The sequence below is a fragment of the Sinohyriopsis cumingii genome, chromosome 13 (genome assembly GCF_028554795.1).
Source record: "Sinohyriopsis cumingii isolate HCF-2022 chromosome 13, ASM2855479v2, whole genome shotgun sequence".
NCBI lineage: Eukaryota > Metazoa > Mollusca > Bivalvia > Unionida > Unionidae > Sinohyriopsis > Sinohyriopsis cumingii.
In genome coordinates, this window is record NC_142973.1 from 53,525,229 (window position 1) to 53,592,707 (window position 67,479).

The following is a 67,479-nucleotide window of genomic DNA, read 5'->3' on the forward strand; positions in this document are numbered from 1 at the left end:
GGTGCTATACAGACAACATAAAATTATATTTTAAATGGTGAGTGTAGAAAATTAGAATACTTAAATTCTTTACAATTATTGAATATTTATTACAAATTTAAATTCTAGCTCAGGAAATATATAAAAATCGTGTATGACATTTTGAATGATGAATTTACGATACTGGTTGGTACACCCAAATAAAACTTCTTTGGTAGCAAGAATTAAAATTTTTTGAAACACTTCTTTTCAAATATATATGGTTTAATCAATGTGTGGGTAATGTTGACATGTGTCTACAAGAAGGTAAGTATTGCTTGAAAGGTAAATTTTGCATAAAATTGGAATTCTATGAATGAGTCTTCACACAAAGCACAGGTGTATATTGATCTTACAAAATAGTTTTTAACGTAAATCTTTTTTGTTACTGTTAAGAATTTTGAATTGTACTAATTTGTAAACATCATCTTATATGCTCCATGGTGAAACAGTTGGCAGGCTAAGCAACAAAAAATATCATTAGAAAATTAAACACTTTAGTACTGTGATTTAAGGATGAATTCATTTTTATTGTAGAAAGTTACTGTTGTATGGGACATATATTGAAATATTACTTGAAGAATGTTGTCTGATTTATTAATCTACTTTCAAGTAATAATCAGAAGATAATATAAAAAATATGCAAAATGTTATTGTTAGAACTTTTAAACTACACTATAATCCTTCAATGAATTTATAAAATATTTAATAAAAAGTATACTTTCTCAACCAGCCTCAACAGTGTGTTCATTAATTTTATGAATACAATGGTTTTCCACCAAATCAGGAGAAGATTCATATTTTTTTTAATTTAAAAATATTTATTGATTAAAGGATGAAGCTAGCAACAAGGTGGCTGGGGTAAATTCCCGGATCCAGGCACCTAATGATGCCACTGCCTCAATCAGTTACTATATCAGATAATAATCATCTATTTTTATTATATATTTTCACACATGTTGCTTAACTGTTTCAGTTAATTGTTGATAATGCACTCACTTTTTCCTTTCTTACTTGAATGTGATTGTTTGCATTTTTTCCTTCTCTGAATCCTTTTGTCTTCCCAGATTATTTGTAGTAATAAAAATGCTTCATAATGATTTATATTTCAACACAGGCATCTGAATTTTTTAATTATTTTCAATTACATGGTGTGATTGGAAGATACTGAGTTATGTATTATTTACCTGATGTTACTTCATTTTGGTATTAATTTGTATATTTATATATTTTGTATTATTTGCCTGATATTACTTCATATTGGTATTAATTTGTATATATATTTTGTATTATTTGCCTGATATTACTTCATTTTGGTATTAATTTGTATATTTATATATTTTGTATTATTTGCCTGATATTACTTCATTTTGGTATTAATTTGTATATTTATATATTTTGTATTATTTGCCTGATATTACTTCATTTTGGTATTAATTTGTATATTTATATATTTTGTATTATTTGCCTGATATTACTTCATTTTGGTATTAATTTGTATATTTATATATTTTGTATTATTTGCCTGATATTACTTCATTTTGGTATTAATTTATATATTTATACATTTTGTATTATTTGCCTGATATTACTTCATATTGGTATTAATTTGTATATTTATACATTTTGTATTATTTGCCTGATATTACTTTATTTTGTATTAATTTATATATTTATACATTTTGTATTATTTGCCTGATATTTTGGTATTAATTTGTATATTTATATATTTTGTATTATTTGCCTGATATTACTTCATATTGGTATTAATTTGTATATTTATTTTGTATTATTTGCCTGATATTACTTCATATTGGTATTGATTTGTATATTTATATATTTTGTATTATTTGCCTGATATTACTTCATATTGGTATTGATTTGTATATTTATATATTTTGTATTATTTGCCTGATATTACTTCATTTTGGTATTAATTTGTATATTTATATATTTTGTATTATTTGCCTGATATTACTTCATTTTGGTATTAATTTGTATATTTATATATTTTGTATTATTTGCCTGATATTATTTCATTTTGGTATTAATTTGTATATTTATATATTTTGTATTATTTGCCTGATATTACTTTATTTTGTATTAATTTATATATTTATACATTTTGTATTATTTGCCTGATATTTTGGTATTAATTTGTATATTTATATATTATGTATTATTTGCCTGATATTTTGGTATTAATTTGAATATTTATATATTTTGTATAAGGCCTTTAGGCTTCATTTTGTCAGACACCAGATATTTCGTTGATCTGGCAATACCGCCCTTTTCAGAATGTATGCACATGTCCAGTTTCATATCTGTAAAAGCTACAAGGTCAAAGAAACCTAAACACCAAAGGTATATAGAATCAGTGGAGTGCAAAATATATATCATGGTGACCTAATCTGGATACTGTTGTGTATTAATCCTCAGGATATATGCACGTACAATATCATGTTTCATGACAGTATAAAAAAAGTGTCCAGAAACTGATATATATTGTCACTGAAGTCTGAAAAGTAGCTCACATTAACCTGCTTTTGGTACACAAAATCATGAAGAAAGTTTCAAACTTTGCAAAAAACAGCATCACAAATTACACTGACCTAAACATTAATGGTCTACATTATTGCTGTAGTGTGATAAGAATGTCACAGTGACCCTCTTTTGATATTATAGTGTAGTGTTCTTTACGATGCATGCATAAATCAATTTTAATGACAATACAAGCAACAGTGAATAGAAACTACCAGTTATTAAACTTATTAAATGTAAAAAGTGTACATGGGCATAAAAAATAAATTACACCAACATATCTTTGGTATGGTAGTGTGATACCATCATAATGCATGGATATAATTGTTATGGTGACTAGATGAAGTAATGTATCGGAAACTAAACAAATGAAAAGTTAACACTAGCATGGCTACCAGGGCTGCCTTAGGCTGACTGACTGATTTGGCCCAATCAGACCCTATGCTCACAGGCGCTCCACGTTAGTAATTTTTTAAAATATACATATAGAGAAAAAGTAATTTTAGAGCAATGGAAAAAAATGTTAAGTTCAATATCATATAAAACTTTTGTAAAAGTTTATTTCCAAATGCTGTGCTCACTGGGGCCCCTCCTAAATGATCCAAATTGGGCACTGCATTTGCTAAGGCCGGTACTGATGACTTACTGTCCCCTTTCACCTCCCACTAAAAGTTGGAGGACTTGAAAGTGAGTGTAATAACAAGTCAGTCATAGGAATTGTGTCAAATCTTTCTTTATGTCATCTAAGATCATGCTGATTATGAAACTATGACTGAAACTTAATACAAAAGAGAGGAACACAAATGAAGGGCTAGAATTTATTAAAAAGTGCTCATCCTTAAATTTGTCCAAGCTTTTGTTTACATGAAACTTCAAAGCAAATTTTGCTTAATTTAACAATATACAGTATGTGGATGCTAGTGTTTTGGCTTATGAGAAGGGCCATAATCTCTAACAAATAATCTCATCCTTTAACTTATCTGACCTGTTACTGAATTGTGGATTCACAGGAAATCGTGTTCAAATCTAATAACGTGGATTATAGAACATTCACAAGCAGAAAAACAAAAGAACCTGGATGGAAGAATGGAAACTGTCTCTATGTCCCCACACCTTAGCAGTGGTAACAAATAGGTGTACATGATCACTGGAACATGAAAAGCATGTCAATGTACTTAGCATTTGGTATGGTAATCTAGCTGGATGCATATTCTTGTATATTCTAATAATAGTACAAGTAAAAGTATTCCAGAAATTGACCTAAACCTAAATGATGTACAGAATCATTGGAATATGAGGTTACAGTAACCTGCTTTTAATAAGGTGGTGTAGATATGTGAAGAAATGTGCAGATATACATTTTCATTACTGTACATGAAAAGGAAGTCACAGTAACTTCCTTTTAGTATGGCTGTGTATGACTATTCCTCAGACTGCATGCACTAATCAACCTTAAGGCATAAGTGCCTGATACAAAGTGTATTTTAAAAGTTCTGAGCATGTTGTTTCTTTTAACCTGTCAAAAATATAAATCAATAGACAAACAAATAAATGTTAAGAAATGTATCTGCATCTGCACATGCATCACACTGGACGCTTGCAGAAATATAATAATATTAATATAACACAAGTAAATGAGAGAGACAAACAAATGTTGAAGGAGAATGATTCTGCAACTATACAAAGAGCACACTGGAAAATCTGCATGTTCTTATCAAGACTGACTTCGTATTATCATTTTAAAGATGGCTGCAAATCCATGGGAAGATAACACACATTCTGGAAGACTGCTGTTTGTGACTAGTGAGTTGTGAATGGCTGCTGTTATGGGGCCAACTGATAAGGATGACTGATACACAGTGGAACACATTTCTATTTTCACTGGCATTAACTCATCAGCTGTTTATAATACATGTACACTGAAGAATCGGCTGAAGCTGATAAAGGTTTGTGTAAGATGGGTCCCACATTTGTTGACAGATGATCAAAAACAGAGTTGAAATCATCAAACTGAACTGAATGACAGAAACGTTGAAAGATTATCACAGGTGATGAATCATCAACTTACTTTTTTTATCTGGTCTAAAGAGAAAATTATAAAGTCTGTATCAGGGACAATGAGAAGAGACCACAAATTGTATGCTGTATTCAGAGTTACACGAGAGTTTTTCATCATTGATTTTATATGCAGAAGGCTGTCATCCAGGTATCTGCCTGAATCAGCTAATGTCACAGGACATGTCAAGGAATAAATTGCCTCAGCTTCATGATGATAACTACAAAGTATGAACAGAATCCATCAAGGTATGAACAGAATCCATCAAGGTTTTAAGGAAATATACAAGAATGAAAAGGTTTACTCAAACCTTGAGAAGAAATGGATGGTGTAAGTTTATTAAAGAATGAACTCTATTCAAGCCATGATGAGAAACTCCCAAGTAGGATAAAATCCATCAAGGGGTTGAGGAGCTTTTCAAGGGTTTGTTCTGCATTTTTGGAAGGTCTTGCTTAAATTATCGCACCCTATTTTTTAAACTGAATTCTGGAACTTTTACATTTTTTGTGTGGAGTCAATTTTCCAAATTATAAAATAAGGTGTCAAAAGTTGAAGTTCATTGTATTATAATTCACTGTATTATAATTTCAAGGTATGTGTAATCTTTTTATTTTACTTCTTCAGGGATTTTACCATACCATTCAATTTGTATTCCAGATACTTTCATTTCCGGACCTCTTCATTAGGACTTTTCCGATACAGTTGCTCAGGAGGGAGATCTGGTCCAAAGGCAGGCTTTGATCCACCAGCTGCATCAGGCAGGGGCATCTGTAGCCACTGATATAAATTTTCTTTGAATCGATCATCAAAAACAAAATCACTCTTTCAAGCATTCCCAAGTACCTATTATTAATGATTGGCGTTTTACTTTCATTATGCGGTGAAAGGGCATAATCCCCCAACTTCTCCAAATTGATTAACTTATTATACAAGGCACATTGTTGTGTACTTAGCATTTTATTGGGGCCATCCATTTAGTATGTATGCACAAATCTGGCAAAGCTTGACCCCTCCCCTCCTGTACATATGCATACTTTTTAACCCACCCCCACCTGAGTAGGTATGCTTGACGCACCCTTCAAATTCTATAGAACGGCCTATATTTAATCCATGCAGAAACGATCAAGGATTAATAATATTAACATGTTTAATAAAACAGATAGTCCACTGATGCTGAATGTCTGGCTGCATCAATGAAATAAGCTGCGTAACTTTAAAAAGTTTGTCTAGTGTCAGCTAAAATTCAAATGCTAACTGAACCCAGTTGAACAGGTTATGTATTAGACAAATTATTATCAAGGTTTTCCCCCCACCCTGTTTCCGATGCGTACGTACATTATCCATAGACACACACCCTACACAAGCATATGCATTTGGGTTACCCTCCTCCTGCCTCCATGCATACATACGGCCCCATACTCTCTAATCGACAAGTATCTGGGATTTATGATCCATCTGCAATTAAACACGCATTTCCCCATCATTCAGATAGCTGATGAAGTCAACATTCACCAGGATTTATCTGCCATTTGTCCTGCTAATTCACCATTAGTAATTCCCAAACTATGATCTGGGAAGTTCAATTAAGAATCTATCATTCAAGCCAAAGAATAGTACCAAATATATCAAAACAAACCTAATGTGTAATACAGTGAATGATTAGAATGATAGTTGATGTACAATTAAATTAAACAGGTAAATATGAAAAACTTATAATAATAATAATAATAATAATAATGCTTTATTTATAGAGGGTGACTAATTATTCAAGGACTATCATCCCTTGAGACCCTCTTAAGGAGAGTATAACAAGGCACATTATATGAAGATATAAATAATTACTGTTTATTTTAACATGTTTAGTATTAAAATACTAAATTCCATTATTTATTAGAAACACATACAAGCTGATGATATCTCTTCTTAAATACTCTAATATTTTCAGCAGATTTTACATGTAGTGGAAGCTAGTTCCACAGAACTATTATACCAGAGTATTGAAAGAGGCCTGAATAAGTCCTGAAGATACTCTGGTGCAGTTCCAAGCAGACATCTATAAAAAAGAACTGCCTTGTGAAAATCTATCCTTTCATATATTGTGAATCATTTGAGTTCTGTAAACAATGCTTTTGAGGGATGACCTAAAATTATGCAAATAGTAGCAAAATTCCAGGGCTTTATAAGAGCTGTCAATGCAAATGTGTGGACTTTCAAGGGATTTTCCACTTTTTCTAATTGTCAAGGGTTTTTCAAGATCTAAAACCATGCTCACTGCAATGAAAAAGGTTGTCCCCCCAAAATGTATAAATTAGTAAAGATAAAAAAAAATTGTTTGATAATGGCAGGTCATTTATATATCTATACAAACAAGTAAACCCTATTTCATTTGGCAGCCTTGGTTGGTTTTGCTTAATTGTGCTAAAATTGTCAAAAAAGTTAAAAACCGTAAAAAAAAAATGTAAAGATTGATTTCAATGGCCCGAGAATCAAATCAGGTCGCCTACATATGAATACAAACATGCCTGCTAAATTTTATTTGTCTATTCCAAATTGTGTTTGCTTAATCATAGTTTCTGTCCAAGAAGGTCAGAAATTTTTACAAACAATATTGACAAATTACTGTTATGGCTGGGAAATCATGCTACAACAGTGATGCCATTGAAGCATGGCTGCTTTGTCTCTTTCCACTATTATGGGTTCAACAAAACTCTTGAAAAGTTTTTAGCTCTCTTGGCTGTAAAATCTAGAAAGCCTATGGTTTAGCTCAACAAAAATCAGCAAGTGCTTTCTTCAACTGCTTCTTAAAAACCACCAAACAGCTTCAACCTGCCTTGCCAGACAGCATCCTGGCCTGAAGGACTTTTAGTTTTTTTCAAGAGATAATAATCAACCATGGCCACTGAAACAATAAATAGAAAAACCTTCAAATGGCTTCATCTCAAAAACAGTTCCCAACAATTTGGTCTAATTTAACTCTGGCATCAGGGTTATTAATATTGTTATGTATGATTCCGATTTGCTATAAATATGGCTGCTACTAAAAATAGACACCATAAATGGCAAATTATATTACTACCCTGTATTAATGTTCTTCTCTGTATGCATTAGTAGGGCATGGTTGACTGTAGGACATGGTTGACTATAGGGTATAGTTGAATGTAGGGCATGGTTGACTGTAGGGCATAGTTGAAAATAGAGCATGGTTGACTATATGGTATGGTTGACTGTAGGGCATGGTTGACTATAGGGTATGGTTGAATGTAGGGCATGGTTGACTGTAGGGTATTGTTGAATGTAGGGCATGGCTGACAGTAGGGCATGGTTGACTGTAGGGCATAGTTGAAAATAGAGCATGGTTGACTATATGGTATGGTTGACTGTAGGGCATGGTTGACTACAGGGTATGGTTGAATGTAGGGCATAGCTGACAGTAGGGCATGGTTGACTGTAGTGTGTGGTTGACTATAGGGTATGGTTGACTGTAGGGCATAGCTGAATGTAGGGCATGGTTGACTATAGGGTATGGCTGAATGTAGGTCATGGTTGACTGTAGGGAATGGGTTTCAATGATCTGAGCTTTTGGTAAATGTGGACTTAAACTTAATGTGGACTTAAAGCTATGTGGACTTAAACCAAACTTATTGTGTAGATATTCGTTATTCTTTATTAGACTTGTGATCTTTGACTTGTCAACTCCCAAATCTACAGGCTTCTATATTACCCAAGTACAAGCCCTCAACAATGTTTGGTCAAGGTATTTGCTTGAGAAAATTCTGCAAAACTCATTTTCTTTGAGCCACAGTAACTTATGACTCTTTGCTCCCCAAATCAGCAAGCCTCTCCAGTCAGTGACACTGACTTTTGACCTTAAAATCAATAGGCTTCTTTTCTTACCCAGAAGGTATTTTCTTTGTGATAGTGAACTTGACCTTTTGACTTTAAAATCGACAGGTTTCCTCAATACCCCAAGAACCATCCAAACAGTTTGGACCAGGTCTGTCACAGCATAACTGATGTTATTATACAGAAACCATATTTCTTTTTTTCAGATAGAGTAACATTGACTTTTGACCAAAGGACCTGAAAATTGACAGGCTTCTTCCTTACCCCAAGTGCAAAAAATCCATAATATTTGGTCCAGATGTGTGATCTTAAACTTATTGTGCAGACAGCATCTGTTTTTATTTCAGTCACAGTGACTTTGATTTTTGAACCTTCTTACCTGAAATCAGTGAAGTTCTTTCTTACCGAAGTGCAAGCCATCCACAAACTTTGGTAACCGTAGCTTGAGAATTTGCATTATGCAAAAACAAAATTGGTAACAGTTGGATGGTCAGACATTACAACATAATGCACTCTGCCTTATGGGAAGTGTTTAAGAAACATTTAAATAGAATCTCAGAAACTAATGGCTTGAACAAATTTAACAGAAAGCATCCCATCATTAAGGGTTTTTATGATGCTTATTGATTATCAAACATAGTCATTGTTACTAAAAATTGAAAAAAGTGTTATTTATTCTCCAAAACCACTAAAATAAATTTTGACCAAACTTAAAAAAGCATGCTGGCATGAATGTCTTTAAAATCTTAACAGAGTTGCAAAGTTGTCATCAAATACAACCACAGTTAGTGAAAATGGACAACTTATAAAAGACAGCTCAACATACTTTGGTCAATTTTTGAGACAGCATCTTAGCCCTTTCAGTTCTGCATAACTTTTTTCATGTTGATTTTACCTATATCCTGCTAACACATCTTTCTAAAGATAAAAACATAAATTTGTAGTCTCTTGTGTATAATCAGTCATCTACGAACTTGATTTTAATAAACTCAATACATCAAAAACATGGCTTAAAGAGTGGTTACAAACCCATCCAATCAGATTTTGCTTACTTTCAAAATTGACCAAGATCTTGATGATATAAGCCCATATTCCAATGCTGATCAAAATCAGACCAGAATTCCGACATTCAAACTTGAATATTTCAAGATCAAAATCAGATTAGAAAGAGGCATTCCTCACTGGTACCCCATCCCATTAATCAGATACAGCCATCTGTACTTGTTGTTTTTTGTTGTAGGGTTTAACACCATTTTTCAGCACACGATAGGCTATACATGGCGGCCAGTATTATTGGTGGAGGAAGAACCCTGGAAAGACCACCGACCCACGATAAGCTACCGGCAAACTTTCTCACATACCCACATTGGCCGAATCCGAGACTCGAACCCATGCAGAATGAGGTGAGATGGCAGTGATCCGTAACGGAGAGCGCTTTAGACCACTCGGGGCCCCCCGCCATCTGTACTAAAAATAAAAATAAATATTACACATTTTAACAATGTGTCCAAGTGGCATCAACAACTGTTAATTATGGTTTTATCATGTTGTGCAACCTATTTTTGTGGATTATAGACATGTCTCTATGAAGCTGAATGCTGAAAAGAGATACATCAAAATCTTTGAAAAGTTATGGTTATGTCTATGTTTAACAATGACTAAGCATATCAAAGCTTGACTCGATTCCCACAGAATATGTACATTTATTTACATTAAATAAGCACCCAAAAGCCATTCACATTTTCTGTGTAGCATCAAAAACTGTATGTTGCTGCGGTGTATAATTAAGAGTCAAAACCAAATTCAGAACATCAGTGATCAAAGCAGCTTTGTGTATGCATCGATGGGGGAAATCTTACATTATATTTTATTTATTACCAATTCGATAAAATTATTCATTATATTCATCAATGATCACAAAATTAGATCATTTTTAAATATTGTTATGAGATGGTGAGAGATAGAGCACATTTGCTGTAAGGCATAAGGCGAACAAAGCATTTGTGTTTTCTGTAGTATGGTTTTGTTACAGATCAAGGATATAAATTTTGATATTTTAACCATGAAGACAATCAAATCAACAGAAGAAAAAAAAAGATTACAGTTGGGCTCAAACAGCTGCTGTCCGATGCATATAGGACCAAAAACAAAACCGTTAAACCAATACACCATCAGTCTCCATACACAAAAGGCTGATAATTTCTAAATATAAACGACTAAATTGCCTGGTGAGGTTTCTTCGGGTAAAATACATATCCCAATATTTTAGACACTTCGTCTTGCTAAAGGTCAACAAACTGTACAATAATCCTTTTCTTCAACAAGTATTTATTTTAAAATATTTTTGCTGCAATTGATAGTTTATTTTGTAATGTGCCAGCAGCATAGTGACTGAGGGAGTCTAATTTAAATCCAGTCTACAAAAAGCTAGGTATTGAAATTTTTTCATGAAATCGAAACAACTGTTGAATATTTTTTTTATTGGATTCAGTGCTGATTTCATAACTTTAATGTGTGTGTGAGTCACGTTGGATTACAATCATACTTGCCTGAGTGCCAATATATTTGAAATCATAAAACAGAATATAAATAATCAATGTAACTTAATATGATATAATGAAAATATACACAGAAATTGTATTTCTTACTGTTATTTAATTTTAACAGACCATTTTAGATATAACATCATCTGCTGATTTTTTTTTCTTTTGTTGTGTGTGTGATTTGGATTTTTAATGTAGCTGTAAAAAAAAATAGTCATATCGCTACGATGTCTGCAGTGTGACAGTTTATAGTGATGTCTAGCACTGGGACATCATGACTTCAGACATGTAGCATGATGTCCCACCCAGTCACATTATCCTGACACCAGGCTGACCAGTCCTAACACTAATCTCTTAATGCTGAGCGCCAAGCGAGGCAGCTCGTAGTACCAGTTTTGTAAGTCTTTGTTATGACTCGGCTGGGATCAAATTTACGATCTCTCGCATCCGAGGTGGACGCTATAACCACTAGGCCACCAGAGTGGTCTTTTTCTATTGTTGTGAACCTTTTTCCTCAATGCACCTCTTCTATATAGCAATCAAAATTTAAATGTCAATTTGGTTAAAGAAACATAAAATGGCATTTTGTGTCACTGTGAAGTGGCACCCTAAAAATGTACAGTGACAAAAATGATCGCTTAAGTAAACCATTTTACCTTCATTTTTATGCTCATCATCGATAAGCACAAGTGGAATTATGTGTTAGGTTGTTACTCATAGTATCTTCTGTCAAAAAATTAAACATGTTCTTGAATGCGCTGTTAGTTTTTTGAGGCTTCAGATAGGCGGAAATCAGACAAAACTGGTTTTTTTTATTGCACTCGGGACTATTTAGGAACAAACTGTTAATTTCAATCTGTTTGATTATATCATGTGTACGTACGTTGCAGTTGATATATAATGGATATGGCATAACCATAACAAGTACTCTTATAAACACTTCAATCTATCACTAATTTGGGGCCAAAATCATCCCTTATCAGACTTTGTGACTGAAATTGGGGAGGAGGTTGGGTGACAAAGCAAAAGAGGGAATGAATGTAGGGAATTAAAAAGCAAATAGTGAGAGAATTGTTAAAGATGTTAATTTTAACAAACAAAATTTTAATTTACATCAATAGCTGTACAAGTGAAACTTGATTAGATCAATAAAACAAGGTAAATCAGCATCCAAATTTTGCTGCTTCAATACTACTATAATGAATTATAAAATCAATTTAACAAGCAACAAATTCCGCCTGATGACAAGATACAAATTTTAATCATGTCTTCAACATTCATGCATTGAAAAGAATTGTGCAAGACAGTGAGGTAATTATAAACATGTCTTAGCTCCAGAAATCCGAAGATTTACCTACAGGCTGTATGAAAGAACTATAATCATTCCATATGTTGGACCTCAAGCCAATCGTGCAATGTCCTACTGCCATCAAATAACACACACACACACACTCTCATGTACTGATGAACTTAACAAAAGAACTGCGATCAATGTTGAATTTTGAGATTCGGATGGAGAGGCTTGATTCTCTGGTTGCGAGACAAACCAAGTCTAATTGATGAGTTTGGAGACTTAATATGTACACCAGTCAGTGGAGACTTGCATGTGCTGGTTAAACCTGGAACGAAAAAATACATATAAATACAAAGCAGATCACTGTATAACTATTTTTATGTGCTGTACATTTTTACTAAATTTTGCATGTCTTGTGCTATATAAAAAAGTAACACATACACCCACATGCATTCTGAGACATTTACTTGGTCCTGCAAAATATAAACAGGCACAAAATGATATCAACCATTTTACTATAATTATGTTAAAAGTTCACATCAAGACAAATAACCCATTAGTACTTTTATCGACTGAAGACTGGATTTTAGTAAATATGTCTAAGTAATAAAAGTGGAGGGGCACAGAATCAGTTTTCTCATTAACAACACCATTATAATATGTCCCCTTAGACTGGATTTTATAATGCATTCAGCAGAAGTTGACCCAATAGAAATCTGTATGTTTCACCATATCTATATATGGAGGTATTAAGACAAGGGATGGAACATCTCATCAGTTACATGCTACCCTATTATTATAACCGGTATTTACCAAAATAATCAGTTGATCAAACACATCTGGAAACTACACGAACAGAGAGATTGCTTTTTTTTTTTGTTAAAAGAAAGTCACTTGCTGGCCTCCAAACTATCCATACCTTTGAATTTTATAGCATGTAGATAAAATTCATCTTTAATATGGATAAATACTCAATTTGCTGATAAATTTCTGTAGGTAGTTCTTCACTTGGTCGATTTCTGCCAAGAACTTAAAGATTAATAGGTATTTTTGTCCATTTTATTGATGTTGTAAAACCTAAATTACACTGGTCATCAGTTTATTTGTATATATATTTCATACACTTAACTTGTTTACATAAATTGCTTATACAGATTATACAAATAAAATAAATTTTCAGAACATTGCAATATGTGCCTTAATTCATTTAAGGTTTGTGACTTGTCAGTTTAAAGAATACATATACACCCCCCCCCCCCGATTTTCTGTATTAAGAGTCATTCTGACAAAGACGTGACTCTTGCCGCCAAAATAAATTATTTTCCTGGTCACATTTAGTTGGCCTTTTTAATTAGTCGTAATAGACTGTTCATACATCCATGAAAAAAGAATATTTTCTCACTATGATACAAATTTCTATCAGACATATAAACCAATGCGATGTTTAAAAGTTCAGACCCTGCAATACTCAGATGATCATATCATTTCTGTTCCTCATATGACAGAGTTGAAACAGAACTTTGAGTTTCAAACACTGAATATAATAATTTAATAACAGGTACACTGCTTACTCTTGAAAAAAGAAATAATGCCAATCAAGAAATCTTCATGGGTACTAAATTCATGGATTTAGGAAGAGAAAGAAAAATGTACAAAATTCCTTTTCAATTGTAATATGAAAATATGTGAAATACATTGCTAATGAGCAGGAAACCAAGATTTTACATCATGATGGAAAATGCACAGATGCCCAACCAATATAATGCAATTGATATGCAGAATTTCAAGTCATCGTGGGCCATAACTACATAATATTTTGTTGGAAAATATTGCAATTTGATCTAGACATAGGTCCTTTTCATTTAAACCATTATAATTTTGTTTCAATCCATGATATACTTAAAAACATTATTGAGGCCAATAAATTTCATGATAGATATAATCAGGTACAACATAATGAAATTTCTTGTGATTGACCGACATGCATAATACTACATTCCTCACCCCACCATTTATGTCGCAAGGGGTGAGAAAACAATTTATACAACCCCAAAATATTACAATTTACAGTACTTGCCAGGTGTCCTGCAGAGTTCTTTATTTCCTGAAGGAGGGTCTCTAACGTTTTTCTTTTGAACAGAGGCAGGCTTATGAGGAGCAGTTTTAGTTTTGGCTGATGCTGGAGAAAAAATGCACAATGAAAGGAACATTAATGTAAATGCTTATTGCACAAACATATGTTAAAACTGTTCATCAAAATATTTAGGCATAAATAACATTTTCTTGAAGTTTGTAAATTAAGGATATGTTTGATCAAGTTATTTCTAGGTCTTATTAATAGCAAGGTGTGCTAGGTTAAAACTGATCAAAAAACAAAACAAAGAAGTTAGTAAACTTATGTGCAGAAGGTAAGTAAGGAAAATGGACAAAATACTGGGTCGTAACTCTTCAGATGCTATCATGAAACACAAAATCAAGTCATTTAAGGTCTCATCAATACAAAACAAAATACAAAATCCTGTTGAAATCCATCACTCCTTGATCAAGTAATATTGCAAAATCCAAAGTCATGAGGACTGACCATCAAGGGGCACAATCCTGTAAATGATGCAGACCTGCCAACCCAGATGAGACCATCTCAGTAAGGCAGTTGATTTTTTCTGTAAGACTGACCAGTTTTCAGTAAGGTGTAGCAAAATATCAATAACTGCTATTGTAAAGCTGGAAAACATAATTAAAAGTTTGACCCAGTGACGATAAACATAATGTTCAACTGAAAAGTTTGTAAAGTACACGTAGACTTTATTTACCAGAAGTACAGTTGCATAAACTTTAGTTCTAAACCATGTCCAACTCAATGGCTTGTTGCTATCTCTTAACTTGACGTAATTCTTGGAAATTCTTTTTCCATTTCACATGATGAAGGCAATCATATCTCCAGCCGCAAGACATACTCAAATTGGCACGTGATGTCCAATAAACACTATTGTGTCCTTTCCAGCTTTTATTCACAAGAATATGAAGACTCCTTTTTATTCTTCTGTGTTGATTATTAACACATTTTTAGAAGCTTATTTTCCCTTTCGTGTTAAACATGCATCGCTTTCTGGATGCCATTTTTAAGAAAGATTATATAACCAACAGTTTGATCATGCAGACACTTTGCATGAACAAATATGTGCAGTTTAAAGAATCTGGGGTGCTGCTGTAAGTTTAGTCTGGTTCCCTGACTAATTTCACTAATTCTAACATGAAACCCGGATCCAAATCAAACACGGATGAACCAATTATCCAGATTTTTTGGCAACAATCATTTTTCCGTAATTTTTGCTTGTATCATGTAAGTCCATATTTTAAGGGTAATATTTGTAAGACTTATGGCAAAATCTTAGAGTTGGCAGGTCTGCCTCACTAGTCACTCAGCATTAAGAAGTTAGTGTTTGGCCTGGTGGACCTAGTGTCAGGATAATGTAACTGGGTGGGACATAATGTTACATGTCTGTGGCTTGATGCCCCAGTTTCAAGGCAATTCTCCGAGTAGTTTCAGACACATAGCAACAACAAACTGGCGCTAACGGACATCTGGACATAGAACAATACATAACTGGTCTTCATTAAGCTTTTCTGGTCAATGACCATCAGAGCAAAATCACTAGAGCAATAATAGCAGGTGACTGTGATCTTTTTGCTTATGGTGAGAAGTATCTCTTAAGCACATGGTACATGTAACAGTGCCAAAGAAACTAGGCTAAATGCAAAAACAATTATTGGAGTTAAAAGTAGATCCCTGTGACCTCTTTTTGTATGTGATTTGCAGCATCCTCCAAGATGAATAGACCCATCAAGTTTCATGACTTCACACAAAAATGTGTCAAACAAACAGCAAAACACTGACACCTACAACAAACCAGTAAAGTATCACCTATTGTCCAGTCTATTATGTTGTAAGCAATACAAAGATGTGAGATGAGTCAGAAGGAACTGTTTGGAAACACCATCACTCATCAAATGGTAAATAAACTGGTCAACAAAGAACTGTAATTTAGATTGGTTTCTATTACCCATCTCATAAAATCTGTCAACTTCTCATCTCTCCATCCCTCTCTCTTTCATAAAATAACCCTGATGAGTACAAAATTTGTTCAATTACAAATTTTCTAATATATTTAAAGTACTTTCAAACTAAATAAAATCCTCTATTAAAAACTTTACCTATTGTAATTGGTGCTCACTAAAATACAAAGTTACAGATCAAACATCTTGCTTTCCCTTGTCAATTTATGCCATGGTTAATAAAGCCCTGAATTTTTTAATTTGAGGACGTTTCCATGAGTATTATTTTTAATGGAAACTGCCCTTTCTGTGTATGTTATTTTGTTTATCATTATTTAAGTAGGTACAAAAACATAACAAACAACACATACTTAGTGACCCACGACTGCAAAGATATACTCCTCCATTCGGTAAACTATGTGCATTACTTGTCATTTGATCAAAGCATACTGAATTCTAGAAAAAACATGGGCAAAACATAACTAGTTTGTCAACAAAGTCATAAGCTTTGAGCCATTTCTGCGAGCCTTGTGTTCAAATGCAACGATTTGATCTGAGATGTAATAGAAGCTGTTGGCTTGCATGTAGAGTCAACCTTCTCGATCCTTCACATCAGAGATTTAGCATTGCAAAGGCAAACCCTAGATCTGGTAGGTCCAGTGGTGGCAGCACAGATGGCCACCAGACCCATCCAGATCAATCAACAGGGTCTGTTAGCATCGCTGGATTCACTGGTGAAATTTTGTAGGTAAGAAGATTTCCGTATCCATCTTAGCCATATATTAGTGTCACAGGTCTAGTGACTCGAGGGCTATGTTGCTTATGTAATTAGGAGAATGGGTTATCGTTCACAAGGGGAATCCAGCTATTCTTTCTAGGAATGATACCCAGTGTAGCAGTCAGATGTTCAGTATCCACAACTATTAGTCTCCTAACGTAATGTGACTGGGGAAAATATTTGAAGGAGAAAGCAAATTTTTTGAGTAAATTATGTTTCTCCACGAATACTTACCCAATCACATTACTTAAAAATCCTCCCAACCACCCCACCATGCGAGCATCCTTGTTAGTATCTTGCTCAGCTAAAAACTAGCAACACCTGGCAGTGTCAAGCGAAGGTCATGGGCAAGAGTTTTTGCCCTACATCTATTGTAATAGAGAGAAAAACATGATTTTCGTCTTTTAGTAGGGCTGGATTCACAAGGTAGCAGGCTAATATTCCTAACGTAATGTGATAGGGGAATGTATTCAAAGAAGAATCCTACCTTTAAGAATTCAAGAACTTTTCATGGTAATCTTTTGAGTTCATGGATTTCTCAAGGATGGACAAACCATGCACATTACGGGAATTTTATTTACTTAGATTAAACTGTGAAGATTCAGAATATGACGTACCAGTTCTACCTTTTGTTCTGGATGGTGTAGTTGTCTTTTTCTCCTTTGATTTGGCTTTGGATTTACTCTTTTTCCCCAAATCTCCATAGTCACTATCATCATCATCATCATCTTCACTGAAGTCTTCATCATCCAAATCATCACTCTTTTCATCCAAATTTTCATCTTCTGCATCAAAATCACTGTCTGAAGAGTAACACAATTTGTCCATGACAGCTATGTACATTACTTGACAACAACAAATCATATGCAACATTTAAATTTTAGAGATCACACAATATATTCTATTGCACCAAACAGACGGAGAGTAGCTTTTTAAAATTGTATTATCTTATTTTTTTTGTTCTAGTTGCATTTATCAAGTCACTATTTACAAACATACGTGCATACAAAGGTGTTCTATTAGCCAGTAATATTAACTATGGTTAACACTCTAGGATATCTTGAACATCGTGAAATTTATTTTAGAATGTCTGCTATGGTCAAGATGTTTTCTACATCATGAAAATGCTTGAAAAGATTGGTACAATGATTGGTCACTATGGGACATGTCTGTATGATCAGCATTCTGAGTCCACAGTAGCCTAAAACATCCAGAGCTCCAGGGTTTTTCTAGGATGAAGTTAATTTTTTTAAGGTTTACATATGACCATTACTGAATGCAATCAATGAACATTTTAGATTATAAAACATGTGTTTTATAAATCTAAAGATGGTTCTCTTACAAGACTCTCCAAAACATCTAAACCAGAAAAGATGATCATGTACAAAACCACAAAATGTATCACACGAAATAAGTTTAATTATATTCCTATAAACTGTAATGTAAAGTCAATTCAATGTACAAAATACAGATTCTAACTTTATCTTGCTGATCTGCATTATATTGCACAGTGGGAACAACATAATGAACATAAATTAGTTTTGTTCCTTTCAAACCTTTAATTCTAAATAATTATATAGCAGTATATATATATGTGTGTGTGTGTGTGTGTGTGCATTTTATAGAAAGTAAACATTTCCTATTACAGTATATAAAAAACAATAAACGCAAATAATTAGAATCGTGTCTTGTAATGAAGAGAGTTTACCCTGAATTTATCTGTGCCAATAAAATCCCACAAAAGACCTTCAAAATTATAAACTGTGTATAAACAAGGTCTGAATTTTCAATAAAATCAACTTGTCTTCTTGTAATTTGTTAAACCAGTCCCCAAACCTGTATTGATACAGGGACACAAATCATTTTTCATAATACAAGGGACAACAATTTCTCATTTCAGCTCTGAGATTCAACAATTTGGACTGCAAATCTTGGTTTGAAATGAATAGCAATCTGTTTTCTAATCTGGGTTTCCTCTGAATATTCCCACCCCATTTTTCATATTTGGACATTTAGGTTGGGGTATGGGGTCCTTGCAATTGAATATAGAAAATCTGGAATTGGGCGCCACCATGTGGTAGTGATATATGGTAGTCATTTACCAGCTGGCCTAGAAAAATTTAACTTATGTTATATCGACTTATACCTGCATGAAATTGATAGGAAAATGATTTATTTTCTCAGAAATAGCAAGTATTATAATCTTTATGTCTTTAATCCACTGACAGACTAGATGTATCTACGGCATTGATGAAATCTGATCCAGTACTCGCCGTTTGCATTACTAGTCACTTCCCAAAGCTCAAACAACGACATCGGAAGTTCATTTGTCACATGATGTCAACAACAAACTCCATTCTGATGTTGTTGCATTGAAATTCAATTATACTAAATAAAGTCAGATACATTTTGTTAAAACTGGCAATCTGGCCAGTCTGATTTATCAAGCAGAGAGCACGTCGACGTGGTAGTCCAGTGATACAACAAAACTCCAGAAGTTGTTCATGGAATATATAAATATGGAAAATTTTGTGTTCGTTCGTTATTGTATTTTTATTACAACCAGTATACGACTTTCATTTAATTTTTTTTCTTCTCTACATTTTAAAATGTGGGTTATTAGATATGTGTACTCATGCAACTAGCAATGCAAATCACAAGTACTATATCACATTACATCAATGCCGTAGTTCAGCAGATTAAAGACATAATGATTTTAATACTTACAATTTCTGAGAAAATAAGTAATTTTCATATCGATTTCATGCAGTAAGCGGCTACGGTTTGCCATCACCATGTTGGCCTCTTGTGACGTTAGACTGGTTTTCATATCTTCCACGTAAGGAAAGATACGGATATCGAGTTGACTTTGAAAATAAAATTCTACTAGATGAATCTCATCCACTGAGCGTTTGGATTGGCTCAGCATATATGTTTATTGCAAGCACCTAAATGATCCATACTGCACCCTCCAAATATTCTGGTTAGAACTCTTGATAAATTTAACTCATGATCAGTTTAGTTACGAATCAATTACGTGATTGTTTTGGGCGTCAAGTGGTGGCGGAAAATTCCCAGGTTCTTCACGACTTTCATCAATATTTGTGAAATTCCTGGATTTTTCACAGTTGGGAAAAAAATTATAATTTTTCCCGATTTCCCGGTAGTGTGGGAACCCTGGAGCTCCTTTTTTCTGTCAGATTAGTAGAGTAGACATCATTTTGGATGTAATGAGAAGCCAATAATTTTACACGAGTACTGTACTAAAGCGGTACCGATTAATCAGCCATACTCAAAATCAGGCTGATTATTGGGTGTGTGTGATTTGGATTTTAAATGTTTCAGTCATATCGCAATGATGTCTGCATTGGGACAGTTTATAGTGATGTCTATCACTGGGGCATCATGACTTCAGACATGTTGCATTATGTCCCACCCAGTCACATTATCCTGACACCAGGCCGACCAGTCCCAACACTAACCTCTTAATGCTGAGCGCCAAGCGAGGCAGCTGTTAGTACCAATTTTGTAAGTCTTTGGTATGACTCGGCCGAGGATCAAACCCACAACCTCCTGCATCCGAGGCGGATGCTCTCACCACTAGGCCACAGAAGCGGTCTGGGCTGATTATTGGAACAATCGGTATAATCAGTATCAGCAGAAATAATTGGTGTCAATGTAAACGAATTTCCAAAATATAAATTCAATCATAACATTCATCTTGACATGGCTTAAATTTTAAATCAGAATTAAATATTGGAAATTAAGGAATAAAAATGTGATTATGGGGTTAACTGAAAGAAAATATATTCTTAAAAGTAAATACTTTATAACACACTTGCTGTAAACTACCACTGATTGTCTGCACACAACAAATTATCAAGGCCTCATGTGGCTGTTGAACTTCATGCATACTCATTTGCAGATAGCTGGGCAGATTAGATAGCTAGCGAAATTTCCAACTACTATGAAACTATGACTCACTATAGTTAATCTGTTCTTTAGTCAGTCCTGCAATGCTGCTAATCAATGAATAGCGGTTGCACGCTGAAGCAGCTGAAATCTGACATACAATTATTATGCAGCATTGATATTGGTATGCCAGTGCCAGCAATGTTACCTCAGCTGCTGAGCTGCTTCAGAATGCGACTTTAGTATGGTTTGTGCATCCATCCAGTCATGTGGATAACTTAGTAGTAACTTGCTTGATTTAAAACATTATTTCAAGAGCACGAATCCATTGGATTATTAATATTGACTAGCACTGTACACTATTAAATATACTACCGAGCCTATGCATAATGTCGAACTCGAAACACTCAAGTTTAGTATGGAATTACTTCAAAGTAAATGCAGTCAACGAGTCCAAAGCAAATTGCACACTTTGCAAAGCATGTATTTCCAGAGGTGGAAAGGATCCTAAAAGCTATATAACATCAAATCTTGTCCAACTCTTGCACTGCAAGCACATCATCGAACATGGCCTGTTTCTTGCAGATAAAAAAAGAAAAGGATGCTGAGTAGTTAACCTCAGCAGATGCAGAAACTCCTCGTACTCTAACTATTGATGCCATGCTGAACCGGAAGCAGCCATTTGCATCTGACAACCCAAGAGCTATTAGTTGGCACCAAACTATTGCAGAGTTCATGGCAGTACATGTGCAAACATTTTCCATTGTTGAAGACATTGGATTTTGATGTCTGATGGCCAAGGCAGGACCAAGCTATAAAATTCCAAGTCGGAAATACTTTTCCACATCGTTGACACCTGACATGCATAAGGCGATACAAAGCAAGGTGCATGATTTAGTTTCTGCCCAATCTGACCTTAGTTTGACCTCTGATGCGTGGTCAGACCCACCCATCGGCGCAGCCATGTCGAGACTTACAACACACTGGCTGACAGAAGACTTTCAGCGGAAACAGGTGATTTTATCAGCAACGCCTCTCAATGAATCACATACAGGAGAACATTTGGTGAGCAAACTGGACAAATAATACGAGGAATACAACATTCCCAAAATTCGTATTCATATTCTTCAAAGTAATGGAGGTGCAAACATGGTTAAAGCAATGCGTCTGGCTGAACTTGACAGCATCAGCTGTTTTGCACACGTTGCAGCACGTTGTCAGTGATGGCATGCTGTTGCAACGAGCTGTCAAAGATGTTTTGGCGATCTCGCGATCCATAGTCAGAAAGTTCCAGCACTCCATCCTGGCACAAAAGCAGCTTAAAGAGCAGCAAGAAACATTTGGCGCTGCCCATAAGAAACTCGTCCAGGATGTCCAGACACAGAAATTCTGCATACAATATGTTGGTATCGTTGTATGAACAAAAATAAGTCTTGGGGGCTTATGCTACTCTATATGACCTGCCTAGTCTAACAGCCCAACAGTTGGTCTTGATTAACAATATTGTGGACACATTAGGCCCATTCGCGCACATTACCAAGGAAGTAAGTGATAGCCAAACATCAGTATCCGTCATTCTTCCTTTGCTGAAAATGCTCTGAATGTTGCTGGCTCGAGGGCATGAAGCAAGTCAAGGTATTCAGACAAAGCGCAGTGATATGTTGACGTCACTAAACACACGCTTTGCTGACGTTGCCAGCAACAAGAGGCTTCTCTTGGCCACCATCTTAAATCCATGATTCAAACTTCACCAATTCAGCGAAGAATTTCTTCTGATCAGATCCAAAGAATGGCTTAGAAAAGAATGCATCATAGTTGCATCAGCTGACATGCAGGAGGAACACCGACCACAATAAAAAAATGAAACTGAAACAAACACCACTGGACCATCAAAGTCGCATCTCTGAGATTTGTTTTCTGTGGCCTGTGACAATCCATGTGGATGACGCCGTTGACGTGATGCTTGAATTGTATCTGGCCAGCCCTCTGTTGCCACGAGAAGAAGACATATACGGCTGGTGGAACGCTCACAGGTTTCAGTTCCCCTACTGGGCCAAATTAGCTAGATGCTATTTGTCTGCACCAGCTTCAAGCATTCCGAGCGAGCAGCTATTTAGTGGCGCAGGCTAGATTTTTTTTGGATCGTTACTTGGAGAGAAGGGAGAAATGTTACTGTTGCTTAAATACAACCTACCTCAACTAGGCTTTCAGTATTAGCTGCAACCAGCGTACAGTGATGTCTAAATTTAGTCTTAAAGCATACGTATTATTAATTGTAATTATTATTAGGCTATTGTTATTAACATTTTTTAGTTATTTATTTTAAATCTAATAATGGTGACCTGCATCATGGAACTTAAGTTAAAAAACTAGCTTAATACATTTTCATTCATTTATATCTTGAACTGGCAAACCATAAGTTTTATCAGTGTTAGTTTTAAAGTTTTTAAGTTTTATGTTTGTGTGATAGTTGGTTTCTATAAAAAGCAATACACTTCTTATCCAGTTTCTGTTTTGTTTTTGTACAGAAGTTCAAATTCACTTGCCGCATAAACAACCTTGTTATAACTCACACGGCAAAATACCTACTTGCATTACACTAATAGGTTTATGTTTCTGAACCAGTCATTGTTATAAAACAAATACTAATGAAATAATCGGTCTCATAATCGGCTATATGCAGTATAGGCATAATTGGCAAAAAGTGATATTGATACAGTTTATTTATAATTTGCAAAAGTGAACCAATTTTTTGTTTAATTGTTACAGTCTCAGACCTGCCAACCCTGATGAGTCCATCTCAGTAAGATTAATCAGTTTTCAGTAAGGTGTAACAAAATATCAATAACTGCTATTGTAAAGCTGGAAAATGTAATTAAAAGTTCAACGCATTGACGATAAACATTATGTTCAATTGAGAAGTTTGTAATGTATGTGTTGACTTTACCAATGGTACAGTTGCACAAACTCTAGTTCCAAACCCTATGCAGCTCAATGGCTTGTTGCTATCTCTCAACTTGACATAATTCTTGGAAATTCTTTTCCATTTCACATGACGACAGCAATCATATCTCCCACGAGACATACTCAAATTGGCACATGATGTCCAATAAAAGTAATTGTGTCCTTTCCCGCTTTTATTCACAAGAATCTGAATTCTCCTTTTTATTCTTCTGTGTTGATTATTAACACTTTTCTATAAGCTTATTTTCCCTTTTGTCTTAAGGACACATGGTGCTAATGATATGGAAAAATGGGAACCAGCCTGGAAATGGGTGAACATAAAATAGCGTATATATGGGTTTGGCTGACTAGTATTAGTTAATAATGTAAGTTATGTTTAGGAAAAAGAATCTTTTGAGAGCTTATCCTAGTTGTAAGTGAAGAAAATAGATTATTGATGGAATTTCATTCCTTTAACAGTCTTGAGTTTGGAACACTCATTACTAAAATTAGCACCTGACTCTTTGGTGCAGAATTGAAAGCATGCATATCAAACACATGCAGGTCCAGAAAATGCAGTGGCTCATATCCTTTCCTCTACATAGAAGCTGACATCCAGGTTTCATCTATACTGATAAATATAGGTTTGATCATGAGCACTCAGAAGTTTTAAGATATTGAATTTTTAATATCATGGTGTTTGCATAGGTTTACTATGGGAATTGAATTAGTACCACGAGTCCTTAAACATGCATCGCTTTCTGGACTCCATTTTTAAAAATTCCTTTATCAACAGTTTGATCATGCAGACACTTCGCATGAACAAGCAGATGCAGTGTAAAGTGTCTGGGGTGCCGCTGTAAAGTTAGTCTAGTTCTCTGACTAATTTCACTAATTCTAAGATGAAATCCGGATCCAAATAAAACAAATGAACTAAGTATCCAGATTTTTTGGCAACGATCATTTTCTCATTGTTTTTGCTTGTATGCTGTAAGTCCATATTTTAAGGGTAACTTTTGTAAGACTTTTGGCAAAATCGTAAGAGTTGGCAGGTCCATAGTCTTTTAATTGGACTTTAAATATAGTTTTCAAGTTTTAAAGTTTTCAAGTTTTAGTTTTCAAGTTTTAAAGAAAACAAGACTGATATAAATTTGTAACAATCATACCATCATCATCTGATTTTATTTTCTTTGCTTTAGATGTTGCTGCTCTCCTCTTGCTCTTAGGGACCTCTTCCCCCTCGTACACCGTACCCAGCACCTCTATCTCATCCACAGTGGGATCTGACTTCCTGCTCGCCACTGTAATACACATGCATCAATGCTTCAGAAATTGTCCCTAACATGTAACATGTAAATAATCATAGCCACTTTTTAAAAAATTAAGATTGTTACAAATGGAAGGTTGACTGAATAAAATGTCTTAAATACCATGTTTTATTTCAGGAAAAATGTGTGTGCAAGTGTGAAGAAATGCACTACACACCATCTACCATATATTGATCATTTCCCCCAATTTAATAGGTTACCTCGTAACAGAATATAAAAATGTAATTCTTGTGCTAAAATATTATTTGTAGACAACAAAACATCTATTTACACCACTCCCTCAATAACTTGTGCCCTGATAACTCGAGAACCCGCTTATAACGCAGTGTCAGGTGTGGATCCCATTTTTTTAAACCTGAAAATACCCCCAAAATGTATCACTATTTGTTAAACTTGAAGAAAATCGCGATCAAAATTGGTAACGGAAACTTTGATGTATCGCTCGTTTTATCGTTGAAAACGGTAGATAGGACCAAAAATTTTAATCAACACTATGAAATATCAAATTTAAAAATAGCTCATACAATTTTTTACATTTTCTTTCCAAACGACATTCATAGTACACCGCAATTAACAATATGTAAGGAAATTTCGATCAATGAAGATGTCACTTACGTCAAGTGGAGGCAGTACTTTAAAAAATAAATACAAATTAAATAATTTTTTTTATCAATTGAAATTTGTGTTCTAGTTCCATCTTTCAGTTCCTTTTAAGTGCAATCTTCATAAATGCAATGTGTCCTCATGTAATTAAACGTAAAATGCGTCAATCTACCGTAACAGCTATGTCTGCAAGCATTTCTCTGAGAACCTAATTTAGTGCTGACTGTGTTTTAATAACTGACTTGTGGAAGTATTTGTTGTATTGTTGCACTGAATTAAAAGCTGGCCTCCTTTGTATTATCACGTTAATTATGTCTTTTGAATTAAAAAAAAAGGAGGTGGAATAAAAGAAAAGTTAAAAGGCACACAAATCGGACTAACTTAAAATCTAGTGGCTTCAGTCATATGTCGGGTGAACTCACTTCATTTGATCAATCGAACACTGTAATAAACATTATTGTGTATGTAACAGAAACTACCTTAAATTAACCAACTATTTCATAACTGTGATCAATGATAACAAGGCAGCCAAGTGAAATGAATACTTCATAAAATACTGAGCTTGATTTCACAGATACGGACCATTGTGGGCAAGCAAGTTTCAGAGAATTCTTTAACTGGCATTTAGAGATATCCTCAAGGATGATAAGAAATTGCATTATTACTTCCACTGAAATCATGACATTAACATTGCACTAATTGAACAATAAAAAATTGAGTTTCAACGTAGACGTGTCACCAAATAAATGTCGCATGTTTTTGAAAAAAAGGAATCTTGTTTGGTGGTGTATCAATAGTTAGTCTAGTTCCCAAATTATGGACTAGCAATTTGGCAAGATACTATTAAACACCACTACGGGAACCAGACTCATCAAGAAAACAAAAAGCAAGGATGTAATACACAGATTTTTCGCGCACACGTGATGGTTGTTCAAACCAGATGGATTGATCTTTCATATGTTGGATATTTGTAAAAAAAAATGTTATTTAAACAGAATAATGAACAGCTTCATTAGAAAAAGTGCATTATTAAAAATTATTATCAACGTGTTTGTAAAATGAGGATTCAGTCATCAAACAGCCCAGTTCCATAACACCCCCCCCCCACGATTTTCTCGATGTCAAAGCGATTTTTTTTCTCTCAATTTTTGGAGGTCCCTTGGTAACTTACGCTTCACTTATAATGCAGTCTATGTTTGTGGACCCAGTTGTGCGTAAGTTATCAAGGGAGAGGTGTATGTTCCTATTAGTTATGGCATGCTTTATGTAATAAATGGGCCTTGTTCAGGTACATCAGGCAACAAACCAAATTTCCATTGGCACATCTCCAAACAAATTGAGCTGTTTGCAAGTCAGAATGAACGAATGAACAAATAAATAAATAAATAAATAAATAAATAAATAAATATACTGGTAGGAATAGCCCATCAAAGTGTGAAGATACTAAACTAATTGAAAGACTGGAATCACTATTTTGTTTCACTAATATCATGTATGAACCAATTTCAACCACAAGACTTAACAATAAATAAAGATTACAAAGAAGAATAAAATCACACTTCCACAACTGGTATGCTAGACGGGTCCTCAAGATCACCAGTGAAAAGACACCAGTAGTGAAGATCAGTGTACTACATAAGTTAACAATAAAACCTTATCAATTAGGTCAATTCATGCTGAATGGTTAATTCCAGCTTATGCAAAAAATGTGTGAATGATTGGACCTAACAATCCACAGCTCAGAGAAAGCTGTGTTTTTTTAAAAAAAATATTCAATTTCAGGATTATCTACCAGACAAACATTCATGTGTCCCAGTAGATCTGAATGACATGATGTTGGGTTTAGTCTCTATCGTTATTTATCTCACAAAATACTGATTTAAGCCAGGAAGTGGAAATTACAGCTACCAGATACTGTATACATTCATGTGCACTGAATCAATACAAAATGCTTTATAATTCTTTTTCTTAAAATGTCTACATAAAGAAACATATGTAAAAGCCAATTTTTTAAATACCACATTGCAGTAACAAGTTCACTTATCAAATAACTTTGCTGATCTCTAGGAATGTTTAGAATGAAAATGAGTTTAGGGGCTAATTTTCTAATGGGTCTTTAAATTCATGGTCAAAGTAACATCAAGAACCATGAAAACCAGAGCATACACAGTATATAGTCCTACCCACTTCTATATATTGACATCACTTATGTCGACAAAAAATGCCAAGTCCCAGGCCCATGGTATATTACTACTACCAAATTTTTCATGCTTATGGTAACCATGTTGATAGAAACCAATGGTCCCAAATTGAACAAATCCTTTGTTTCATAAAAGTTTATTCTGACAAGTTGCCAGTTTCGACTCATACTTAATGTACAAAAATATTTGATGATTGCTGCCACATTAATAGTTATTTGTTTCATCCTCCATATTTTGCCTTTTGATGCAACTTCAATAATAATGCAGCCTCATCAAAGCAAGCTGGCTACAATCTACAATAAAAATGCACATTTCAACAAAGGAAATCAGCACCAAACTCAACTAAAAGCAAGTTGGCTATAATCTTCAATAAAAATGCACATTTCAACAAAGGAAATCAGCAACAAACTCGACTAAAAGCAAAGATGTTGGTGATTGGGTCCACATTAGTATCTTTTATTAATACAATATGATGCAAATTTGTGGAAAAACTAAATAACCATATCTGTACTATTTATATATAACACTGAATAGATAACATTATTTCATGTTGTCAGAACATATCATATTTTATTGATAAAACATCAAACTCCTGTACTGGAACACATTTATTATGCAGTGAATGTTTAAATTTTTCATAAGAAAAAAGTAACTTCATGTTTATGATAGCTACCAATGGTGGCATAAAATGCAAACAAAATTTAAAATCTCGTGAAACTAAATATCTGTTCCTCAAGGAAGTTAAATGTGTATCATCTTGCAAAGATGTTTGCGAAATTTTCATTTGCTGATGGGTCTTCATTTCCCTATGAATAGACTCATCCACTTTGTAGCCTCAGCAATATTCCATTTGTTTCTTGCTGACCAAAATCTGGGCAGATTGTACATGTAGCACGTATACAACTACTATCCAGCTGCAGGCTACAGTGAATGTCATAGTGAATTGTTTAGTGACATGTGTTTCTTGACAATGGGCGATAGATCAAACAAGGAATACGTGGAATAGAGATGACATGAAAGATCATGTGACATATACTTAAATTCACAGATATACATGTACAGTACTTAATGCAATATTGATTATATCACACAAAGGTAACACAAATGTAAGGTGGCAATACACAAGTGTATTTCAAACTAGTTTTGTCTTCATTTAATCAAAATGTCCACTATTTATTTCCCCTCCATATAAATCCTACTGAGGGCATGTCATCTCTTACAAATTTCACTTGGAGCTTTTTTCTCAGCCCTCTGCCCCACCATCAACACTTATTTCGATATCTGCTTATGTTGAGAATATTATTGCAAGCCCAATGACATTGAGATAAACAGGTAATACTGTATATATAAGCAAGCACATACACAAATTCTGTAATTTCAGCAGGAATATACCCACCTTTTACAGGTTCCTCCACCTTGTTCAAGTTTGGTGGAGGTTCATTTTCATCACTGATAAACACAACGTGTGGCTCCACATCTGGTACCCTTGGTTCAAGCTCTAGGGTTGGAGCTTGCTGTGAGGATTGAGATTCACTGATCGACAGTTCCAGTGCTTCCTGTAGCTCCATCTCATATATGTTGTCTTTTAATGAAGGCCTGGGTAGAAATATCAGAGATAAAGCTGAATTTGTTGTGAAAGCAATACTAAATCTTGCTTCTTTTATTTCACACATAATATGATCACCACACCCTTAATGCTAGTGGATCTAGCTGTTAATTGAGCTTCACTGCTACAATATAATGCTGACACAATACCTTCCAGGGTTTTTCCTAACATTTCTGAAGGAAGCTCTGTAGCCTTTGGAATGGGCAACACATGCACATAAATGAGCTAAACGGAGATTTCAAAATAAAGAAAGAAAACCGAGACAGTAAAAAAGAAAAACAAGACAATGTGTTTTAGTAAGCTAAACACAAGCATGTTTTAATGTCATAAAACAGTCAGTTGTTGTTGTTGCAGGGTTTAATGCTCTTTTTCAAAACATGATAGGCTATACATGGCGGCCAGTATTAATGGTGGAGGAAGAACCCAGGAAAACGCCGGAAAGAACCACCAACCCACGACAAGCTACTGGCAAGCTTACTCACATACCCACATTGGCCGAATCCAAGACTCGAACCCACGCAGACAGAGGTGAGATGGCAGTGATCTGTAATGGAAAGTGCTTTGGACCACTCGGGGCCCCTAAAACAGTCAGTAAGCACATTATCAAAAAATTCAAATGAACTCTTGTTAAGTAGTTTCTGCGACATGTCATAAAATCTAGCACAGCAAATATTTCATATTTTCCCATCAAAGAACTGTGACGAACACTGATATTGTATTTTTCATTCTTGCTGGAAGCAATAAGGCAAAAATGAAAACCCTTGTCATCAGACCTTCTGAAGGTTTTGTCATACTAATGTATATGCTAAATATTTACTTGATTTTTTAAACATAGTCACCATATTTCAAAAACATCAATTATAGAAAGGAATCCCTTTGCAAAAACAATACCCACTGCATACCACTCAACATTTACAGATTTTGGTGACAACTCTGTCCAGATGAGTATGTTAAACGAAGATTAAGTTGATAAAGAAAACATGACTCCATAATTTCTATAATGCTAAAATCTTGTATGACAGAAAATTATGTTAAAATTACATTGTTCAATCATTGCTGGGAGTTACATTAAATTGCATAAAATCATAGTCGATAAAAAATTCTGGGCAAGTGGCAGAAAATTTTACTTACACAAATTTCTCAACATATCCCAAACTGCTGGCCAATGGAATTTTTACACCTCTGTAACCACTGATTGATTTTAAAAAAAAATAGTTGGGCATTTTTTGACCAGTATTTACAGCTGTCATTTTCATGATTTTATTTTGCATTTGTTTTGTAATTGGGTCTGAAACTGAGCTTAACTAATTTTCTCTCAATGTTGGAGGTTAGGAGAGTCTGAAAATAAATTGATAAAATATCCAGAGAAAATGTTTGTAATGCAAATAATTATTTAGTTTATCATCTTATAAGCTTAGAAATATATACAAATTTATGATTATTTTCCAATGTATTGCAGTGGATGGATTTTCATTGGCCATGGTACATGCAGGCATTTGGAGCATACCCAATACTATTTAGTGCTATCTAAAACTGTCAGACAAGAGTGGTTTTCCTTTGGATAGCGATATTGACACCAAAGCCCATAATTTGTTATTAGTTACTAATGGAGTGGCAGTGCATGTTCTTTCAGGGATGTAATTTTGGGGACGGCTTGGGTGAGAGTGTCTTGAAATATGAAAATAATAGAACAGATTTTCTCAAATACTACGCTGGTGGCTAATGAGCTATATGCGTATTGTTTAAAAATAAAATCCTGGTTCAGTGTTTAGCCTTTGTTGACCTGTCAAGAGGGCAGTTTATATACCTCTGTCCCTCTGTAATGATTAAGATTTGTTAAATTAAAAGGGACAATGGCAACACAGGGTTGGAAACGTCCCTGGATATGGTGCAGCAGTTAGGAAAATTCATTGTGTTGAGTAGATAACATAATGGATCTAAAAGCAGAAATACTGTCCATTCTTTCTCTGATAGAGGTCTCGCTAGCATTTTTAAAGGAGTCCAGGACTCCTTTCTTGGTAAAAATAGAAGTCCCACCAGCAGAAGTTGCAGTCCCCAAAAGTATACTAGGCATACAAGAAGCGACTAAATGTCAGGATGAAAATAACCAGTGGTTAACACTGAGTTTAATTTTTCGAATTCTTTACACCACTGACATGTAACTCGTTTGCCCATTAAAGTGAGACTGATTTTTGTCAATTCAAGTAAATTCCACATTCCAAACACTAAGCCAGGCATCACACACTTCCTTATACTTGGCTACTGTTCCATCCAAACTCTTAGTTCTAGCAGCTTCAGCACTCTTCTGAATGTCATTACAATCTTCATCAATTTGCCGCTTAACCCCAAAATACTTATCCAAAGTTTGCAAACTGCATTTTGGATAAGTCTCAATGTATCTTGATTTCGAGGTCACATGCACTACTCTTTCTGCTACAATAGGAAACAAACACAATATTGAAAACGAAACTTGTTCTTTTGATGTTCTCTTATAATGATCACGTGTACATCTCTGGGTCTTCCTGCCTCTGAATTCAGTCAATGTTAAATACCAGCCCATTTTCCCACCACTCAGCAGCTAGTCAGTCTTTGAACTTGCTGCCCAGCTACTACATCATGTTCTTTTCATGTACTTTTATAATGACAACATGTAAGTCTGGGATCCTTTCAGCCATTGAATTCATTGTAAATATCAGCACCGCTAAAACGATCAATTGATCAACACATTTACACACTAAGCGAATGGTTGAAGCAGGACTGGCAAGTTTTTGAATTTGCTGCCCAGCTATTGCCTGCGTAATGAGGACTTCTGAATAAGATATTTTCTGCATCCCAGAGATGAAGCTGTGTAAAATGTGCAATATTAACAAAATATCACCGTGTATACCCTTTTCCTTCATCTTTGCCTACTAGTAAAAATAACTATATGATATATTGGTGGTTAAGCTTGAACACAAGACAACAACTACTATATTTCAAATCAAAAGTATTAGTCAAGTTCACATTGTGTCACTAAAAAACAGAATAAATGTGCCACTGTTAGATTAACTAGATCTCTCCACATGAGGCTATTTGTTTTGATCATGTGAACATGAAGCTATTTGTTTTGATCATGTGAAAATATGGTATCAGTGTTCACCTGACTTCATATAGCAGAGTGCAATTGAGGAAGCAAACAAAGCAAGGAACCAGACTAGTGGGAATTCTAAAGAATGACACTGATAGAACAGGTTGAAGACAAAATTTTGGAGGGAGCAGGAAGATTTCCTCAAAGGATGCATGGTAGTCCGAGACTTCCTTGGACACCAGATCAAGGAAAAAGCCATGACCATCATTGGGCAAGTGATGGAACAGTACGGTGCTGGCATGTGCTGCCTTCAAAGGTCCATTACTGGATACTGTGGGAAACCTGATCAATAAATCTGGTGCCAGTTGTTCTAACCAAATACTGGGTGTCACCTGCATCATTGGGAAAATAGATCACTGGCACTGGTACTGGAATGGAAGAGGCCAGCTGACATCTGATTCTGAAGTCCAGTATTTGCTATCAAGGGACAGAAAACCACACCCGTACTGGGCTACATATGTCTAAGTCTGGTCTGTGTGGGCCACTGAACCAAATAAGTAATGGTCAAGTTTTTGTGCCGGCATTTGACCATGGTGGTGGTAAAGATGGCACTAATGTTATTGAACTCCATTGTTCACAGAGAATTCTGGGTATTTTCTTGATCAACAACTTCTTGGTTTCTAGTAACTGTAAAATAAAAAGTAAATTGACAAGGTCTCCAAAATGCTTTCTATCATGACATGTACTATTATACATTTTATATACTTTCTTGTTTATTGCCATTACTTTTATTCATTAGTTCGAGCGGGGCCCCAAGCGACCGAGTGGTCTAAAGCGCTCACTATTACAGATCACTACCTTTCTCACCTTTGTATGCGTGGGTTCGAGTCTTGGGTTCGGCCAATATGGGTATGTTAGAAAGCTTGACAGTAGCTTCTCGTGGGTCGGTGGTTATTTCCGAGGTTTTCCTGGGTTCTTCCTCCACCATTAATACTTGCTGTTATGTATAGCCTATCTTGTGCTTGAAAATGGCATTAAACCCCACAACAACAACAACACTAGTCTGAGACACAGCATTGGCATTAAACATCACAATGTTGCATCCAGGAATTTACAAGCAAGGGGTAACTCTCCCACATCCTACCAAAAGGGGGTCAGGGGGTGGGGCTTACTTGTCAAAATGCAACTAGTACTTGCTAACTTACCATCTAAAGTGAGTTCTGAGTAAATAATCTCCCATCTTTTCTCCTTCTACAGCAGCTTACAGTTTTTCCGTAAACAAAGGATTCTGATGCTTCTAACTAAATAAACATTAGCTAGTTAAGTCTAACAGAATCAAGCTTGTTTACTGAATCATTATGTGTATTGTTCTTACAGCTGAAACCACACTCACAATCAGCAGTTTGTAATGGTACACAAAGAGACAATTTTGCAAGTTTCATGAGATTTGGGAATTCGTTTTTATGGTGCAATACAAAAAGCTTTAATAATGTCTGGCTGTGATCTCTGGGACATCTCTGCTGAAAAATCCAAGGTTTCACAACACTCCATTCTACTCTAATCTAATCAGGAACAAGTAGGTCCTCGCTCACAACTTATATGGTACTGCAGGAAGATCCTTACCCTAAATTCTTTATTCCATGTGATTCAGCCTCATTAGCAGAAATGACAACTCCAAACCTGAAATACGGTGGACAAATTTATAGGAAAACTGATTTCTTCCTCCAGCTTTACTTCAAATTCATTTGTATCTTATCAAACTCAAGCCTGGTTGATCTGATAAACCTCCAACTCAAGCCTGGCTGATCTGATAAACCTCCAACTCAAGCCTGGCTGATCTGATAAACCTCAACTCAAGCCTGGCTAATCTGATAAACCTCAACTCAAGCCTGGCTGATCTGATAAACCTCCAACTCAAGCCTGGCTGATCTGATAAACCTCAACTCAAGCCTGGCTGATCTGATAAACCTCAACTCAAGCTTGACTGATCTAATAAACCTCAAATCAAGCCTGTTTGATCTGATAAACCTCAACTCAAGCCTGGCTAATCTGATAAACCTCCAACTTAAGCCTGTTTGATCTGATAAACCTCCAACTCAAGCCTGTTTGATCTGATAAACCTCCAACTCAAGCCTGGCTGATCTGATAAACCTCCAACTCAAGCCTGGCTCATCTGATAAACCTCCAACTCAAGTCTGGCTCATCTGATAAACCTCAACTCAAGCCTGGCTCATCTGATAAACCTCCACCTCAATCTTAGTTGATCTGATAAACCCCAACTCAATCTTAGTTGATCTGATAAACCTCAACTCAAGCTTGGCTGATCTGATAAACCTCCAAGTCAGGCTTGGCTGATCTGATAAACCTCAACCCAAGCATGGCTGATCTGATAAACCTCAACTCAAGTTTGGCTATCTGATAAACCTCAAGCCTGGCTGATCTGATAAACCTGCTTTTGTCCAGGGCTGAGCAAATCCCATAGCCCGACGTCCCGGACTAGTCATTTTTGAAGTCGGACAAGTAAAATTTTCCAAGTCACTAGTCCAGGACAAGTGCGTTTTAAAAAAGTCGGGCTAGTCCTTATTTTCGTGCTTTAATCACTATATCTGTGTTTATTTGGCCAATCATGCCCTCTGGGCATACTGAATACTTGATTCTACCCCTCTTAGTGTATACATTTACATCCTTTTACCGCTTTACTGCATATTGGGCTAAGCGACCAAATTAACGGCAAATCAAAACACGTCAAACAAAAGAAAACCAGTATGATCAATTAGCAGTGTTGTAAGCGGTTTTGTTGCAATGAGTTTACTCAATCTAGATCATAACGAGCGGCTCACTATGATTTTAATCCAGCGAGTCAGTGTAATTAAATTAATGAAAGGTACTTTACCGACATCAGCGTTGGTTTCCTTTATGAACCGATTAAATGACAGTAATGATTCTTTAATTAAAATTGATTATACAGATGATTAACTTCCACGTACGATATTGTGTTTGAAGCGAAACAATTACACTAATTAATGAGTTGTTTCAGATCATATTTAAAAGAGAAAATTGATGTTATGATCACTTTAGAAGTAGTTGTCAAGCAAGCTGATAGTTACTCTGTGGATAAAATGAGTTTGCTAAATTATTAAGGTAATAACGGTGATTCGGCGAAGGTAAATTTGTTTGAAAATGGAGGGATAAAATGTAAGACGGATACCGAGTGTGCGGTAGCTATTTCTGAGTGTGAACGAGGATTTAGTTCAATGAACTTAATCAAGACTTCTTTAAGGAATTCCTTAAACCAAAAGAGTTTACAAATGCTAATAAACATTTCTGGAAATGGACCAGAGCTTGAGGACTTTAACCCAGACACAGCTATCAACTGCTGGCTTAGTGCTGGTGCAGGTGGCAGACATATACATGGACATATTTTCAAATCCATCAGATAAAACATATATACATGAACCTGAAGAAGCCAAATGTATAACAACCAATGTTTTTGAAAAATTAAATTCTTTTAAGAAATAATTACGTTGTATATCATTGTATTTTTCTTTGTTCTTTTCTATGGATTAAGCACATACGTCTCATCAAATCTCGGCAAGTGATTACCATTTTGAGACCAGTGAAAAATAAGGTGGAACTAGTGATGAATAAGGTGGGACTAGTGAAGAGAAAGGTGGGACTAGTGAATTTTCTGAAACCACTTGTCCTGGACTAGTGGTTAAAAAAAAAATTTGCTCAGCCCTGTTGTCATCAGAGTACAATAAGTGCGTTTGCTCCAGGTGCCAACATTATTGGAATGACGTATACTTTAACCACTGCCTGACTGTATGTACTTCATCAGAAAAAATCAGTTTTCTTCTTCAGTTTGCTTTTTACAAATAATAAAGGTGAGACAGAACATGCTTTTCAATCTCGCATAGTGACTTTACATAAACACAGTGCCTGTCACAACACTAAATTTCTGATAATATAGAGCAGACGTGTGTGTCTAAATGCCAAAAGACAACGTTACAATACACCATATTATGGTGAAATTAATTATATTAAATTCATGCGTATATTAACAGCTAAATTTATTAGACTGACTGTAAAACATTCTGACATAGTAGCGTGATCTCAATGAAAAAAATAAAAATTGAGTACTAGTGTACTTAAGCAGTGTGGTGGGAGATAGCAGGAGCTTTACAAAGAATTATATAATAAATATAAGACATTTAAATTCAATAGCAATCATGTAATAAATCTATTTAAAATTTCTCATAACAATTTTATTCAGTTTTTGGATATCGGTTATGTAAAAATATATAAGTGATGGTTTTAGAATACATGGCTAAAATTCTTTTCCAATTAGATGTTCATACTTTGCTGCTCTGACAGCTATCTGCCAGAGCACTGTCTGCACTTGTATTTATAGACTCCTATTCACATCACATGACCTTAGTTAGCCAATCAATGTTTGTCCTTTTCAGGGTTAGCCATGGCGGTAACAAGTCAACTGTTCAAACTGCATGGAAAAATCCCTCTAAACACAAAATTTAGACAGAATTAAGTTGTCCTCTCAATGTCCCGTGGTGTGCCTTTTTACATTTAATCTTACTTACATATTCATACCTATGATTAAGCAGAAGTGAACGAAACGGACAAGTGAATTTCGATGTGAATCGAGCGAGAGTACAACGTACTGATGATGCAATTTGGTCGTAATATGGTTAGAAACAGACCCTATCAAAAGCATAATATATTTGCTCATTAAAGTAAAATAACAAGTTCTACATAGGCAAGAACTTTCTAACTTATTGTTCAACGAAAGTCTGACAAAAGAAATGTGATTCTTTGGCCAGGCACTTCGATTCCATCACTATCCTGCATCTCCACTGTTTCGGTAACAAAATCCACCGGATGGTTCAAGTCACCAATTTATGGACTAACATCATGTTTCTGGCTTTGATAATTCCAAAATCATGGAAGGTAAGACATTTTATTACCTAAACTATTCATGTGAAATTCCAGCACGACACACACATGGTCCAACATGCAAATGAATATGGCACAATAACTGCTAACATGCAAACTTCTTTCCACTTAATGTTGATGTCCCAGGCTTGTAGAACTGTTGATGTCTTTAGATGAATTCCTCGACAAATTCATTAATACTCATGACAACGGCGTGACAGTATGAGGATCAGAGCAGGGTTTTATACTCACATTTAGTATAAAACACAGAGTAGAGATTTAAAAGAGATGCAGATGGAGATCTAAACAATGGTGGGTGGGTGGCATACATTCAGGAATGGAAGTAGCTCAGATATGGTAGATGTTTTCAGTGACAGATAAAAATGACATGATCAAATATGCCAAAGTCTCGTAGGTCAAACATCATCTCACATCTCAATGTTAAACATCAAAAAATCTTCATGCATTAATTGGACAATGTTTGTGCATGCAAAACTCCATTCACAATACCATTAAGGTATTACAACACAGTGAACTGCCTCATGTTTTTCTGACTTTGTTTCATGTTTGTACATTATCAGTATTAGTAATATTATTGGAAAAGTAATGTAGTTTTTAATAGTGCCAAGTATTTTGGTTTGTTGAGTTAGGTATTACCAGAAAATTGGGTTCCAGTGAGATGGCAAGTTGCATCATAATTTTGTTCATCCTCATTCTCCATATATCTCAATGTAGTGTTAATTGTTTAGTGGCCAATGTAACAATGATATTACAGTTCTGATGGCAAGTTGCATCACAATTTTGTTCATCCTCATTCCCCAAATTTCTCAGTGTAGTGTTAATTGTTTAGTGGCCAATGTAACAATGATATTACAGTTCTGATGGCAAGTTGCATCATAATTTTGTTCATCCTCATTCCCCCAAATTTCTCAGTGTAGTGTTAATTGTTTAGTGGCCAATGTAACAATGATATTACAGTTCTGATGGCAAATTGCATCACAATTTTGTTCATCCTCATTCCCCATATATCTCAATGTAGTGTTAATTGTTTAGTGGCCAATGTAACAATGATATTACAGTTCTGATGGCAAGTTGCATCATAATTTTGTTCATCCTCATTCCCCCACATTTCTCAGTGTAGTGTTAATTGTTTAGTGGCCAATGTAACAATGATATTACAGTTCTGATGGCAAGTTGCATCATAATTTTGTTCATCCTCATTCCCCATATATCTCAATGTAGTGTTAATTGTTTAGTGGCCAATGTAACAATGATATTACAGTTCTGATGGCAAGTTGCATCATAATTTTGTTCATCCTCATTCCCCAAATTTCTCAGTGTAGTGTTAATTGTTTAGCAGCAAATGTCCATCATATTATAGTTCTTATTTCTTACTTATAAAAAAAATGTTCACAAAGTCCCAATCATTTGCGTCTCATACAGTATGTGTAAATGTAGCTGGTACTGGTATAGAGTTTGACCTCTGTAACAATCTGGTTCCCAATGCTTTATATGCTAATGGTATATTTAGCTCTGAGTACTGTTTGCAAAATATGGAACCAGATGAACACACCACACATAAAAAGAATGGTAAATTATCCTCAACTCTAGGAAGATGTTCTGCAATGTAAGCATAATATTGTTTTACATTTGATTGAAAAGCCACATCTATTGAAATTCAGATCAATGTAAAAGGTTTTGAAATATGTACAGATGTAAATCATGGCAGATGTAAATTTTGACTAGCAGTAACTTAAAACTTACTAAATAACCTTCTCTGTGTTAGTTATTGATGGCCAATGCAGAATTATTCAAACTCAAGAATATGGAAAACAAACTTTTATGGAACAAGCTTTTAAGACAAATAAAAATAAGATTGCACAACACTTGTTATGAAAACTAATGGAGTATACTTCCCTGTCATAAGCAAACTCAGCTAGATGCATGTGAAGGTAGGAACTGTCTAATTACAGGATATGTTGCCGATCCCTCTACTGAAGAGGAGACCACTATCATCTGACTTCCACTTGATAAGCTGGAGTTGTTTTAGCAGTTTTATTGTTAAATCAAACCAAAAGATGTATCTTTTTTTTCTTCACTTGGAGGACGGGTTTTTTCAGATAGTGAATCAGCTTCTTATGATCAAATGTCTTGGGAAATTGAGACAATTTATCAGAGACTTTCATACCTGTTGTTTACTCTCTTTTTCTTTTCATTTGCTGTTGGTGCTGAGTCTTTCTTCTTCTCATTCTTCTCTTTGCTTGAAATCTTCTGCTTTTTACTGGGTGGAGGAGTGCTGTCCCTAAAATCATCTGAAGTTAGAATACAGATGCAGTAAAGGTTTTCAGAAGCTCTGTCAGTGTCTGATATCATTCAAAGGTGTCTTCGAATGACATACAATAAATACTTGTAAATAAGACTCAAAATCCTAAACATGTCAGTGATATTCAATTATGTTCTCACCTTTCTCATTCTCTAGTCCTACCGGATGTAAATGGCCTTAATGCCAACTGGATCATGAAACAGATTTGTGTATAGCTCCACACTAAAACATATTATATCAAATGAAGGTTATCAGAAATTATGGATAAAGAATTCAAATTTTCGTATTATCAAGGGTCAACTATCAGCAATGCAGGTAAATAAATACAGTTCTCAAAAGTTATCTACATACTATGACAGGATTAAAATATATCTGCTTAATATAAACAACTGGGGGCAGGAGATTAAGAACTATGGTCAATATCATGGATTATTTCCCATTCTTTCCTTCAAGTGATAAGAAAGTTTTGTTCTATGAGAAAACAAACTGATTAAATAACAAATTAATCAAGAACTATTTCAAATTGTACTTAATTTAGTTAATATGTACAGATCTTGTCCATAATAAAACTCATGGATATCTTGATGATATGACCCTTTTTACCAAGTTTGACAAAAATATGATCAGATATATTTACTGAAGTGTGGACATATTCAAGCAAACAGATGCAAGATCACTTCATCAGTATGCATGGATCTTGCTCATAATCCTACCCATCAAAGATCTTTAAGTCGGTTTACCAAGTTTACACAAAACTGGATCAGAAATAGTCTCTGGAGTGGGAACAAAATCTACCAATCAACTGCAAGATCACCTCTTTAATATGAGTCAGTCTCACTCATTACTCAACTCATACGAGATCTTTAAAGTCTGGTCAGAATCAATTAAAAAAAAATATCTCTTGAGTTAACAAGCTCAACCAATCAGATGCAAGGTTGCCTTATTAACAAATATCATTCTGGCTCACTAATGAACTTGTCCAAAATCTTAATATATAACAATATATTCCAAGTTAGATCAAAGTCAGATCAGAAATTAAGCCCCTGAGCGGTAATATGTACTTTATGACCATGGTTTTCTCCAGATCACAGGATCACAAACCAGTCACATTCCCTGAGTCAGACTCCACTGATTACTAATTGGCTGATATTAAACCATGGAGCAGTCAGATATCATAATCTTGCATTGCATCTGAGTTTTAGTGAGAATTGTTTGAAATCTTTGGGCCAGGTACCATTTTACCATCAAATGTAGTGCTATGGCAGTGCTAAGTCCTTCTTAGACTGAGTTACCTCCCATTGGTAGGATAATGTCTATCCTACCAATGGAAGGTAACTCAGTCTAGGAAGGACTGCAGTTAACTACTAATATAGAGACACTTTCTTGACCAGAGTTCTCATTAACAACCAGCTGGCATAAAAACCTATTTTAAAAAATAATAACATTGTAGCCATGTAATTTTTTCAACTCTGTAGCATATTTGATGCAATGACCCAGTATTGTATAGCATAATCTGAACCAACCACTCCAAAAGACAACGACTGCACAAAGGGTCATAACTTGTCAAAAGGGACAAATTTTTACAAAACTCACGAAAGACATGCAGTAATACAATAAACTGACCAATGAATGGTAGAGTAAAAAAACAAACAGTTATTGAGTTACGAGTGTACCAAAATGTAAATGAACAGATAGACATGTCAAAAAGATAATGAGAACTGGGTTCCTGCATTTTGGGACACAAGGCCATAACAATTACAACATAAAAACATTTTAAAAAAATGACATTTTTAGATGTAAATGCAAACTAAACATTCTCTACCATCAACATCATCTCCGTCACCAAACTTTGAGTAGTCCACTGACTTCTTTGCTCTGTAAAAATGAAAAAAAAAATGCAATGAAGTAAAAACAGAAATACATTTGTCAATTGTTGCAACTGATGATGTCAGCAGAAATGTGTTCAAAATAATTCACTGCACAAAACTGTACACAAATTTAATTTTCATTCCAGCAAATGAAGATACAAAGAACCAAACTGAGGAATGCTCCGATCATCTTGAACCACAAGACCATTCAAATCCAGTAATCAGTAACAAATATTTTGAGGTCATTCATCCTGAGGCAGAAATATGGACTGTGCTGATATATACATTATTGATGTGACATGTTTTTATTGCATTTTTACCTTGATACACTGTTTGTTTCATATGCTTTTTGACAAGAAATATGTATGGCTCTGTTTATTTATATAGCTCAAACTACATGCTGCACTACCATTTTAGGATGAAGGGAATTCTATTCGCTGCTAGAATAAGGTTAATTGGTGCAAAACAGAGTGAAGAGAGGTCAACACATAAAATGATAAAAACAGTTGCTTTAAACATACTTGTTCACATATATTTGAGATAAATAAAATAATTCAGCAAAATTGTTAATAAGTTTTGTTTTGGCAAAAGATGGAAACAACATAAATGGTTTATTGTTGAAAACAAGTGAGAGACATTAAGGAATAGGCTTACTTCTAACTTTAACTGGATGAAATATGAAAAGAAATTGTTTCACTTTACTATCAGTCAGTAAAAAAAACAGGAAAATAATAATTTTCTTGTGATCAAGCTAGAAATGCAAAGAATTACTAACTTCTTTAAACTTTATGTGAGGAAGTTTCAGAAGGAATCTTTTCCGAACACTTGCTTTAAATGGTTCTACATGCACCTTTGAACAGAAAAAGACAAAGGATTCTGTATTACACATAATACAAAAGCTTCGTGATCTGAAAAGAGGTGGAAGTGATGGGAGTAGGGATGATGTTGTCTAAGGGAAATGATAAATCTACTTCCCTATTTGGACAAAATTACAGACAATGAGCAGCCATTCTGCCTAGTTTCATCCACCATGATGGGCAAAATCTGGGCATATTAGTACTACATGGCTAGTTAGTAGAATTTATAAAATCTCATATACGTAGCCCTTGCATTTCAAGATCTTAATGTACTTGTAAGAAAATAATATGCTGCTATGAAACTGCGATTGTGTACACAGAAAGCAGCCTAACTGTATACAGCACATTAGTTTCACATGCACAAATTTTTTGATGATTTACTGTTTATGTTGTTCCATACTATTGGCCCAAACTGATCTTTACTAAATACTATACATTTATTCATACAGTTCTCACTCATTATAGTGTCGTTCGTTAGAATACTATTCTGGATAAAATGCATTACCACTATGGATCCCATGACAGAAATTACGACAGTGTTCTTACACTGGCCTATAAAAATTACGACAATATGGGTTGCAATAAAACATCAAAACAATATTTCCTTTTTAAAACATTGTTGGTTTTTTTTTATTTGGAAACTCCCAATGATATTCACATATTCATTGTCTGGGAAACGGAATCATTTTCCAGTATCAGAAAACTAGACTTAAAATTTTTACTTGTTTGCTTGTATTTGTTAGTGATAGCTGAGGAAAGGCAAATACCTATTTCAAAATACTTTGGCAAATGACATTTTGAACTCTGTGGTCTTAAACTATGTAGCAGAAAAAAGCAAAAACCAAAACGTTTACTAAAATCAATAAATAATTTATTTCCCTATAATACAAAGTGAAAATTCAAAAGACAGTGTCGCGAATTAAAGTCAAAATATTTCTAAATGTACTATCACAAGTTAAAAAGAATAGAATGTTCTGAATTAATTCCATAAGTCCTGAATGTCTTGATGTGAAAGAAATAAAAGTACTTGCAGATTTTCTATCAAAAAATGTGCAGTGTCACTATCAGTTATTTAACACCTCTTCCTTATTCACTTACATGTTATACACTACACTGGTGTGTATTAATAAAGAAGAATGATCCATGAATAAGGAACTATCCCAGTTATGAGGTCATGAATCATAAACAAAATAACTCAAGACATGTGTGTTGACTCAAGAAATTTTAATTCTGACTCCTGATATTTGGTGTCATGGGCCAAATGACTTCTCATAGACAGATGTCTTTGGGTCTATAGCAGACTGCAATGCAGTAATTTTTCTTGAGCAACTGAGGAACAAATTTTGACCTCTTACAAATAAAAATCCCTTGAGTAAATCTAAAAACTTTATAAAATACGCATGGTTTCATTATTTCGGGCCTCAATGGCGGATAACCCTTTTCAACCCCCCCACCAAATATAAATCCCTGTATTTAGGCATAAATGTTCACACATGAAAATCAAATAAGAAACATTATATCCATTGATAAATTTAACAATAATAGACTTTAAGCAATGGATGAAACATCCAGGCTATTTGCATTCTAAAATTTTATGCAATATTTTAGGTGAATTCAAGGGAGACAAATGAAATGCAGAATGAACCAAGAATGAAAAATACCGATTTGATCTTCTTTCATACATGTCTCATCATTACATTAAATTTATCAATTCGCACACATAATACACGTTTAGAAAACTTGAAAAGTAGTTGATTATAGAGAAAAACTAATAATTTAAGACATTATGTCAACACCCATTCTGTAATCGTTAAGTCGAAGTTCCCTCCAAATTCCATTATAACTGCGCAGAATGCCCTACTAAACTCCCATTTCGAAATTCGATTCCGGAATGGAACATGCGGTTTCCAGGTTTGTGCACAAGTCCCGACTTTAAGGTAAACTCTGAATCTTCAATGAATAACGTTTTAAAACAAAATAGTTTTTAAATTATTACGCGCGCGCGCGTGTGTGTGTCTGTGTCTGAGTGTGTGTGTGTGTGTGTGTGTACTGAGTTGGTCCACCAGTATTCTCGGCCCATAACAACATCGCACTGCCGAAATCGACCCATTAAGTACTCGGCCAATAGGTCCACAATTTATATAATAGTAACTTACTCGGCCAACCGGTCCACGCTTTATAAACTAATAATGTGAATGAAATGACCTTTGTCAACGGTCATTTCCTAAACAAAATCGTTGTGCATATGTGCATAAACTCCAGTTAAAGTACAACTCATGCAATCATGTAGGCATTCAGAACATAATAATAATAATAATAATAATTCACTGAATCAGTTGTTGGTAGGACCATAAATCTGGCCAAACTGCCTCAGTTGCTTTGAAGCAAGTATCTCTCTGTTGGAGTAATCCGACCAATAGTGCTGAAATCGGGCCTCCACGTCTTCAAAACGCCCATTTACGAAAGAAAGCGACTGTTCCCCTCACTTTCTAATATTATTTTAGAACAATATTGTGTCGAACCATTAAACAAATGACACGTGCATGCTAAAATAGTTACAGTATTGTTTGCTGACTTATAAAAGTCAATCCGAAACTGACCTTGTTCGCACTTTATTTTTCAGTAATAGTTGTTACGAAACTATACGAGGTCAAATATTTAAGGATCACAAAAACTACAATTATAACGAATCCATTCAAAATCAAAGGTAATGATCACAAAACTACTAACTTTGGGGCTAAACAGATTTTATTATGGATCGACTTCAGAATTATGTATTATTATTTTACCATGAATAGAATATTTTGTCGCAACTGTTAATCTTGACGACAATGTGAACTTCTTCAGTATATGTCTACATACTGGTCTTCATTGGGAAATACCACGTGGTGCAATGTAACTATTTATGTATTTACTTGTAACTCATCAATTAGAGGTTGTTTTTTTTTGCGAATCGATGAATGAATCTGAACCTTTAAAACTATATGAATCTGCATAATTTATTGAGAGAAATGTAATATTTCCTTAGTGAATCGCTTAGTTATTATTTATGAGTTGTGTAGGATGAAAATATAATTTGTAACAGTGACAGTTCGTTAGTACAATAAGCAATTAATGAAAGTATATTTAAAACATTTGACATGACAATCCGAGCAAACCCGGTTCAAATCATTTCTTCGCTATCAACCTATTTATTTTTACCACAATTTATTTTCCTTGTTCCTTAAACGAAATAATGTGTTTAGGACAATTGTCATTTTACAAGAAACGAATAAAATAAAATGAGTATGTTTATCTTGATTTTGTGAAGAAACGTTTAACGCAACGAAAGTTTGTATAAGGGCAATCAATCCTAGAAGATTTAGTTATAAAACTAAGAAGAAAAAGAAAGATATTAAAAAGATTTAAAATGACTACTTGACTATCGCTAACCATTGAAATCCTATAGCAAACTGAAATGACGGAAGTAGTATATTACATGACCTTTGACTTTTTGTGATTTTGTTTCAGCTGGTATTTTTAGCTGGCATATTCAGATAAATTATTGTACGTCATACATAATTGCCTGTTTTATCAAATAAGAAATGATGAAACATTACGATATGAGTAGTGAAAGGGGTGAGATTAGCGTCAATGGGAATTAGCATTACAAACACCCCCTGGGCGAGATTAGCGTCAATGGAAATTTAACATTAACCACCCTGGGCGAGATTAGCGTCAATGGAAATTTAACATGGGCAAAAAACCCTGGGTAAGATTAGCGTCAATGGAATTTAACATTGGAGAAAGGAAAAAAAAGGAAATATTGAGATTAGCATCAAAGGCATTCGAACAATGGAAAAAAAAATATCGATTCTAGGGACAAAGGCAATTGAACATGGGGAATAGAGTTTGGGTCTGTCTAGGGACAAGGGGAATTGAACATGGGAATAGAGTTTGGTTTTGTCTAGGGCAAAGGGGAATTGAACATGTTAGAAAAAAAAAACTACTTTAGGGACAAGGGGAATTGAACATGGGATTTTTTTTTTTAAAAATTTTTTATAAAGGGGTAGGCAATTGAAAAGTCATTCTCTTTTCGAGAAATATGGCTGGCCCTGAAAAGGGCCTTTGGCTTCTTCTTCTTCTTCTGCTTCTAATTTCTTCTTTTTCTCCACCAACTTCTTATTTTCTCACCTACACTCTTTTTCTTCTTTTTTCTCCTCCTCTTCTTTCTTCTCTTCCTCCTCCTCTTCTTTCTTCCTCTTCTCATTTTCTTCTTCTTTTTCAATTTTTTCATTCCATTTTCGTATTCTTATCCTTTCCTCTTCATCCTCCTTCTCCTCCTTTATTTCCTTCATCACACCACTTATCATGTCCTTTGCTTTTCTTAAGTTGTTAATCTCCATTTTTACTCTATGCGGACTATAAGAATAGTGGTCTTCATTGAGTCGTACTAGCATTTGTTCTATCATGCCCAAATTGTCAAGGACGTCTTGCAATGTTTGAAATTTATCGAGGTGGTTCGAAGCCATCTTCTCTGTAGAATGGTTTGAACGACGAATACTGTGGGTTCTTATACGAAAAGCATGGACGTGAAGGAAAACATCCCCCTAAAACATAAAAATGATATTACCTAGATCATGACCTAACATCGTGTGGACGTGAAAGAAAACATCCCCTACTTTTCTCATTTCATATAATATACTATCCACATAAGTGAAGCAACAATAAACAAACCCCAAATCTACTATTTACACACGCAAATCATTAAAACAAAATCCATAATCTACTATCCACACAATCGTACGTGAGCGGTTACAAAACCCAAACTATACTCTCCACATACGCTAAGAAACAATAAACAAAATCCATAATCTACTATCCACACAATCGTACGTGAGCGGTTACAAAACCCAAACTATACTCTCCACATACGCTAAGAAACAATAAACAAAATCCATAATCTACTATCCACACAATCGTACGTGAGCGGTTACAAAACCCAAACTATACTCTCCACATACGCTAAGAAACAATAAAGAAACCCATAATCTACCATTCACACAAACTTACGTGAGCAGTTACAAACACAAACACACAAACACATACCCTCGCACTATGAAAAAAGAGTTAGTGTTTATATTCACACTACTCTACCTACACACACACACACACACACACACACACACATTGGCAAATTGATGGTTATTTCTTTTCTAGAGTATTGGGTAGCCCTGAAAAGGGCTGTTTTTTTTGGAACTTCATGGACACCTGGTTAATGGTGGCACCTTCCAGGCCTGGCGCCACATACACATCTTGTTCCCCAGTTGCTTTTTACTTTTTTGGGGGAGAGAGCAGAGGCAGGATATGTGGCTTCAGAATCCCAATTTTCGGTCTCTGGGATTCTGAAATTTCTTCTTTTTTCTCCTTTTCCTCCTCCTCTTCTTTGTATCTTCTCTCCTCTTCTTTGTATCTTCTTTCCTCCTCTTCTTTGTATCTTCTCTTCTCCTCTTCTTTATTTCTTCTTTCTTCCTCCTCTCTCATCCTTCCTTCTTCCACAATGGCCTCCTCGGCCAGTTCGTTCAACAGGCGCCTGAACATGAAGTTTCAACAGTTTCGCCAGTCTCGTGTTCATTCTGGTGTTGATCAATCAACAAGGGTAGCTGGACTGCCGAACGAGTTTCAATTTATACTAAAACTGCGGACGTGAAGGAAAACATCCCCCTAAAAAACATAAAATTGATCTTACCTAGATCATGACCAAAAAACAACGCGCGGACCTAAAAGAAACACTCACTCACTTTTTTATACTACCCATTCCTATTCTAAAAAATTTTTTCATTAATCACTCCAATATACTATTCACATACGCAAAGCAATTCAATCAAACCCCCCCAAATCTACTCTCCCCACACCTCAAACAGCCAAAACAAACATGATCTTAATCTACTATCCACACCAACGTACGTGAGATGTTACAAACACAAACACACAAACACATACCCTCACACTATAAAAAAGAGTTAGTGTTTATATTCACACTACTCTACCTACACACATTGGCAAATTGATTATTTCTTTTCTAGAGTATTGGGGTAGCCCTGAAAAGGGCTGGGTTTTTTTTGTTTGCTATGGCAATCTTTTAGTTTCTAAGAATGCGATGTCCTCTGAGGATAGACTTTCTGGCGATAGGTCTGCTTCTTCGGAAAGAGAAGAAGAACTCTTTGGTGTCGATACGACAATCGACAAAGCCTCTCTCAGGCTCAGGTTCCTGCTGCTGTTGCTGCTGCTGTTGTTGTTGTTGCTGCTGTCTCTGAAGTCTGTACTTCTCTGTCCATTCTTCTTTCTCCCTGTTCACTTCTTCTCTGAAGAGTTCTTCTATCAAGTCTTCAGTGACTTTTAGCATTCTCACATTCTCTATCTCTTCTGGCTTCGGTATCAGACTGTGTCTGACCCTATGCAAATTCACGTAGGCTTCGTTTAGCTTAGCTAGTTTGGAGCACATCTTCGTAGGAGGATGAGTCGACAATCGATGGTTAGACTGGAAACAACCCGGTTCTTAAAGTCAAAGCGCGGACGTGAAGGAAAACATCCCTCCACGGTTTTCGAGCCGCAATGTTCAATGAGTGTCATGGGAGGGATAGTAAGAAGTCAAAGAGCATGAATCAAACATTCTTATAGCCAAACAAATCACAAAGGCATTTTTTTCAAAACACATCATTTTTTATTCAAAAATCACTTAACACTAACCAACAACTCTAACATTTTTTAACAATAATCCAACAATATAACATCAAACATTTTTTTCAATTTACACTCTACTTTAAACAGGGTTGGCAAAGTTGTGAATGAAATTGTGATTTCCACTGTTGCAAGTCATTGAGTCATGGATGGACACTACGTTTCCTAGCTTAAGACAACAAAATAAGCATACTAGTCAAAAAATCAACGATTTACTTTCTCATCGTTTCTAGAAAAATCACGATCAAAATAAGTCACTAAATGTTCTTTTGCTGATAATAAGTGATCAATTTCGATCTCGACTTTCTCTTTGAATTTGTCAAAGAGGGTTTTGATGTAATGGATGTCTCGAGTCGTTAATGGAGGACAGAAATGTTCACGGAAGTCTTTATACCACCAACGTAACACGTCTTTTTTAAACAGACTCCAAGCTTCGTCCAGATATTCGTTGAATTTTTCTTCTTGACTGATGTTTTGACATCCATAGTAATCATGCTTCATCCATGTCGTAATTGTGTCTGCCAGGTATGTAGCACAGTAGGAGACCAATTGCTGTTCTTGTTCTGGCCATCTCGACTTGATCACGATGTCCTTTTCGTCTTTGTGTTGGGATTCTCATTCCACGGTCTCCTCACATTCCATCTTCAAAGCTTCTCCACTAGGTAAAGAGGGATAACAGTCTTCCATGGCTTCTAGTAATCTAGAATGACTTCTCTCAAACTGTTGATTTCTATGGTATTATCGAATTCTGCATACAGGATGACGTTCAACGTTACATCATCATCACCGATTCTGTTTCCGAACTGAATTTCCACACGAATCTGGCCGGATTTTATAGGGTGGAAATGTCCCTCGTCGCTGCCTTGGTCTGGAGTGAAATCAAAAGCCCACAAAGCATGGCCTCCGTCATAATCGTCGTACGTAATGCCGTGACTGGTGTTGGTTCCTAACTGTCCCGTGGCTTCGTACAAGGACAAGTACGATCTCAAGTAATTCTTCTTCTCAAAGTCAGGTTCGAAAGGTCGGGTACACAAGGTCTTGCCATCGCGACTGACTTCAAACTTGGACACGTTGAAGTGATGAAAGTTGAAAGGATTTTTAGTGATAGCTCCGTTGAAGGCTTCATTCGAGACCATACTAAGGATCAAACGTTTGGGTAGCTGTCCTTGGAACAGATGATCTTCGATCATGGATCGCTGTCCCCTAGGAATGGTGAAAGTTTTCACTTCTACGCGTCTGATCGGATACTTGGCGGCCGTTCTGCTCAACGTCTGACTGATGTCGTTACCTACTTTAGTTAACACTTCCACACGACGTACGTAGAGTCTGGCTTCTTGGATTTTGGTTTTGTACTCGCCAGCATCAGCCAATAAATGGAAAGCGGTACTGCTCCGATTCAGTCTCAGGCGGACATCCACCCCGTTCAGCAAATATTTTTCTTGCAACCACATGTCCAAATGCAAACGATCCATCAGTTCTAAACTTTGGTTGGGTCCTATGATTCTCTTTCTTCGTTCTACAAATCCCTCATTGGTGGTTGTTTTTGATTTGGGGTCAGCTTCAAGACCTGTTTTATCAAATTCGCCCGCTTCGTCAGGTTCCCATAGCACGCAGGCATTGAGATGAGTGTTCTTGGCGTCTATTCCGTACGTCAAGAGATTTTCCAGGTAGGTGCGGTAAGGGTAAGTGTCCATGCTGCTGCTAACCAGTTTGTTGTTCAAGTACAAGTCAACTGAGCTGAACAAGGAATGCATGAAATTGTTGACGGGAGCTACTGGCTCAGTGTCTATAGCATTTCCATCCTTATCTAGAACTTAGACTTTCAGGTACAAGTAACTGCTATTCAGATCGATGTAATCTTCGGGCTGTCCCTTGATTTCAAACTCGATGGGAGCGGAATCGGTCAATGAGGAGACGGGATGAAATTCCACCCTTGGGATTCTTGCATGGTCATCATGGTGGGGGGCATGGCAAACAGATCCAGTTCCGTCTTGGAACAGGCGCAAGACTCTCGGTGCATCATTTTTTTGTTGTAGTGTCTCAATAATCGAAAACGTCTAAGTCTCGAACGGTTCTTCTTTTCTTGGCCTTTTTAGCTTGAAGTCTGGTGAAAGGGTGTTTTCTTCGTCGTCTCTTTCTGCCTTGTCCTTGCTGAATGCTTGACTCGGTAGCGTGCAGGGCATTTATAGGTGTGTCTTGTCGGCCCAAAAGGTCTTTACCCGTTTGCAGCAAGACATTTTTGCCTGCCCTCATGAAGGCTTCTTTAGGGTTTTGTTTGTCGATGATGACATTTTGGAGAAATTCTTTGCCTTGTGTCAGTGCCGCATCTTTCAAGGCGTGCAATCAGTGTGTCACCATCGGTTTCAACACCGGGGCCACCGAACGAAAGGCCGATTTTAACATATCTCCTAAACCGTGTCCTCGCTGTCGTGCAACCCCTCGATACACTGGATACATGACTTACGAGTCGTGAGAGAACCGTTTTCGAAAATGGAGTTTCACCGTGACTTTTCCTTTGGTGAATGGAATATTTTGTCCCAAATCTCCTTTTATAGCAATGTTGACCGTGTCCAAATACGACTTGCTGAGAGGCAAATAATGAGGATGCACAAATTCCCGGTGGACGTGATAGGTGTTTCCACCTTCCTGGTCACTGGTCGTGGTACTATCCACTTTGAAAGGAATGACACGCAGTAACGGTACAGAGGTGTGTCCCACCACGTTATACTCCACCACATCGGAGTACACGAACATCAAATTCAGTCCTTGGTTCAGTTCTACAGGGAATCGAAAAAACTTGTAAAATTCCGTAATGCTGTTGATCTTCGGTTTAACATTTGGAGCCATTTTTGTGTCTCCACCTAAAATATCAAACAAGTCACGATTAAAACTGATGGACAACGTTTGGGTATCCTGAAATTTCATCAGTAAGCGACGAGCCACTTTATGGTACTCCAGGGTGACACGTTTTTTGACTCTGTTCAGGGCTTTGCCAAAGGAGAACTCGAACCTGGAAGTAATGGTGTCCACCAAATGTTGGCCACTAAAATAAAACCCTGCCGGAATTTTCAAGATGTAGATATTGAAGGGTGAATTGTTGGATGGTCTTGTGTCCCCTGAAAACCCGATGTCATTCATGGCTTCTTGTAATTGTTGGTTCATGATTTCGACCTCAAAAGTGTTTTGCTTTTCGGTGATGTTTTGGATTTGTGTAGGGTGAATCATTTCTACTAAAGCCACTTCCCAATGGGCTTCGTGATCTAACTGGATGGCTTGAGGTAATTTAGCCGTGTAACAGCACAACGTGTTGTGGGGAAACACCTCTATGGAACTGTCACTGGGTAAGGTTAAGTAAAATTGGTTTTCGTGACTTATAATTCCAGAGTTCTGTGGCTGTCCGAGGGGTTAGTGGATGTCAGAGGCGTGTCTCAGCCCAAAATGGGGTTCTCGTTGTGGTTGTTGTTAGAGTGGTGACTGGCACTGGCACGGGATACAAGGTTCCCGTGGTTCCCGTTCGAGGAGAATTTCAGGCAGGGATTGGGAAGCAGGTAACCGATGCAACTGCTCAATAAAATGGTCCACAATTGTTTGTCTCCTTGTTGCAAACTCAAATTGGCAATGGCTGCCCCGATGACACAATACACCACGAAGATTTGGCAGAAAAAGACGATTTGCGTTTTAGGCACACGTTCTCCACACCACACCCACAAGGGTTGTTTTTGTAAATCTTGCACAGAAGAACTAGGTGAAGGAGGAGTGGTCGACGTAGCTGCGTCTGTGTGAAAGGGCATGATGGTCACTTCTTTTTATAGTCGATGACTTGCGAAGCGTCGATCCAAGAATCAAAACTGGGCGGATATCCTTTCCAACGTACTTTGACTTCTTTGACACGTTGTTTGCCCACTTTACGGGTTCTGCGTTCGAGAATGCTTTCGATGTCGTACACGTCGTCTTCTTTTTTGGTCACACGTTGTAACTCGGGCAAATAAAACGTTCATTTGAGCACTTCTCCGTTCATGTCTTCCAATTTATAGACGGCAGGATGACGGCCATGCACTCGTCCAGTGACGCGAAACAATTCAGTCGTCCAGTTAGGTAAGTAACCTTTGTCGAAAGTGCGTTTGGTTTTGCCAATGCGCACCCAATCTCCTACGGCCAACTCTCCACTTTTCTTGGGGACAGCCCTCGTCGGGGACGTACCGAACAGGCGCTCAAACACCAACACTTCGTTGTCGGGAGTCACGTCTTGCGGGGCACGTCCGATGCTTCGATGGTAAGATTGGTTGTACGCTTGCACCAGGTGCGGTAAGATGTCGATGTACTTCAGAGTGTGGTGATGCGTAAAATATTTCCACATGCGTTCTTTCAAAGTGCGTTGAAAACGTTCCACGATGCTGGCTTTGGTTTCGGGATTCTCGGTGGTAAAAAAATGAATGTCACGTTTCTTTAATTCTTTTTGGAAAGCTTGGTTCAGAAATTCGGTGCCTTTGTCCGTTTGCCATCGAAGAGGGTGACGACCGCTTTGTTTCAACACCCGTTGCAGGGCTCGCACTAACTCGCTGCTCGATTTGGAAGTCAAGGGCACGATCCAGGCAAATTTGGAAAAGACGTCGATGACACAAAACAAATATTTGTAGCCACGATTGTAGCTGGCCAAATGAGAGACATCGGCTAAATCGGCTTGCCATTGATGATCGATGCCTTCCACTCGGGTGCGACTTCTGGCAAACTTGCGTCGAATGGGTTTGTGTAAAGTGTAGGTAGCTTGTTCTTGTAACCATCGTTGCACTTGAGGTAAACGGACACTTTTCAGTCGCGTTTTGGCAGCACGATACAATTTTTGATCTCCTGCGTAACCTGCAGGATGCGAGGGATCGTAGTAAATGCTGGCTAAGACTTTTTCCATTTTTTGTGTTGGTTGGTGTGTTAATAAGGCACCCACTCTTGGAAGATGCTACTCTTTTTCTCTTGGGGTACTTTCTTGGATTGCAATGCTTTGCGTGTGCGACCAGCAATAGGTGTTGAAGAGGAGGATATCTGAGCGGGGGATATCGGTTCTTGTTTCACTTCTGTCTTCACTTCTGTCTTCACTTTCTTTTACTCTTGTGATGAAGAAGGGGTGGCCATCATCTTTTTAATCCATCCAAGTCTGGAGGTAGGTGGTGTTGTTAACTTGCGTACTTTTTCTGGTGGAGTTTGAAACCCTTCTTCTTCTTCTTCTCCTTTTTCTGTCTTGGTCACTGGTAGTGGTGGTACTGGTACTGGTACTGGTGATGGTGCTGAACTTTTCATCAAGGTCTTAAAATCTTTCAGAGTGGGTAGAGCTGTTTCGTCTAAAGCTTTCTGGTGAAAGAGTTGCAGTCGTTGCAAGAGTTGACCGTACTTTTGCGATTTTTCTGTTTCGGACAAATCTTGGCTATCCATTAAGGACTGCAATTCGTGTTGTAACTGGGACATCTCGCTCAAATGGGGATTGGGAGGTAAATGCGGGGTGCGTTGTTCTTGCCACCGATGGTATTCCATCCATCGTTTGTAAGGCACTAAAGCTAGTTTTCGTCCTTTAATAGGGTTGTCAGGGGTCAATTCTGAGATCTTGGGACTTCCGAGGGCCTTTTTATCTTGCTTCCACCACACCAGTCCTCCCAACATGGTTCCCAAGACTCCTTTCAGTATGGGGCCTAACAAGAGAGGCAAAATGCCTCCACGTTGGACCAACATCTTCTTCTTTTGACGAATGGGAATTTTCTTTCGAACCATTTGGCGAAGAACGTGACGATGTTTGCTTAAGCATTGTTTCTGGTGTTTGGACAAAGGGATCGTGCCTTTCAAAACGTTCAAACAACATTCGCACACGGTATCGATGACCTCTTTGGAGGCCGATTGAATGAGTTTTTTTCGTAGAGGTGAAGAAGCTTTGGACAGGACAGATAACATGTCCCCATGTTTGACTAAACGTGGTGGTAGTCCTTTTCTTTTCTTTCGTTGGGGTTTTCTGGAGGGTGACATCTTTGAGTCTTCAGGAGCACCAAAAAAAACACTGATACCCCCGACTTGGTCACAGGTCTTTTTTATACTGGAACGCGTCGCCACTGATTGTCTTTACGGCGTATCAGTTTGAGGACAGGCATGACACGTCGTGGAGGGGTACGCAACGGACTAAATCGAGCCAGTTCTTGCTTGGACAAATCCAGTAAACTTTGTAACATACCCGATCTTTCATGGACTTTGATTTTGGGAGAAGGTACTTTGTGAGCAGCAGCCACTGCCACTAAATTGGAGGGTCCTGCCACTGGGGAAGTTCTTTTTGGGGTCATCAACGGAGAAGTTCTTGGTGTGATCAACGTCTCCAAGTACTCTTCAGTTCTTGGTGTCATCAACGGAGAAGTGGATGAACGTGAGGCTGCCGTAGATGCGGTCACCGCCGTGGCAGGTCGTGGTTTGCGGGTGGAAGGTTGCTTCCTGGCCGAAGTGCCTCTCTTGCGACTAGTTTTCTTCTGTAGACTTTTCTTTTTCTGGGGGCTTCTTTTCTTTTCCCGGGGTGGTGTCTGGTAAGAGGAGGGTCCCGCCACTGGAGAAGTTCTTCTTGGGGACCTGGTCTTTTTCTTTTTCTTCTTGGGGCTTCGTTGGACTTTTTTCTTGGGGATAACTTTGGGGGCATTAGGATCCCATCTTAAGAGTGAGCGAATGATGACCCCTCCTAGAGTACCACTCCCTCCAGGTTTCAAAATGATTTGTTTTTTGGTTTGAGTGTCGATGCGGGGATCGGTCAGTTGGACCAAAGCGACTTTGTTTCGATCGAAAAAGCGTTTGGTTTGATGAGGAATCTGAATGATTCCTTGGAGTATTTGACGTGCCGTCACCGTGAACCATCGTAAGACTTCTTTGAGACTAGCTTCTAAGACACGAGCTCGTATTTGTGGATTTTTTTCTCGACTGATGCCATACAAGGCACGAATCAATTTGACTGCAAGATGCCACTGAAGGGACGTCATGTTCGCACTGTGAGTGAGACAGACGAAAAAGAGTCTGAGGTTTTTATAGATTTTTTTTATGTGGAGTGAAATGAAGTCGAGGACGGAGACGTGTACAGGACAGGCCCTCCGTCTTGGCACCAGTGGTGAAACAAGTGGGTACGAAATCCCAAATCCTCGGGGGTCGTAGGTTTCAAATCGACGAGTAAATAGGCGTGTGGAGTTTGAGTGGCATCGTCGTACGCCTGAGTCAGCCAAGGCGTTCCTAACTGTTTGGCTAAGACTTGCACTTGCGATTTATCTCGAGGGCTTTTAAACAAGACCACGTAATGCGCATTGAGACTGATGGTGCGATGGGCTTTACTTTGTTGAAACAAATTTTGGGTGATGTAAACTACACTGGCATTACGGTGATGCCCTTTGCACGTGAACCACAGTTTAATTTCTTCTTCGTCTTCTCCTAACATGTCGTCGAAAATGACCAAATGGGTTTGACGGGAGTCAGAGACGATGCCATCGTCTTCTTTAGGAATGCCTTCCACAAACACGATGGAATCGCCTTGACTTTCTCGCAAGAGGCTGTACGCCGATTGCCACTCTTTGTAACACCACACGATCCGCTGAGGTGGTCGATCGATCAAATGATGTTTATGTTCGATCAAACGTTTGACAAATTCGGTTTTGCCTGAACCGCTAGGTCCAGCAATGAGCATGTTAAAGGGATGGCGAAGATACAAAGCCTCCCAACTGGCACGATCTAAGTGTTCGTCGATGACTTTGACAGTAGAGGAAGAGGGAGCAGAGACAGCAGAGGTAGCCATAGTGTGAGAAATGTCACTTGTGACACGAAAACAAACAAGAAAAGAGTTTATATACTTTTTTTCAGAACACGTTTATTCAATGTTTCAAACATGAATACAAAAGACAAAAATACATAAAAGTCAAAGGCTTAAGTATAAGGATGAAAGGCACATGATAACCATCAACGTGGAATAAACACAAGTGTCTGTACAACATGTTTTGGGTAATGTTCTAACCAGTTCTATAGTAGTGGGTAAGGTCACACAAGTGTCCTCCCGAAAGGGTCTTTCAGGCCTGTCCACGACAGTCCCGTCCTGGGTGACCGGTTCTTCTGGCACCGTCACTAACACAGGTTGAAAAGTCGCGAGGCTCACAATCGCATTCCACTTCAGAAGCCCCACACTTGAATTGTGCCTGTCTAAACTTGTTTTGTGTCTCTCTGAAAGTATTCATCTTGTTCGCTCGGTCTTGGTAGTCACAATGAACTATCGATCTTGCCTAGGGTTCCTTTTTATATACAGACCAATACCGACGTGTCCATACGGTAAGGTGAAATGATTGGGAAGTCGCACTCGCTTCTGGTACACGATTTGATAGACTTTTTCCAAGGGTCGACTGACGATGTGGTGAGTGGGTAAACGTACAATTTTGTTCGGTTGATAGGTGGTCACTTTAAAGTTTGCATCCTCTTCCGATTGCAAGGCTTCTTTCAATACCCCAAAGTTCACCACACGACTGGTACGATAATTCAGAGTCAATCCTTTCACTTTACACGTCGTGTGCAATTCTCCTTGTGGGTCCCGGTATTCGTAGCCGTAATTTTTGGGACCACCACTGACGAAACTTAGAATCTTGTCGTCGGGATGTTCGTCTGTCCAGGCTCCTAAACGGTCTCCTTCGATGTCAGGGTGCTGTTCACTCGGGTGATGGATGTAAATGCAACTGTCCGTGTCAAAGTACAGGACACGTTCCCCTAACAGTTCTAAAGCTTCGTACAATTTTAAGCGAGCATGAGCTGTCACGTAAGCCGCAATGATGACATTTCCAAAGGGGTCGTCTTGTACAAAGTCCAGATCTTCTTCGTAATTGACCAAGATCAAATCCTCGCGAACGACGTCCACGTGTTTCATGTATTTGGTTTTGTCGTGAATCATCTGAAAGTAGCGGGAAGGTTCTGTCAAATATTCCGTCTTGGGTAAACACGGTCGTTGTGCCATTTTACCCCACAAGCAATTTAACATCACTTTGGCAAACGACCGCCTGCCTTCGTTTTTCTCGATGTGGTCTAAAGAGATGCCTTCTTGTTCATATTATTTCTCTTTGAATGTCTTTTCGTCTTCGGAAGTGTGACATCAGGAAGGATAGCCGCTGGCTTCTTGCTTCAGTTTCAAAAAGGCATCCACGTAGTCGGCGAAAATGCCTTTCTGACTGGGGTCACCCTTGTGGTATTGTTGTGTCTTGGGAAAGTGGCAAATTTCGTACACTTCTAACAGTTGGTATCCCATGTCCAGAGCTTTGAACAATTCTACGCTGACCCAGGTTCCCGTCAAGGCCCGTTCTTCCTGGGTGTGCTGACAAGGTTGGTCTTGGTTGCACGTTTCGGCACAAGTACGACACAATGGAAACATCAGTTTGCCTTGACAATGGTGAGGTAAGACGGGATGGTATAGGTTCGTGGGAGGCAAAACTTTACACTTGATCAAGCCTTCGTATTGTCGAATGTTTTTCAGGTCGATGTGTTCCGTGAACAATTGTGGGTGCCCTGCAGGAAAGGGACAATATTTGCAAACGTAAGGATACAACGAACACACGTCCAAGTATTTGATTTCTTCTCCTTTCTCTTCGTCGGCTTGGTACAGCAAACAGGTGGCATTGGTCCTTCCTCCGTACAAACTATCCCTCGGGTTTAGGGGGTCCATCAGCTTGTAACTTTCCACGGCACGTTTAAACTCGGGATCGGTTTTCATACGGTGATCGTACTCGTGTTCCCACATTTCCACCACTTCGTATCCTTGCTGTTCTAACTTTAGGCGTCGCTGACAAGTGTCCTGGTACAAGTCTTCCATGGTTCGTTGTAAAAACTGATTTTTAGTGTCACGGTCAGGGTAACAGACCGGACATCCGTGAAATAAGCAACCGTTAAACTCGTACACGATCTTGGGGTTTTCTAAGTCCCAGCCATCGACCGAATACGTTCCGATGGTCTTTTCGCCTCCTCCGTTGCGGCCATGCTGAATCCATTTGTCTTCCTTGTCGCACAAGTAATGTAACCAACGTAGGGCTTTGACCGAGTATTGACGTTTGACATAGTGGGTCGTTTGAGGACTGATGACAGCCACGGTGTTTTCAGGCATGAATCGTTGTCGATACACTAAGGAACACGCTTTGGCAATGGTGCAAGCTTCTTTCAAAGGATCGACCCCTCCGTGTTCCATGAACAGTTCTCGAAATTTTCCACAGCAACGTCGTAAAATGTCCACGTCGGAACGACAGTACTTTAGCATTTCTTCCTGAAAGTCGAAAGGGTCGGAGGCGTGAGTCTGGTACCAGGCGTAGAAAGCTTCTCGTTGTTCGGTACGCATGTTGTCGGGGTCGTAATAGTGAGCCTCAGGCAAATGGGGTAGAACGACGTGTTGATTGGCTTCCGTATTGAAAAAGTGTGGAAAGTACCCTTTAGCCATTTCTGTCATTCCAAACGTTTTAGGCATTCGACTCAAAGGCATGGCCAAATAGCTCATCGAATCTTTAAACTGCACTTGTCCCACTTGCATGAAAATGATTTTGGCTCCGTTCAAAGTGACTTTAGGACGTTCGGTGCCTTGTTCCGTATAGTATCTTAGAAGAAACTGTCCATCGTATCCGGAGAAATTGTGAGCCATCACTGTGGCATGACGATGACAATCTCCGTAACGTTCGATGTCCTCTTGGCTCCACGTCTTGTCGATGGGATCTAAGACCCATTGGGCAAAATCGGCTAACGTGTTCAGTCCTCGAAAGATTTTTTCACGCCCTCCATGAATCTTGCTGCAGTGAGGGCAATGACTGAAGATAGGTTCTTGAATGCACTTCTCGCACGCTCGATGAGCCACGCAGAAATTAGGAATATGAATGCCAGTCTCTTGCATGCATTCGAAATCGAAAAAGATGAAATTGCCTTTCTTCTTGTGACCGTCCTCTTTCTCTGGTGGGGGTTGGTATTTTTGCACGTAGCATTCGTGTTTCAAGTCCACGATGTGGTGACAAATGTGACATTTTTTCTTTCCTCGACATACGTGTGCCTTGGCATTATTGGTACGTAGGCCTTGTCGACACGTAGGGCACAGTCTCAGCAGTTGACAAGCACATTTCTGCTGTGAACCTTGCGTCTTCAGATGTTGTTGGTAACAGGCAGGGCTGACAAACGTGCGCAGACAAGCAGGACAATGTACTCTTTCTTGTCCTTCGCTCAGACAGGGTGGAGAGGCCAAACATCCTGGGCATTTCCATCCGCAATGTTTGTGTTGCTCTCGATTGTTATAGCCATAGTCACATTTCTCACAGTAATAACTGTATCCCAGGAATCCAGTGATAGTGGTAATGGTATCGAAATGGTCATCGTGATAATAGACATGAATGTATTTTCCGTCCTTAAAGTCTTTCCCTCGAAACAACAGAGGCCCACGCACTTCTTGAGGGTGTACTTTCAATGTGTAGCGTGGAGCTAGGACATCTTGCAATTTTTGCATTTCAGGAATGCCATAGGGTGTGTCTTTGGACAGGCCAGCTTGTTTCAACAGGAGTTCTGCTTCGTTTCGTTGTTTGGCTCGGTCCGATTGTTGAATAGTTTTCCAGGTTCTTTTCCATTCTGCCGTGTCGTTCTTGTTGGCATAGGTTCGTCCCACCACGATGGCTCGGGCTAAGCACATCTGGTCTTGAGGGTTGTTAATTTGGACGAGACTCTTTTTGGTGCTGCGATGGTCGTTCACCAATAACACCTTATTGCGTTGTCCGGTCCCTTGAGGAGGAGAGACGTGGGCCATTTTCAGTGTGGCTTTACCATCGGTGATGTCAAACTGGTCATTAGATTGTTGTACGTGTTGAATCTTGTCCATGACTTTGGAAGGGGTTAGTTCTGCGGGTCTGCTAAACTCGATCCAAACAGGGGATTTCAAGTTGTGATCTATGGATAGTGTCAAGCGATCGTCTTCTTTGGGTTGACATTGTCGCTTGAGTGCGGTGAGCAAAGAATCCCACATCTCAGTGATAAACCCTTCTGCTTTCTCCAATGGTACGTCGGACTTGAAATCTTTAAACTTCACTGTGTAGTGTAAGCCGTGGTTCTAAATTTTCTAGAGGAGCGCTTTTCCGTCTCTCGAATGGAATAGTACTTTTCAGGGTTAACTAAGGGTGGTGAACTTTGTTTAGAGGGTTCGGATTCTGGTTCACTCATGTCCTCTTCAAAATCACTGGCATGAATTTGTGCCAAGACTTCAGCTCTGGTACGAGGCGATAGATCACGTTTCTGCCTCTTACTTTCTTCTTCTTCTTTCTTCTCGAATGAATAGGATCGTTTCATCTTGAGTGCAAAACGTCAAATGACTCAAGTTTAAACACCATAGACTAATTTATAGTCATGACAAACCAGCGTATATAAAAAGGGTGTGTGTCTTGTCCTTTCACTATTCATTTCACTCTCAAACCGAGCACAACGATGGAAGAGACTACCCAGATGGAACGTTTCATCAGAGCTTTGCGAGGGGTCATTAGAAAATTCTCTTCAGACCAGCCGACGGACTACTCTCCTTCCTTTCGAGATAAAAGTCAAGATACTTGCTATATCTGTCAGAAGAAAGGGCATTGGTCTTCAGAGTGTCCAGACCGTCAAAAAAGAAAAAAGGGGCTAGAAAAGACAAAAGTCAAGATACCTGTTATTATTGTCAAGAAAAAGGACATTGGTCTCAAGATTGCCCAAAAAAGAAACAAGAGGAGTCGGAAGAAAAGAGGGATTCTTCAGAAGAAGAGAAAGATTCTTCAGAGGAAGAAAGCAGCCAGGTGAAGAAAAAGAAACAGGAGAAGAAAAGAAGAAGGGAAGAAAGTGAGGAGGAAGAGGAGGAAAAGACTGTGACGGTGAAGAAATTGAAAAAAAAGAGAGAGTAAAAAAGAAAGAAACAGAAGAAGTGAATGCAATTCATAAAGTGTTGTGTTGTGAATTGTGAATTGGATTGTAACTATGGAGAAAAGAATACATTAATTATATAAGGTAAGTGTCTTTGAGTTTTGATTTTAAAATAAGAAGCTACACTCACGCACTCATACACAGACATGTACTATAAGGGTAAAATGGGTTTTTTTGTTGTTGTTGATTTTTGAGTTATTGGCAAATTGAAAGGCTATCTCTTTTCGAGAGAAGTGGGTGGCCCTGAAAAGGGCCTTTTTATTTTGGTGTAGGGGGTGAGTTTAAGCAATCAACTTTAACTGCCTTAAGCCTTTGCCACGGCCGAGGCCTACTTCTGATGATTGGGTTGAAATCACTAAGGGTGGTACGATAGGCTTAGTCACAGGGTTGGCATGTTTAGCTCGGGAAGGTCGTATTCTCTTCGGTCGTGATAAAGAAGTCTGATACATTTGTTTCAGACTTCTTAACTCCGCTAAAATGTCCAACAGTACCGTAGCCGTTTGATTTTCACCCTCTTGTTTCTTTGCTGCTACTTCTTCTTGCTGTTGTTGCTGTTGTTTTTTTCTTACCTCTTCTTGTTGCTGTTGTTGTTGCTGTAGGAGAAAAGCTTGTTCCGCTTCCTTTTGTCGTTGCATAAATTTCTCCAATTCTTCTTTCTGTCTCTGTCTAAAATTCTCCACTTGCGGTAATGAAGAATGAGACGAAGGTTCCGGAACAAATTCTTGCGAGGTAAGAAAATCCACAAAATCCCAATGTACCTCTTCTGAAAGTAAGTCCGGGTTCCCTTGGGTGGTCTCCACTGCTGGTGCACCCCAATGGATCGTTTTCTGAGTTTCCGTCATGTTGAATCACTGTCGCATAGATTGACAGCACACAGGCGCTAGCGAATCTATATAGACCACATGACGTCACAGACTGCTCTCTTCGGATTGGATGCGGACTGACTGAATTTTGTAACGCGTGTTTGACTTGGTGAATGGACTCAATCCGTTTCAATCCTTCCTCTACCTATAAATAAGCGCAGTTCACTGCATTGATTCACCTGTTCTCGTCGCCTCACGATGTGGACCACAGTTGAATCATCCACCCTTGTGTCTTCCATGATGTTTAGGACGGACATGCTCATGTATGTCCGGTCCAAGTGGACTGTTGTTGATAGGACAGATACTAGTCTATGGATGAGAAGAGTTTACATAGAAAGACAAGGATGCCTCAAGAGGGTACTTGTGTATGGACCTGCAGTTAGAAGGAGTTTAAGAAGAAGAAGATGTGACAGATGCCGTCTATGTTAATATTAATATTAACATAAACCCAAAGGCCCTTTTCAGGGCCACCCACATTTCTCGAAAAGAGATAGCCTTTCGATTGCCTACCCCTTTATAAAAAATTTAATAAAAAAAAAAATCCCATGTTCAATTCCCCTTGTCCCTAAAGTAGTTTTTTTTTTCTAACATGTTCAATTCTCCTTTGTCCCTAGACAAAACCAAACTCTATTCCCATGTTCAATTCCCCTTGTCCCTAGACAGACCCAAACTCTATTCCCCATGTTCAATTGCCTTTGTCCCTAGAATCGATATTTTTTTTTCCATTGTTCGAATGCCTTTGACGCTAATCTCAATATTTCCTTTTTTTTCCTTTCTCCAATGTTAAATTCCATTGACGCTAATCTTACCCAGGGTTTTTTGCCCATGTTAAATTTCCATTGACGCTAATCTCTCCCAGGGTGGTTAATGTTAAATTTCCATTGACGCTAATCTCGCCCAGGGGGTGTTTGTAATGCTAATTCCCATTGACGCTAATCTCACCCCTTTCACTACTGATATGGTTAATAACATTAAAAATTATCAAGCCTTTTGGGAAGCTATTCACAACCACAAATTCAAATTAAATGAAAAAGTTATTAACTGCTCAGTATTTGGAGGTTTTATATTTGGTCAAACCTTCTTTGCATTAAGTGTAATTTGCATTTATTATTTTAATAAGCATTTGAAGAAGTACTTATGGAACAATTTGGTAGGGTTTCTGTGTCCATATTACATTATCTCTCGCTAGGTTTGGATGATGTCCCATAAAATAAAAAGTTATGTTTTATTGATAAGTGATTTAAATGATATTGTTTTTCATCTTTCCTTTATTTTTACATCATATCCTGTTTTTGGTAGGTAAATGACTGAATGATGGTCATCCCAAAAGGAATCCAGAATTTATAAAATATTAAGCCAGTGAATATTTCTAACTTGAGATTAACACATGTCCTCAAAAACACATGAAACGGGAAATCTATTGTTAAATTTGCCTTGTCCTATATTGCCTCAAAAGAAAAGAAAATGGTGGCGAACTTTTATTTGTTTCTTTCCTTCTGCTGGTAAAGTTCTATGGATCATGATACTAGTAAAGGATTCTGTGGTTTAGTTCTTGAAAGGATGTGGTGTTGTGAAAGGAGTTTATGAGATCACTTGGGGACGTTATTACAAAGACACAGCACTCCTTGTCAATATAGCGAGAGATTCATCAGTTTCCTCGAGGGTTTGGCATCGCCACGATCTCACGATTAATTAGCCCGCTAATGATGATATATATATATATATATATATATATATATATATATATATATATATATATATATATATATATATATATATATATATATATATATATATATATATATATATATATATATATATATATATATATATATATATATATACATACATACATACATATATAATGCCTTGGAAAGAACATCCAGTGTTTTATCTGTGTGAATCGAAAGAGAACGGGTATGTCAGGCATGCTATGCGCCATAAAATTCTTACAAAGAATTCGAATAAATAATCGTTATAAGCTGATCGCGGTCGCCAACATAGGATGATGTTAGGAGGTATTAAGCGCCTATCGTTTTATTTGTGAGTGTTGGCATGATATAATAATAAAACATCATAGTGGATCATATCAATCGGAAGAAGTTGGATAATAGACTGGAAAACTTGTAGACAGTGGTCAGAGCGACAAAAAAACTGCATGATGAAGTTGGCAAGCAGAACAAGATAGCTAGTCCCGTGTGCTCAAGCAATATAAAGACATGCAAGCAAGAAATATTTAGCTCAATGTTCAAAGCAGAAACTTGTTTAGGAAGTAACAAGCGTCAAATCTTATTTTATTGTGATGGCACAAAAACGAAGTCTTATTCTGAAACGCGTAATTGCTATTTCTCGTTTCCTTTCGTCCAGACTTCATACAGCTTTGTGTTGTTGTTTTCTGAATCATATTTTTTATTTTGTTAAAAGTTTTATGGCTGCTGCATATTTGAACGTTCATTTAGAGACCATTTTTATTATACAATGGCAGCCAGGAGAACGCATCCTGTATTTAAAGGCAGGCGAGCTGGAAGAAATAATAAATGTTTAAAAGAAAAATGGTCTTCCTAGTCTGCCTCTAACTCCGTACGAAGGATTATGAAGGCGCATAGAGTTGTACACGAATGTTTATATGGAATCATACCAGATTATTTTGTTATTGACCATATTTATAGAGACAAGACTAATAACAGACTAGAAAACATCAGGCTTGTAGCTCAACAGGAAAAATGCAAGTGCGGTCATGCTGGCGATCAAATAATTTAGAAATCTGGTGTCGGTATCAGCTGCACACATTGAAACGGTAGAGAAATACAGAGTAAAGCATGCATCCCTCTAGGTACAACCAGGTATTTTTGTTTTGCTGCTTTGACCAAGCTCAATTTGGCAAAAATCAAGGGTTCCATCCTTTTCTTTTATATAGCCATGAACTCTTGTATGCACGCCATCATCCATGACGAATCTTTCGCCATTATTGTATGATTGTATTCAACGTGATCGTATTTAAGACACGATGATCTGAACGAAAAGTATTCATCCTGACGTATTGGTTTTTTTTCTGCAAAGCGTAGTCACGCAGATTTTGTTACTTAGTTTTTATTTAGAGCGCTATCATCATCTATATGGTAACATGAGAAATTATATTTGTCACGCAAGGCAAACATTTCCTTGTAAACACATTATGTCCTGATTTCATAATAAAGTTAGTCTATGTCTCTGAGCAGCAGTTTGGCCTGCCACTATATTTCTTCTTGACAATATTGCAGCGAACGTTATATATCTACCACTTGAACAACTCAAAAACTGCAAAACCAACGTAGACAGGCGTATTTAATTTAATTTTTTCCCTGAGGGTTGCGATCACGTTTTCCTCGAAAGTCTTCATTCAGACGAAGGCAGGCTCGGCCACAACTTTGTCACGCCTCGTTTACTAGTTATATTTTGACACGTTTCTTATATTCTCCAACGTGTTTGCAAACATTATTATTCATGAAAAATCTAATTTAAATTCTCAGCTGATAATTTTGTCTTGTTGAAATCAGAATAACATTTTAGCTAAGCAAGGCACGAATTTCACAACACAGTGAATCCTAATCAAATCGTCTCAAATTTTTAATGTGGATGAGGTAGGTAGCGCTTTTTTGTCAAGCACATTTGGGATCAATATTTGTACTCTGAGGTTCCAACGCTTAGAGTTTTTCTTAAGCGCTATCGAATACGGACTCCACATATCATCATCAACACGCATACATTCTGGTGCGAGTGGAGATAATCATTGTACGCATCACGAAGCTCGGCAAGATATTCTAAGTCAACTTCCAAAACATAAATTGTATCATTGTCGGTCCATAATAATTGTTTTCTGTACAGGTTTCTGGTATCATTTAAAAAAAAAAACACTTACAGGAAGCTTCAGCGATACAAATTAGTAGCATAGAAATACATAACATATTGTGTCTCCTGCATTTCGTCGTATCCTAGCAGGTATTTATTGTTCTCATCAGATGATCTCTTTGTGATGACTGATATTCCAACGTGTCTTGCTTCATCGGTAAAATTAAACATACCAGTCTCAGTGAGCAACTGTAGCTGATTTTCTGTCAGCTTTAACGCAACATCCCACGATAGCAATAGGCAAAAATACTGCCAAATAGGGTCGAGCGTCTAAAACGATATACGGTGATTACGAAG

General features: G+C 37.1%; 1 protein-coding gene across 4 annotated transcripts; it reads right to left on the reverse strand.

Moving 5' to 3' along the window:
* Positions 1 to 12,069: 12,069 nt before the first annotated feature.
* On the reverse strand, positions 12,070 to 44,632 carry LOC149785572 (uncharacterized). Of its 4 annotated transcripts, none has more exons than XM_089979364.1 (9): positions 44,446 to 44,632; positions 41,882 to 41,934; positions 39,925 to 40,048; positions 34,410 to 34,466; positions 29,510 to 29,709; positions 25,148 to 25,282; positions 17,753 to 17,929; positions 14,373 to 14,474; positions 12,070 to 12,620 (listed from the first exon to the last, which is right to left on the reverse strand). In XM_089979364.1, the coding sequence occupies exons 1-9, from the start codon at positions 44,466 to 44,468 to the stop codon at positions 12,490 to 12,492; spliced, it is 1,002 nt and encodes a 333-aa protein (XP_089835490.1). In that variant the 5' UTR covers positions 44,469 to 44,632; the 3' UTR covers positions 12,070 to 12,489. The 4 variants fall into 4 exon arrangements, with proteins under 4 accessions (XP_089835490.1, XP_089835489.1, XP_089835492.1 ...); XM_089979363.1 differs by having other exon boundaries at positions 17,744 to 17,929; XM_089979366.1 differs by having other exon boundaries at positions 14,369 to 14,474; positions 17,744 to 17,929.
* Between the last annotated feature and the right edge of the window lie 22,847 nt (positions 44,633 to 67,479).

What these genes read in the sequence shown, in the direction of transcription:
- LOC149785572 (XM_089979363.1), bottom strand. Translation starts at nt 44,468, where the DNA reads ATGTATGAAAGAAGATCAAATCG. An exon ending in TGACGGAGATGATGTTGATG is followed by an intron (nt 40,049 to 41,881) that starts GTAGAGAATGTT and finishes TTCTAACTTCAG; the next exon opens with ATGATTTTAGGGACAGCACT. An exon ending in AAAAAGAGAGTAAACAACAG is followed by an intron (nt 34,467 to 39,924) that starts GTATGAAAGTCT and finishes ACCGTATTTCAG; the next exon opens with GTTTGGAGTTGTCATTTCTG.